This window comes from Apus apus, chromosome Z (assembly GCF_020740795.1).
Source record: "Apus apus isolate bApuApu2 chromosome Z, bApuApu2.pri.cur, whole genome shotgun sequence".
NCBI lineage: Eukaryota > Metazoa > Chordata > Aves > Apodiformes > Apodidae > Apus > Apus apus.
This window is the reverse complement of record NC_067312.1, coordinates 3372469-3444557: the sequence shown is the minus strand read 5'-3', so window position 1 is coordinate 3444557 and position 72089 is coordinate 3372469. Positions and strand designations below refer to the sequence as shown.

Here is a 72089-nt window from a genome sequence, read left to right as displayed (position 1 = left end):
CCAGAAGACAAACATGGTTTTTTTTCCCCTTTGTGTAAATTCTTCAGTCAGAAGGTCTTATGAAAAAACTCCCCAAGACATCAGTGACTGATATTTTCTTCAGACAAAGGGCACCAGTATCTGCTGGTGTCCCTGGAAGAGCAGCATGTGCACCCCTGAAGGGCCCTGGGCAGAGCCAAGGACATCCCTCCCCACTCAGTTATTCCCTGCCACAACATGGAACAGTCACCAAGATAATCAAAAGCCATAAAAAAAAAATAAACCCTGACTTGGGGACAAGAAGAGACACATGATATCTTGTTGAATTCTTAAAGCTGAGCTATCAAAAAACCCCTCATACCTGCATACTTCAGCATTAACATTTTTACAACACATTTAACCAAGAACTACGGTCAAAAGGTAATTTTACTTACCCTAGGCCATGGCATCCCACCCCCTGTGGGAGGTCAGTGACTGGGAATATAGAATATGCAACACTCTGCTTTCTTCATCCTCTGCCTGGGTTCCAGGCCAGCAGCTCACCTGAGGTGTGCTTAGAATTAAACCTCAGACCCCAGACTGCAAATTAGGGATTTCAGTGGTGACATTAGGGCTGTTGAAAGAGGAGGGCATTGCTCCAAAATCCAGCAGTACGTTGTCTCAAACACATAAAGGACAAATCATGCCTTTGTTTGAAGGACACACATATTTCATGAGAAGATATAAAGGAGAATAACTTAAATATCCACTTAATACATGGCTTGTGAAAGTTTAATTCTTCTTGATCTTTTGACAGAGGCTGTTAAGATCTACTAGCACACCACTGCACGTGCAAATAAAGAAAAATAAAGCAGGGAAAGCACAAAAGGCCCCTCACCTTTTGCCATTTTACCAACAAGGTTTTCAGCACAGTTCAGCACTCACTGCCAGGGCCAGATCTTCAGGTCTGTATTAGTCTGCATTATTTCATTTATCATATTAAACACTAAACCTCTTCTTTCATGCTGCAGCAGCCTAGCTTATGCACACTCCTGCCCCACCCCCCAGTACTAGGGATTTGGGGAAGCCTATTATAATCATAAGCTATCAAGTCATCATGTAAGGTTTTTTAAATTTCCTTGTTAATAACTTACATAATTTCAGCTCCTTTGAGGGCAAAGCTATGGCAGAGCAGTGAACTCTTCTACTCTTTGCCCTAATTTATGCATATTCTTACAGGTCTGCTCCACCTATGCTAAAGAGCAGCACTCAGTTCTTATCTCATCTGTTTTCTCCTGCAGGGGACCATGTGGGGAGACTTTAAAAAAACGAAAATTGTGCCAGTTTAGGTTTCCTACCAGACTGCAAAATATTTTCATCCAGCTCAAGATACGTAGAAGCTGTTATGGTATTCCTTTGCATGCATCCAGCCTCAGGACTTCTTAATCTGCATATTTTAACTGCTTTTTCCTTGCAGAGATAAAAGATTCTTAAGGTTTGGGGGGGATGGGGGTTATGGCAGGGGAATAAAGAAAAAAGCCATGTTTTAACTTTCGGCTGTACCTCAGACTGACATTGTTGGAGATCACTTTCTGGAGAGGGGTGTAAAGGGGAAGGAAAAAGGCATCCAGGCTTTGGGGTTTAAAAGACAGAAAGGTCTTTTAAATTGTTATCCTACCATCACACCCACTGGCAGACTGGAGCTTCTTCCCCCACCCCACGGTGGCTGCCCTTGCTCCAGGGGTGATCAGCCAGTTCCCCTTCCTGGCTGCAGGTTGCTCAATGCAGCCAACACAGAGGAGAAAACTTCCTTCCCAAGGTCTCAACTCTCCTGAGCAGAGGAACTGGACAAGGCAGGAGGTATTTATGTGCCCAAGGCAGACAGTGGAGAACCCCACCCAGAGTTAACGAGGGCTTGGAAAAAATGTGGAGCCAGCAAGGACCTATCGACCTCTGAGGGATGGTGGGGGGATGATAACATGAGGGGGGAAATTTAAAAAGGAGGAATATCTAATTGCACATTAAGCAGATGTTCTGCCATTGCAGGCTTTGCCCAGAACTTCATTTCTCCCATTTAACTCAGCTTGACTTTCTCAATTTACTACAGACTAAGTCCTTTTTATCTTTTCATACAAAGGAGAAAAAAAAACAACAAACCTCTAGTTTCTGACTTTTAACATCAGTCCAAAGTGCAGTAATGCCCTCTTCTCAAGGCAGAGACCAGGTTTCTTTGATGGAGCCTACCCCACACAATCAGTTTTTGGTCCTGAAATTAAATGGACATTTAGGTATTATTTTGCTTTCCAGTATTCAGACTTGGGTACAGATTTCCTCCCTCTTTCCCAAGCATTTTCCACCTGGGCAAAGGAACAAAGGATGACTGGGGAGAGCTGTGGAAGATGGTCAGCCTCACCTGCACCCCACCAAAAGGCAGGTCACTGCTGCTCTGCAGTAGAAACAAAATGAGGTCAGTGGAGAAGCCTTAGGAGAATCTGATCCAGAAACCCTAGTTTGGACACACCATCTTCCTTAGGTCACAACTGGTCGGGTGCACTTTCTTTTGGAAAGGGCAAGTTTTCACTGTAATCAAAATGCTGCATAAAGAATTACAGAGCTGGTTTCATGAAGACCCAGCCATCACTGCAGGCCAACAGCAAACTAGAGCAAGTGATGTCTCAGAAGGTGAGATCCACTTTTCCACAAATGGTGGTTTATGCCCTGTTTTTCAGAGCCTGTGGCTATGTGAGCCCATCCTGAAGCAGTCTTTGCCATACTGGCTTTTGCAAACTCAAAAGGACAAACCTTTGAAGCCATCTAGTGAAGTCAATGGCTTCAAAGAGCTGGAGGACCAAAATTTGGAGGCAGCTGGGAATTTTTTTAAGTCAGACATTCCAAGCCTGAAGACAGGCTAAGAGAATTGGGGCCGTTCAGCCTAGCAAAGGCTCCAGGGAGACCTTAGAGCACCTTCCAGTACTTGAAAGGGACCTACAGGAAAGCTGGGGAGGGGCTTTTCATCAGGGAAGACAGTGATAGGACAAGGGGTGATGGTTTTAAACTGAGATGGGGGAGTTTACAGTTAAATATTAGGAAGAAATTCTTCACTCTAAGGGTGGTGAGGAACTGCAATGGGTTGCCCAGGGAGGCTGTTGATGCCCCATCCCTGGAGTTTTTTAAGGCCAGGTTGGATGAGGTTTTGTGCAACCTGGTCTAGTGGTTCCCTGCTGATGGCAGGGGGGTTGGAACTTGATGGCCTTTGAGATCCCTTCCAACCTTAATGATTCTGTTCTATGATTCTGTGATTCTACTGTGTCAGATCTAAATCATAAGTAAATGGGATGATCCTACCCCTCACAAAAGGGCTGTGTCCCCCAGAAAGAACTATTCAGTGAGCAGGGGAGACAAAATGGGCTGCCAGTCAGTCCTCTCAAGGACAGCAGCAAGGACACCAGCCTGTCAGAAGACTGACAAGCACCTCCCTGGGAAACCTGCAGCGTTGTTGTCAGCTGCAGGTGCTGCCCAGACACTGGACTTGATTGGTGGGATCAAAATGCAATTTTTAAAAAAAGCAAGACAATTTTTACAGTGATGTTAAAAAGCATTCAAAAACATTTTCTAATAGCAATGTTAAACCAATGAAATTTAGAAACATCAAATCACAGGTTTTAACAGTAATGTTCAGAACTGTGACCTGACATGAGCTGTTTGTAAGACATTTGACTGGGTCGCCTTCATCTCACAGTTAATTTTTAATTTCTCGTGTTTGATAGAGTTGGCTACATCTCATAATTAATTTTTCGTTTCTCACCTTTGATTGAGTTTGATGAGCAGAGGCAATGGAGAGCTGCCTACATCCGTATTTTGAGATAGATTTTAAGCCAGAGAAGCTCCCATGCCCCACCCCTCCCCCTCAAGCCCATTTCTATCTGTAATTTCACTTAGAAGAAAATCAGAGTAATCTGAAATCCCACACCTAGAGAGTTCATAGAATCACAGAGTGGTTTGAGTTGTAAAGAACCATTAAAGATCATGGTGATATTTTCATATATATACAATTTTTGGACTATGGACTGCAAAGTATGAACAGACTCTGGTGAGAGTTTGAAGACTGATGTTGCCTCAGTCACCATGGATCCGATCATCTTTGGTGCGTGTCTTGCTCCGTTTTCCCTTCAACCCCTCCTCCTGAAGAAAAAAAACCTAACAAATATGTAAGACATATCTCTGCGTTATAAATAAAGCAGCAGCATTAATACTTAAAGTACTTAATAACCACCAAGATATGGTAATAAAGTAAATTAATACTCCAGAGTCCTGATTTGGATCTCGGTTACATTGGTGTTATGGCACTGAAACTATTGGTTTCAGTTGGGTCATTTACAGACAAATAACTGGGGTTACCCTGACCTTGCATGGCTCTAATAAATACACTAAAGCAACAACAGATCTGGAGTCAAAAGGAGTTTGCCACTGCAACAGGAGCAGGGTGTGAATAATACATGGATATTAGAAAAGCAGTTACGCCCCAATATCAGAGCCCATATCAGGAGCACGTACGGCTCTGCAACACAAGCTGGCTCTCCTGGGATGATGCCCTTCCTAAATTACAGCATCACAGACCAGCTAGGTATTCACTTTGTACTTAGGCAAAACAGGAGACCCTCTCCAACCCTAAGGTCAGCCCGTGTCTTGTTTGTTTGTTTGATTGTTTGTTTGTTTGTTTTCAAATAGGACTTTTTAAGGACCTGAGGTCATCTTTCAGAGGAACAAAACTTGCCTTCAACCTTGGCCAGGCACAGGATGACATCTCTGTTTAGCTCTCATCCTGCCAGGGTGATGCAGAGGAGAGAGAAGAAAGGCAGGATGAGGCACGTTCAGGAAAACTGCCATCACTCTGAAGCCAATTGGGAGGAACAAAACAAATACCTGGCCTAGGCTGCTAAATTTGGAGCATGTTTCTGCAAAAAGAGCCCTGGCAAGGAGTTCACCTGTAGGCTCTTCTCAGGAGGTGCCTGAAATTAGGAGTGATTAATGTCATGCTTTGTTGCTTTGTATTTGCAGTTGGAGATTGCTGGCCGAAGAGACAAGAAAACTCCTCACCTCTTCATTTGTCAGGGTCTTACCACATCGGGGTTGTGTCTAAAATGGTCAACAGGCAAGACCTTGACCTCAGCTTTGGACAAAGCCATTTTACTTCTTAGCAGGGATCTCATCTGCCACTCAAAACTAGTGAAGCAATGATCTGAGATCAGCCACATTTCAGTGCAAAGAGCATGACCGGGCTTAAAAACAGACAGTCAAGTCTAACAACCCAACTAAATCCATCTTAATCTAGGTGATTTATGGTTGGATTACTGGTAGACTTGAACAAATTCCTGTGCTTTGTAGCAAGCCCCTTTAAATAGCCATAAACCTGGTATAAAATGATGCAGCAGAAAACAACCTTTTTTTTTAAATCAAAATAATAATGGCTAGGATAAGGGGGCAGGGCTGAACTATTTTAACTTCTTCTGAACCATTCACTATAAAATATGTATGTGGTTGTCCCTTGTTTGCTTTTCCTCCTTGTTCTTAGCATTAAATTTAAAAAGCTAATACACTAAGAAGTTGTTAAAGTATAAATTAACTAATCCCCAGAAATTAAATATTTTGCTCATGCAGCTACAAAGTTTGCTAATCATAAAAATACACTTTTCATGCAAAAGCTTAGCAATACTTATTAAAAATTTGCACTAGGGGTCGTGAAAAACACTTGGCACAGGAGAGGGAAATGAGCTGTGCCACAGAGACCCACAGCTGGTGTGAGGTCTGCATTAGAGACCCTGCAGAGGACAGTCAGTATCTGGTAAGCTGGTTGAAAACTCACCCTAAATCATTAATTAAAAGAGCTCATAAAGATGCAAATACTTGCTCCTTTTCCAAGAGGATTGCTTAGTTGCATTTGTATGTGTCTTATCAGTCCTTTCTCTGTGACAGAGAGCTTAGAATCAGTCTGGCAAAGCATCTGAAAATCCCTTGGGATAGAGCAATGTTGAGATAGCAGAGCAGTTGCCAGGGAAGTACTTGGTGTTTTGGGGTCTGTATTGCCTGTGGACATGATTTCTTGCAGAAAGGGCAGTGTAAGCCCCCTGCCCGTGCCTGTCTGCCAGCCCCTTCCTCTGCCTTCCAGCTCCTCTGCTAAATGCCAATCAAGGCTGAGAGGAGGTCAGTGCTCCCAGAGGAGGTCATGTCTTCCTAGACATGAAATGAAGAGCTGCTGTGGATAGATGGTGGCTAAGAGAGCCAACTGCATCCTGGGCTGCATCAAAAGAAGTGTGGCCATCAGGGTGAGAGAAGGGATTCTGCCCCTCTCCTTGACTCTCTTGAGACCCCTCCAGGAGTATTGGACCCATTTCTGGAGCCACCAACACAAGAAGGACATGGAGCTGCTGGAGAGAGTCCAGAGGAGGCCACAGAGATGATGAGAGGGCTGGAGCAGCTCTGCTCTGGAGACAGGCTGGGAGAGCTGGGGTGTTCAGCCTGGAGAAGAGAAGGCTCCAGGGAGACCTTAGAGCACCTTCCAGTGCCTGAAGGGGCTCCAGGAAAGCTGGGGAGGGACTTTTCATCAGAAAGGGCAGTAACAGGACAAGGGGTGATGGTTTTAAACCGAAGGAGGGGAGATTTAGGTTAGACAACAGAAAGAAATTTTTCACCATGAGGGCAGGAAGGTGCTGGAATAGATTGTCCAGGGAGGTTGATGATGCTCCCTCTGTGGAAGTGTTCAAGGCCAGGTTGGATGAGGCTTGTGCAGCCTGGTCTGGTGGGAGGTTGGAACCTGATCATCTTTAAGGTCCCTTCCAACCTTAACCATCTATGATTCTGTGATTGTGCACATATACTTGTGCCTTCATTCTACTGGAGAGCTTGTAAAAGGGTGAAATTCCAACCAGGGAGTACAGTCTCTGGCATCTAATATGACAGAATATCTGATTAAATTTATTCTGTTCATTTAAGCATTTCCAGGATCTCTCTGCAGGGTCAGTCCTAGGAGGTCTAATATGGGATAAACCCACTGCTGCATTTGTTTTTAAAAAAACAAAAATCTGCCCACCATGATCCATAAATTCAGAAGATAATTTTCCTCACAAAACTGTTCTGGACATGATGTAAATGTTTTCTGCTTGTGGCCCCTCCTGTGGTGATGTGTAAACATTTAATTCTGCTACCAAGCTAAACAGAGTGATGCCAACAAGTTTAGATTAAGAAGCCTGTGCAGACACAGAGTCAAGATCTGCTCTCTGTAGAATATTGTATACATTGATTTTCACCAATTATTCTTCATTCAGATGGGTGAAGTAATGCAGTGATCAGATACAATAATATAAACAGACTGTTTATAGCAGTGAATAAAGAAACACTTAGAGGCAAAAGGTGTTTTTTTCTGTCAGTGTTAACAGGTCTGTGATTTGAGATGTAACATCTTCAGATCTCCAAACAAAGCAGCTACTAAATATGAGCTCACCCTTATGGTTGTTCTTCTTTATCCCCAAGGACTTAATAATAAATAAGAATGACAAATTAACATATAGCTCTAGGAGAACTCAGTGATTTGGGGAGACAGGGAGTGTTTATACCTAGGTGAGCTGGTGGGTTGTTCTCCAGCAGCCTACCCATCTGCAGTGTCCAAGCAGACAACCCTGCACCTTCAGGGTCTAGGAAAGCTACCAAGCTGGTGAGGGGTCTAGAGAGCAAGTCATAGAAGGAGCAGCTGAGGGAAATGGGAATGTTTGGATAAGAGGAGGTTGAGGGGAGACCTCATTGCCCTCTATAACTACCCGAAAGGAGGTTGTAGTGAGGTGGGTGTTGGCCTCTTCTCCCAACTAAATAGTGACAGGACCAAAAGACATGGCCTGAAGTTGTGGCAGGGTAGGTTTAGGTTGGATATTTGGAAGAATTTATATACTGAAAGAGCGGTCAGGCCCTGGAATGGGCTGCGCAGGGAGGTGGTGGAGTCACCATCCCTGGAGGGGATGTCATGTAGATTTGATACTTCAGGACATGCCCTAGTGGCCTAGGTTGTGGGGTTTTTGTGCTGATTGTTGTACTTGGTGACCTTAGAGGTCCTTCCCAACCATGATGATTCTGTGATTCTGTGGTTCTGTGGTTTGTTAGAAAAGAAAGCAACTCAAGCAAGACCAGGCAATTCCAGGGACAAGTTGCCACAGTGCCATGTAAAACAGGTTTTTAAGTTTTCTCAGTCCAGGCAGCAAGGCAGAAGGTCAGAAAATATTTGGTACTGGGACTGGTCCAAGAGTGACAGAGAGTGATGTGCAAACCCTCTGCAGCCTCGTCCAACACCTTCCCCCCCCTTTTACCTTACCACTTCCCTACTACCTTGGCATAGAGAAAGTAAACAACATTCCCAGCAAAGCAGGAGGCACAATGGGACTCATCCTGCTTCAGCAAGGGAAGGGAGCTGGTGCAGAGGGCAGCTTGCACCACAGGATGTTATTCCCTTTCAGGGGAGCTGGAGGGATGTAGCTGCACGTGGCACCCACCCTAAATCTCAGCACATGTCAAACCCCCAGTTAGGGAGGGCTCCACACACATGGAGTGGACAAAGGTGAAGAGCTGCCACCCCTGGGTGTCTCCTCCCACAGATGGCAAATCTGGGCCCCACCACACATGGGACCTTCCATGGAGACAAGCCTTTCATAAAACCATCAAGTCACATAAAGAGAGAAGGATATTCAGCCAAATTCCCTTGCTGCTCCAGGGACATGGCTGTCCTTTTCTGCAAAAGATGTTTACTTTAACCAGTTTTCCCTGCTGGATACTTGGACCATGAGAATTGAAGGAGGAAAGGAGGCGATCTCCTCTGATTGCAAGGATAACAGCAGTTCTGCATAAGTAGCTGATTCTCCATAAAGGAGATAGAGCAGTAACTGATGGTGGTTGAATTTAATTCTCACCATCATTCAGAGCTCCTGCTCAATCAGCTTTCCAAGCAGTACCATACTGAAATTCATCAGTGTTACACAACCTTTCCCAAATGTTTCCATGTTAAGCAAAGTTTCTGAGAGATTTATTAAAGATGTGACTAAAGAGACATTTCTGAAACAAAGAAAAAACATTCTCAGGACACAGTACCTCATGAAACACCTAGAAGGGAACTCTTTGCCATTAATCTTTCCAGTGAAAGGGATGCATATTCCATATTTACCATCCTGCACCACACGTTCACAGAAAACTCTGAGGAGCACAGCACTAGGGACTCAAATAATTTATTATATCAACTGATGGCTTTTGCATTGAGCAGCAAAGATGGCAAAATTATCAGACTCCCTCAGGGCCTCAGCGCTTCTGAAGGGAAATAATGTGCTCAGAAACACAGATGTTGCCAAGATTAACTTCCACTGCTCAAAAAGGCATTTGCCTGCCTGACCTGACTGCAGCCCATGGTTTTATCAAGTGCCACTAAGGAAACAGGCAGTGAAATTAAAACACCCCCAGGAAGCTCCAGGTACCAGCTGCCTGGAGAGTGTTTCGTTCGCCTTGGGAATTAAATTCATCTCTTAAGTCCAAGACTCTCAAGTCCAGCAAGGCAGAAAGGAGGCTGCTAACATGGACAGTGAGACAGTCCTGGCTGTTAGTACACCTGACAAGTACACCTTGCAAAAATAAAACAGTCCCTGTGAAAGGGAAACAGTGTATTTGAGTCCTTTTTTCCTTCCGGAGATGCAAGGAAGCCAAGAGAAAGCTGAACTTTGTGGTGAATTTTTGTTGTTTTCTATCATACTGGTTAAACCCGGCTCAGCAGCAAACGAGGCATCTGGGAGAGCCTTCATAGATCAGCATGTCTGGAGGTTTCAAAAGGCTCCAGCAAGTCACAGGAAACAGAATCACAGAATGGTTTGGGTGTGAAGGGACCTTTCAAGGCCAATACCCCTGCAGGGAGCAGGGACATCTGCCACTAGATAAGGTTGCTCAGGAACCTGGATGGACAAGGTTCCAAGAGCCCCTTGTCCTTCCCCTGTAGGACACCAGCCACCCCAACAGCAAGGATCTCTGTACAGCTTGATTTCTGGCCTGCGGGGGACAGAGGATTCAGTGGCTCATCAGGAAACCTTTTCCAGTGCCAAACCCTTGTTCTCTTTCAATTTTAAGTTCCTGCCAGCTGCTGCCAGATGAAGATGGGTTGCAGTCAGGAGATGGAGCAGGCAAAGGTGTCCCTCACTGTCCCCAAGGTGCTGGAGGCTGCAGGCTGAGAGGGGTGATCACCTGGAGGGAAGGGAGACATTTGTGCCAGTGTGTTTTTCTACAGCTTTGGGCAGAAAAGAGCAGGTGAGGTGTTCTGGACCTCCAGTTTCACCTCCACTGAATTGTATTTAAATGCAAAGCAAAGCTGGTGAGGACAAGCCAAAATAACTGCCCATCCATTTTGCAGGTTTATGAAATTATTTCTGACACAGCCACGAGAGAAAAAGACAGTGCAGGTGTGCTGGGTAAAACCGTGGGCTTAGGTAATGCCGGTGTGTCAGGGGATGTGTACATCACTCATTCAAAAGCAGAGCAGGAAAAGGATTATGTTGTTGAACATTTCACCTTTCTGTGCTGTACCTCTGCCTTTCTGCCTACAGGTGTCCACTGAGGGCCACCACAGTTGCTATCAAACACCTATGGCTCAACTCTCCTGTAGCATTTCTGTTGGTTCAGTGGTAGGAACTGTTGTCTTTGAGGTCTACATAGCCATCCATTCTCTGCACCCTACCTTCAACAAAACACTCACACTCCCAACTCTTGGCCACGACCTGAACTTTCTAACTCAGCAGTTTTCATGTGCAGAAAAAATGAGTGGGGTCTGAGTTTCTACACTTAGGAAGCTTTGGCATTGACATCCTTGTAATTGAGGGTGTTCTCTCCCTGAAAGAGGAGAAAAGGTGCCTGTGGAAGCAGTTATACACACTGAACAGGATATTCTCCATCTCTGTGACAACAGCTTCTTTATGGATATAACTGGTTTATTTCTTTAGCCAGACCCTCTGGGGTGGCTTAGTGTTGACTGAAGCCTTGGAACAAGAAACCAACTAAGTGATAAAAATTACCTGACAGCTAGCACTTCACCACCCAGAAACAGATCCTGGTTAGCAGTGCTCATCACAGCTCTAGAGATGGTGGGGGGGAGAGGGGGAAATGTGTGTGTGTGTGTATATATATATATCAGTATATATATCAGTATCTGCCCTGGCTCCACCTATCAGGTCCCACAACCCAAAGACATCTTGGTGGGCACCCTTGGGAGGAAGCAGGGGCTCACAAAAGCAGAAGGAATCACTTCATCACTGAGTGAAGAGCCAAAATCTGACAGCAGGTGTCACACAGCGTGGATGAGGCCAAAAATATGAACTGGCAATGCCAGTTTGAGGGAATACCAGCAGAAAGGCCATGTATTATTTTCCCTGTTTCTTCTGCTCTTTCCCTAAGTATCCACTCCTGGGAACTGTCAGAGACAGACTGTGGTGAAACATCCCTGTAATTCACTACAGCCCTTTTATTGAGACTTTCTCAGAGGAAAAGGCTGCAAATTCCACAAAGGAAAATGACGGATGCTGCAGTCATTAGGAAATGAACCATTCTTTGATTGCTTGCTTAGCTGAGCAATTTGCAATGTGATAGACAGCAATTATATCATACAGAATCAATTTGTCTATTCATTTTTCCCTCTCCACGTTTCCTCTTCTTGATTGAGTAATCACTAACAATAATCACAAGCAGCTGGGGGAAGGAAGTACATCCATTGGTTTTAATGTCAGCAAGAATGAGAGCTCATTCCTCCGGCATTTGCCACAGCCCTGCATCTTCAAAGCCATTTACATTTTCCTCATACCAGTGCTAACATTAAGATTGTATTATTTCTCTTACCTCCTCCTATTTCAGTTTATAAGCAATAGAATGCCACAGGAGAACAGCCAATTAAAAAATAAAATAAAATAAAATAAAATAAAATAAAATAAAATAAAATAAAATAAAATAAAATAAAATAAAATAAAATAAAATAGTTTTTTCATCTGGTCTTCTGTATTCCCACAAATATTTTTACATTTATGTTTTCATTCCCCTGATGCTGAGAATATTGACAGAAGTTTCAGCTTGTAAGACCGTGGCAGTGTAAGATAGACCAGAGCCAAGGAAGGTGAGTTTATGCAAAGGGTGAGGACAGTAAAGGAAAGAGCTGTTAAAAAGGTGCAAGCAGGCAAAACTCATGGATTGCAGAGGTTTTTCAGAACTTGTCTTCATACAGGTTGCTACTTCAAGTAATAAATTACCTTACAGTGCCCACATATATTGTAGGCTACAATCCAGAATGCAACATTGAACATCCAGTTATAATTTCTCAATTTATATAATGTATGGCCCCACATACACTTTTATAGATCTGTATACCTATATGATGTTATATCATCATATAATTCTACAGCTGGCCCGTATAACCAGATAATACCACTTTCAGAGGCACAGAACACCAGAAAACACAAAATGAGTCTGAAGGCACAAAGGGTGGCCCAAGGATTGCCTTTCCCATAAAACTGTTAAAGTGGTTTATTCGATAGAATTAAATAATCTTTCAAATACAGTGACACAGACCAAAAAAATACCCTGATTACTGTTTTAGTTATGGCTTACATCAATTGATAGGCTTTCTATTACAACCATAATACAGCTACAGAAATAATAAGCAAAAATCACAGGGTGTTAAGGTTGAAAAAAAGAACGGTGAGTCAATGGACACGAAGGTTTAACATCAGCATGAAACTACCATGACTCTGCTTGGAGTTCTCCACCCCACCATCACCACCTTACAGAAATAACAAGCATGAAACAAGCTTTATTTGTGTAATAGCCCAAGCTCCCCTAGCGTGAAGACACACAGTTTCAATCCAGTATTTCCAAACTAAGCCTTTGTTTTCCACTAAGTGAAAACTGGGGGCATATTCAACAGGCAGCAGCTGTTCAGTCCCATTTACACAGGCTGAATGCAGAGGTTGGAGCAGGGACCTCAGTGTTGACAATAAAGGGCACCCAGAAAGGAAGCAAAGCTCACCATGTCTGGACCCAGATGGAGCAGGTACAGGCAGCTTTGCTCATCTGTAAAGGGACAGGCTCTAGTGCCACATGACAATGTGTATCACTTGGCCAACACACAGGGGTTAACTAAATTCTGCTTGCTCACCACTGCTAAAACAGGTAACAACTGGAGTCTTCACAAGCCATATGGAGCATTGGAGATACTTCAGCACCTTGGTCCATCAGAGAGTTTCAGGTAGAACAGACACTTCAGGAACTAGCCAACACAATATCTGACTTTGCTGGCTGGCTTAATTTGTCACCATTTTCACATGCTAACACATTTTACAGTGATTAGTACAGTTAAAAACGTACATCAACTTACCCAGAAGATCAAACACCAAGAACATTTATGGCTTCTAAAGGGAAAGTCAGACACATTGGTAACATATTTACAGCTTTCAGTCCTTGAAGCGCTGAGGCAGATTTGTCTTCAAGCTTTCCACTCTGGTCCAGTCCCACATTTGTGATGTTTCTCAGATGATCAGGGCTTTTGGGGAGCCCTGGAGGTGCTGGGACACAACCTCTCTCACTCTAATGCTCAGTGTACGTTTGGATTCGCCTCAAGTTTATCTTAAAAAGCGCTTAAGTACAATTGCTTCGTGATTTTTAACACCATGCAGAAAACACAGGGTTGCCCAGCAGCCTCACCCACACTAGGCAGGATGATAGTAAGGCATAAAATGACAATATTCTGGGAGGGGTTTTTGGGAGATGCAGGTTATCCCCTTAACTTACAAGCATTGGACCCGATGTTGTGTTGTTGGTTTTTTTTTTCTGTTGAAGCCAAAGGCAAATGTTGTGCTGGCTTCAAAGGGAATGGGCTGAATCCTGCCTTGAACACATTCATATCACTGATGAATTCTACACTGCTATTTTAAAGCAAGCAGGAAAAAAATTAATAAATTAAAGAAATCCTCTTTTCTTGAGGCCTGTGATTCGCACACGTGCAGTTGGGTACAGAGGGTTCATTTGTGACTTGATGTGGAGATTTACACAACCACGATGAAACGCTTTGCATAGATGAGTTTGGAAAGATGAAAAGTGCTGAAATCTGAAGGGAGGGTGGCAGTCACAACATTTCTGCTTCCAGATAAGTTTGTCCTTTACACACACCGTTAAAGACATAACATTGCTACTGCACCATGTCTACAATATCTTTAAAAATTATCTGAAATCAAGTGAGTAAGAAAGAAGAGGCTGCTCAGAGCCCATTTCTGGAGGCTTGCTCTGAATTTCCCACTGACTTCACTGGGTTTTGGAAAAGGCCCTAAGCATAAATATTGACTCCTTTATTCCTAAAACCTCAGCTCTCTCCCGAGTTTCCCAGGGAATCTGGCCCTTTGGGACTGCTGACTTTTGATATGTTCCCTTCTTCATATACGTGTAAAAGCTCCAAAGTTCTCTGCACACTCGGATACAAGCAAGATGGGGGAAAGGACGATTTCAGGGCTCTCTGATTTCACTGCCCAAGCTTCTGCTTTTCACAACCAGAGCTTTGCTGAGAACCCACCAGGACTCAGAAGATTAAAATGGACAGATTCCCTCTCACTCCACATCTCACTGTTTCATCCATGCCAGCTTCCCTCACACACTAGCCAGGGACTGCTCCTTCCTGCCATGTAAAGCCAAGCAAGGACAGGCTGCCCACGCAGCTGTGTCACCACCGCTGGTTTTGCCTTGAAGGTCTGAGCAACATTTCCGCTGACTGACCAAGCCCCCACAGAACAGACCATTCTTAGAGTTTATTTCCTTCCATCTGCTACATCTCACCATCCTGAGTCAACACCACCTTTAATTTACCATCAGTTGAGGCTGCGTGGGGACAGCTTTTTTCAGGGAGAAGGGGAGATACTTGTGGCCTTTGCAAGCTGTGAATCTATCATCACTGTCACGTTACTGCACAGCACCGAAGTCCCCAAACCAGAGCTGTGGCTGCACTCTCCCATATTCCCTTTCCATCATGAATCTACTCATTGTGGTGCTTCTCCTTGCCAAGATGGCAGCAGGAGGAGCTGCCACAGCACAGCTCTCCCTTTGCAAGTCACGAGCTGGCTTTCACAACCCTGTTGCAAGCACAGGAAATATGCTAAAATATTATAATGGCCCTATCACCATTTAATCCATTCTGTCCAACAGCAAAGCTGGATTTCATAAATCAAAAGCAAGCAGCTAAACTATTTCCACTAAATACTTCCTTCCCTTTGATGAAAGTACTGGCAGATTCCTAAGCTTCCTCCTGACAAGAAAGGAGAAGCAGTCTTAGTCACATTTTTCAGACTCAATTTGCATTGCCAGTGTATGCAGATCCCAGGGACTTCTTGAAAGATTCTGAAATAATATGGAGTTGGGGATTAAACCTTAATATTATAATTTTCTCTCTCCCTGCTGCAGATTTCATAACCTCAGCAACAGAGCTGGGATTGCAGCTTGAGCTCAGGGACCAGACAGCTGACAGCATTTCCTCTTGGCTAGTTCAGACTTTTGTACCAGGGGATTTCTGAGGGCCCTGCAGCCTTTTCGGAGGAAGCACGACATGCTGTGCACTCCTTTTACTTGCCATAGCACTGTGCAGCACACACGCCAGGCTTCCTGGCAGCCACTTCTTATCACTCAAGTATCCCACTGCTCAGAGAAGGTTCAGGTTGGACACTTGGAGCTTTGACCGCATAGGAGAAGAGGAAACAAAACTGCCTCAACCTTAAACAAATTCTTAATGCCAAAAAGAGTATTTTCTTATGCTCAGTATACAAAAGAATGATAGCAGAAAACAAGGAGTCCTTTCTGCAACAGCCCTTCTCTTTGTCCATGTAAGCAGGATGGCAGAAGCTCAGGCTGGTCAATGCTGGCTCACTCACCCCACAGTGACACAGCACAGGGAGTGACCTTGCACAGCTAAAATCTCCTGGGCAGTATTTATTTGCTACCCATGGAGAACAGGGCAGCAGGTTGGATCCATCCCCTGATCCTGCTCCAGCAAGCTGCCACCACAGCCTTTCCACTCAGCCCCACAGGGGCAGGAATCTGATTTTCCAGCACCCTGTGCAAGGTAGGGAGGCCAAAAAAAATCTCTGAAAGCTCCTGCATGTGGCATTTCTGACAAATGCTGTAGTTTCTCAATCATTATTTGAGCACAACCTGAAAAATTAACCAGAAAGTAAACACATTGCAACATGTATGTCTTCTCAAGGACTGTTTTATATATATTGAAGTATCTTTCTGGCTTGCAGATCACTTCTCATATCTAACTATACACCATGTCCACCTGCACAGACACATCTGAGCCAGTTTCTACAATCCCTACAGGAATAAAACACCCATCCAGTTAAATGGGAGCTCTTTTCAGACAAATGTGGCAAGATTGGGCCTTTGGTGCATACGTGCAAGTATCCTGCAGACACATTTTTAACTCATTAAAAAAATATAGTAGCTATATATTTATAACTGATCAAAATCTAAACACAGTAAATCTGCACTTATTACAGTGTATTCTAGGTGAATTTACATCACTTATTTATATGAAGCAAACAAAGGAAAGGAAATGTCTGTGACTCTGTAATTTGTTAACTGTAATTACAGTTTTACTCATCCTTTTCTGTGTCCAAAAATGTCCGAAAGGATTTTTCATAATTACAAAGAGGGTTTTTGCACCATTTCTTTCCAACATATGGATGCTTCTCAAGTGCTTTCCCATCTTTTTCAGAAGTATCTTTTGCAACACAGAATCACAGAATTATTGAGGCTGGAAAAGACCTCTGAGATCAGCAAGTCCAACCTGTCACCTACCACCACCAGATGCTTTTGTTTGCTTCTATCACCACAGGAAAGAAAAATCCCCTGTTAAAGAAGGTGACCTTAGAAAAGCAGCAGCAAAGCAATACTGAAGTCACTACTAGTCCCATACTCAGGCATAACAAAGAGTAAGGTCTCTAGGTACCAGCTTCAGTGTCATTCCTGTTATCCTAAAGCTTAATGCACAGCAAGATGGCCAACCCACGGGGTTACATTGCTCTCTAAATAGCACTTTCATTACAGCACTTCATTATCAAAGCCCTTAACACAGAAATTTACAAAACACAGCAAAGACAAAGATCTCTTTTGCATATTAAATCAAGGAAAACATCTCATCTACAAGATCATTCTTGGTGTGCTGCATATGTTGCAGCTAGCTGATATGAGGTGGTGCTCACTAACACACAATCTAACTCACAAACACATAAAGCTTAAGCACAGGTCCTTCACCTACCCCTGGCTGGTATTTCCCAGCTGAGCTCTGACATCTTTATCAAGGATATTGGTTGCTTTTAAAGTCAAAAGACCTCTGGAGTCTAGTGTAAAGTTAAGGAAAGAACACTTTCACACACCGTCCAGGTCATTGCTGGTCAGTAGGGACTTTTGACCATCGTGCTTCATGTCTTTCTTGGACATTTTATCAGTTGTGTGAGCAACTTCCACAGCTCTGAGCATCACTAAGAAGCTTTTAAAAGAAGCTTTGTGCATTCATGCATTACAGAACCAAAGTCCAACTTGAGATTTGGATTTAAATCCCCTCCCTCCCAAAAGAAAAGCATCCCTCATACAGAACTAGCACTTTACACACCAAATCCTGGATCAAAGATCTTGTAATTTAAGTACGACAAGACAAGGCACTGGACAACAACAGCCCAAGTGCTTCAGACTAAGAAGGTATGTAAGTAAACTCTTCATTTTTAACTATGCCAGCAGAACTGATACAGCAAACCTGACCCTCCTGTGTGCACAGACTTACCAGTCTGAAAGGGCATATATCACCAGCCTACCGAACCACAAATCAGCAGCCAAAATAAGCTCCAGCCACATGTGGCATCTTTCCTACATCAGGATTTTGCCAGTTTAACTGTATCAGGGGAAAAATTAAGCTTGGACTAACTGACAGAATTACATTGGTAACATTTCAAAGAATACACCAGCCCTTTTACTCTCCTAACAACATTCTCTACACATGAAAATGCCATGTTAAGACACTTCACATCTTGAGATATATAATTTTAAAATAAGCACAATAATCCAAGTAATAAAGTATCTTCACTGTAATTTAACTTCATTTCCTACCAGTACTTATCACAGATACCTGAAAGCATTTAACTCAGCCTGCACAACTGTGAACCAACATTCAGATACTCTTACCAAGTCTTTAATAAAAATAAATGATCAAATGTTTTTTTCTATCTTATGCTGTGGTATTTGAACCAAAAAAATCAAGTCAGAAAATATAACTATGGTAGTCCCCTTGCCATTCAGCCCAAGAATAACTTGCAGAAGTGTGAAGGAACATGTTTCTTCAGTAACAACTCCAATCTGAAGCTGAGATGGTCACTGCAGGAGAAAGCACACACATTGCTCAGGTATTAGCTAGTGGGAAAGCCTTACAGACAATGAGGAAAAAAACATAATCAGCAGAGGGGATCAGAAATATAAAACACAAGAAGGAAGAAGAAAGAAACTCTAAAATAATTGCACAATATGATCAACACAGTTAGCTGTTGCTCTGAATGGGTGCTTCTATCCTGGCTGAAAAATTTCACTAAGTCACCTTCTTTATTCCTATCACATCAGTCTGCTGTTTTTCACCAATACTTTGTGACTTACACAGAACAAAGAACTCAACTTACATACTTCCCCTTAAAAGTATAATGCTAGAGAGTATTTTCAAAACCCCAAATGCATGAGAACAGTGCTTTCAATAAAATCAGGCAATGCCTCAAGGTACTTGATTCAGCGACGGATGTAAAGTCTATGCTAAAAATCTCCATCACTGATTCTCCTCAAAAGTTTGGTGCTTTTCTTCATAGTGAAATTATAACTATACTAATGTGCTCTGTTTGTCCCTAAACCTATTGGAAATGTGCCTCTAATCTGACTTGGTTTCCAAGGCAGTGTATACCCTGGGACAGAAGAGTTTTGCTTCTCCTACACTACTACGGACCCAAACTGCTAGCAGGAAAAATGCTGGGATCCTATGGGATGCAATGCCTTGAGGAAACTGATATCAAATAATTATTGCATAATCTCGGGGTGTAATAAAACTTCCCACACCATACAGAGGCATCAAGTTCCTGCCACACTTTTGTGTCAGAGGAAGAAGTGCCCCTGTCAACAGCAGCTACAGGTCCCTGTATGAACCCGTAGGATCCCCTTGCTGTGCATGTGGAGGAAGTTGAAAATTTCTGAGGGCATAGCATGAAAACCAGGGCGAGGTTTCACATTGTCGTAGTAGTGGTGAGTTATAAAAATCCCTGAGGGGTTCATGGGGAAGGCCCAAAAGCCAAAAAGGTGGACCTCTTCACAGAGCTCCAGGGCAGCAGTCACCAGGATCAGCCCAGTGCTAATCCGCTTGGCCCGCACCCCCAGGCCGAGCCAGTAGCGGGAGACGTTGATGAGATACTGGGGGTGAAAGTAATAAACAGCTTGCTGAGATTCAAAATCATCCAGGACATATTTGACCCGGATGGAAACGTCCGTGTTGCGGGTGTTGTAGAAAGCTGGCAGCAGCACGGACGCGTTCTCGTAGACCTGGAGGACGTTGTAGAAGGGTTTCCTCCATTTCTCCAGCTTATGGAATCTGCAGGGGGGAAAGGACGAGAGGGTCAGATCTGGCAGGGGAGAAACCCCCAACAGGCCTTTCCTGAAACGTTTCTGGTGGAGAGATCGTTTAAATGGTGCTTCAGTTCACGACAGGAATATGTTTAGATTCGTACCTGAAGCATCAGCACAAAATGTAGGGCAAAAATGCAGGGGATAAAAAAAAGAAACAACAAAAAAACCATCTTCTCCCCTCTTTTGGCAATACCGTGGACAAACTTTGTAGACATTTCTGACAATGTCTCACTTTGCATTTTGTTACAAGTAGTATGTAATTTTTCCAGGGTTTGGCTGGCTCTATAGTTTGTTATGCAGGGTAGAACTATATAAAAAAGTGACAAATGCCAAAGCAGAGCAAAAATATCTCTAAAATGTCTCACTGTAACATTTAAAAGAAATCCACGATGCAATGAAATTATTTTATGTTGCTTGAGAAAAGAAACACGTTCCCCAGCATGAAAGGAAAGCAATGATTATCCCCATGGTCCCAAACCTCTCAGCCAGGTGGCATGAAGCTATTAACAAATTTAAAATTAAAATTGCTCAGTCAATCCTGGCTACAAAGTTTAACTGACATTTCTTTAAAAACATGATAATGTGTGCTACTATATTTTAGAATTTAGGGTTGGATTCAGTTGCTTCCACCCTAAATGTTTGTGAGGCATTTTCTGGGGCTTGGAAGCATGGCACATGACTTCCAGGGGAAGGATGGCTCTGCTGTTAATTAATTCTAGCTTTCTATCACCAATGTGCCAGTCAAAGTGTTTAACACATTTCTATAAGTTGTTACAGATTCCATATGCTAGATAACTTCAATTGAGCATGAAATTATGACTCATAGTGTCAGTTTAAAGTAATACTGGGGGGAAAAAAAAAATCTGTGTAACAATTGGAACTAAGTGAAAGGTAGATTTGGAAAAGTAGTAGAAATGAAAATAGAAAAAAACCAGAAATGACCTCTCAGTAATTATACTGGGATTGACAGTCACAACATCCGTCTTCACCCCAACATCCGTGAAGTATTTCTCAGATATAGGAGGCAAATTGCATCTATAAGGGAAAGAAAGTAGTAAGAAAGTTTAAAAACTCATTGTACCTTTTGGGGACTAGAAAGTAAAACTGATACAAGGATTTCTTCCAAGCAACAAACATAGAAACAGGTTGAGATTTTTAAATTGTATTAAACGTGCTGATGCCCAAACTAGGCATTAAAGTAACAAGTTCCTAGGGACTGCATGAAGACCTCTCTTCTTCCCTGAGTCTGTCAGAGCTGATCCCTTCTTGAAGATGTAGCCAATGTTCACTCATTTCCTTTCTGTAATAGCAAGTTCATCTATTTACTCTAGCAGTTTAGGACAAGAAATGGGATGAAGCTCCAAGGACAGTCAACCTATAAAATCTAAAACTACCTCAGCATCAGCTGAGCTGTATTCAATAATTAATACATGAACTATATCTATAACGTTGCCTTTAACATGCCTTGGTTTTTATCCAAGAGAATTTATGGAAAATGCTCCACAAGAGACAAATCAGTTCAGTCCTAAATAATCCAAAACCATCTGCTTCCCTTTATACCTAACTATAAGCACAGTGTAAGAGCAGCAATTCTGACTCTATAGATTCATCAGAGGATGTCAAATCTATTAGGAGCAAACTTGTGAAGATTTTCAAACCTTGACTTTGCCCAGTCCCCACTCACCTTGGCCTTGATCTAGATTCATCCTCTCACAAAATTTGGAGCATCCCTCAAGAGATGCTAAAGTTACTGAAACAAGCTTCTCTTGCATAGGAAACCCAGCTGCAAAAAAGGTTTCAGCATGTGTTACCAGAGGCAACATGGGTGGCCTTGCTACTAGTCTTATACACAGTTTAAGCTGGAGTTAGATATCTGAAACAGACATTTTGAAAACTGACCTACAAGCCACAATAAAAGCCATCACTGTTAAGATCACCATGTTTCAAAAATAATGCTGTGCCTAATTCCCAAATCCCTCCATACTTCTGTAGATCTGGGCTAAATATGAGGAAACTTTGAAGGTATGGAGGGTAAGTGATGCTCAGTGTTTTCACAGTTCAGCTGCCATCATCAGTTCTCAGTCACAGGGAGAGGACATGGTGAGGGGGACAGAAGAATGTACAAAAATCCTTGATAGTCCTTCTCAGACTCAGGAAGTTCACATCTGCCTTCCAGAGGGTCCCTCTTCATCAGCTCAGAGACATTTTTTTAGCCACCTCATCCTTCTCTTAGGCAATGTTGTTTCCTGCACTTTGCCCTGCTAGGTCATCCAGTGTCCTTCTGAAGTCCTTTAGCATCCTCAGTTCCACCCAGCACTGGGGACTGTGCTCATTAGATTGTATTTGAAAAAGGGTTCCAAATTTAAGCTTCAACATTTTTCAACTCCCACCAGGATTAAGAGAGACTGAGTTCCTTGAAAGTGGTAGTTCCCCATAAAAATTCTACAATCTGCATAAACTGTACTTTTGCCATAAGGTCCCAAAAATTCATCCCTGCAAAGAGAGCAGTCCCATCTCCAAATGCACCCCATGTTTCATCACGGATCTCTACTCTGGCCAGTAGATGGAGATAGACAGTAACAACTAGAAAATGCAATTCATGTGTGTGTATTTCACATGTTGTAATGTACTATAGTCAACTGCTATCAGAATTAATTTCATAGAAAAACCCTGGTTGCACCCTCCTGGACACAAGTTTTCTGACAGCACAAGATCTTCCCAGGTGTCTTGAAGGTATGACTGTATGCAAGCAGTGCTCCCTTGGTAGTTTCTGAAACATGGTAAGGAGTTATTTCCTTGGTGACCAAGATGGTGATTCCTGGCAGCTGGGTGAACTGGTGCTAGACTGGGAAGTCAATATGCTCAGACTTGACCTTAAACACAGGCTTTATGTTAAAATTTATCTCAGCAGACCTTCAGCTCTTAAACAACTGCACATCTTTGTGCATAACACTAGTCCCACATGTTCTGGAGATAAGGAACCTGGGGTTTCTTTTCCACAAGTACTGGATGCATCTATACATAATCCAGTTCTACTTAAGCTTTTATTTAATCAATTACTGATAGCAAAAGCAACCCAGCTTTTCAGTTCTGTAGTGATCTGGTCTGCTCTTTTGAATCCGTTTGGGTTCTAGGAAGAGTAAGAGTGTTAAAAAGGCACCTTCATTGATAGTTCTTATGCATAAATGGTATTTGCTGCACATATTTTCACTGTCACTCAACAGCTTGTCATCTCCATGTGGAACAGATACCACTCCTTTCAACCACACTGGTAGCTGTGACCCAACATAATAGAAGGGAATCTACAATAATTATTTAATGCATATGGGGCATACAAGGCTTTTAAGAAGCAAATTATGAGAAGCCTGGACTGTTTCAAGATTAAAACTAAGACAATAGTTTTCTATAAAGTGGACACAAGAGGCAGACACAGGGGCTGAAAACAATGAAAAGTGAAGGTAGGACCTGTAAAATTTTATTTCTCATTTGATGCCAATTTAAATTAAGAATGCAATGAGTGAAAATCTGATCTAATTTTTGCTGGTATGAAGTCAGAGAAATTCATTGATTTATGCACAGTTATTCTAAACTGACAGCAATGTACTCAGGGTCAGAAAATAGGCCAAGAGAAGTAAAAAGGTTTTTCTTTTCTACAGAACAGGTCATAAATCTGTGAGCTAGCTGTCATATGCCATGACCCAAAGAGCTTAACAAGATTTAGAGAGGGATTAGTCATGCATATGAATAAAAAAAAACATATTTCCCATCTATATTAAGGATTATAAAAGTGCTGCTAAACTCCTGGGACACAAGTCGTGGGACAACCCAGTCTATGCAAAACCTGGACAACTCCAGATGTGGTGGGGAGCACAATATGAAGACACTCAACCTTCAGAGTTATTCAGGTGTCGCTGCACACCCTGGAGTCACACACAATTGTCAGAGTTGGAAGGGACCTCTAGAGATCATCCAGTCCAGCTCCCCCACTAAAGCAGGATCCCCTGGAGCACATTCCTTAGGGCTGCATCCAGGGGGGTCTGGAGTATCTCCAGAGAAGGAGACTCCACACCCTCCCTGAGCAGCCTGTCCCAGGGCTCTGTCACCCTCACCATAACAAAGTTTCTCCTCATATTTCAGTGTCACTTCCCATGTTCCAGCTTGTGTCCATTGCCCCTCAACCTGTCCCTGGGAACTACTGAGCAGGGTCTGGCTCCATCCTCCCTGCACCCACCCTCAGATACTTGGAGGCATTGATCAGGTCGCCCCTCAGCCTTCTCCTCTCCAGGATGAACAGTCCCAGCTCTCTCAGCCTTTCCTCATAAGAGAGATGCTCCAATCCCCCCATCATCTTTGTCACTGTCCCCTGGACTCTCTCCAGCAGTTCCTTGTCTCTCCTGAACTGGGGAGCCCAGAACTGGTCCCAGTTCTCCAGCTGTGGCCTCAGCAGGGGGAGTAGAGGGGAAGAATGACCTCCCTCCACCTACACTCTTCCTTATGCACTCCAGGATTCCACTGGCCCTCTTGGAACAAGGTCACTTTGCTGGCTCATGGATCATTTATCATCTACCAGGACTCCCAGATTCTTCTCCTCAGAACTGCTTCCAGCAGGTCCACCCCTAACCTCTATGGGTGCATGGGGTTCTTTCTTCCCAGGTGAAGGACCCTGCACTTGCCCTTGTTGAACCTCATTATGTTCTTCTCTGCCCAGCTCTCCAGCCTGTCCAGGTCACCCTGGATGGCAGCACAGCCCTCTGGAGTGTCACCACCCCTCCCAGCTTGGTATCATCAGTGAACTTGCTGAGGATAAAGTCTGTCCCCTCATCCAGGTCATTGACGAAGCTGTTGAACAGGACTGGACCCAGCACTGACCCCTGGGGGACACTGTTGGCTTCAGGCCTCCAACTCAACCCTACTCCATTGATTACTGCAACTTATACTACCCAGCACTTGAGCTCTGTGCCACTTGGGAAACACACCTCCGAGGCATCCCAGCTGCACAGCATGGAGCTATTAACATCTGGCCAAGGTGCCTGACACACAATCGAGGTTCTGCCTCAGGTACAGAACTACCCTGGAAAATCATGGCCACATTCATAGGTTATTGCTCATGGGCAGCTGCCCATGGAAGGGTAAATCCACAAAGCCCTGGAAGAGGACATAAAACTTTGCTGGAAGGAAGTCAATGATTAACCTCAAGGAGTTAGGAAGAAACAATTCCTCAAAGCATCATTTTAAAATAAATATTCGGTGCCGTGTTTGTTTGTTTGTTTAAAACATCACTACTTGCCATGTTTTAAACACTTCTTGTGTTGTGCAAGAAGCAAGCTTGATTTGGCCAGTTTGTCAAATCCCACATTTCCAGGTGAGAGAGAATAGGTTTGCAATCCTTTACAAGCCATTAAGGCAGGTAAAGAGAAAAGCAGAGCTGTGGTGGTTACCGGAACACGAAGTCTGCGCTGTCGATCTCCCGGCCACATCTGCTGTTCTTCAGGATTCCTCCATTCCCAACCACGGCACACTTCTTAAACTGGGAGCGGTGGTACGGCATATCCTGCAACATCACAGAAAAGAAATGGCTGAATATCCCAAGACATGGAGGCAACAAGTCCTGTTTTTTACTTTTTCCTTTTCATTTTCTTAATGCATGTTCCTGCAGATACGCTTAATCATAGGAAGCTGACGCTGGGTCTGGCCTGCAATATTCCCATGGTGCACATAAATGGATGGTATTGCTGTCTGTGCAATTAGGAGGGAGGACTAAGTCAAAGGGACAAAAAGCAATAACCTGGTTTTGCCCTGACTTAATAATGGAATAAGTCATTTCAGAAACATAGGATCATAGAATCACAAACTGGTTTGGGTTGGAAGGGACCTTAAAGATCACCCAGTTCCAACCCCCCTGCATGGGCAGGGACACCGCCCACCAGACCAGGTTGCTCCAAGCCCCATCCAACCTGCCCTTCAACACTGCCAGGGATGGGGCAGCCACAGCTTCCCTGGGCAACCTGGGCCAGGGTCTCACCACCCTCACACTAAAGGATTTATTCAGTTTCCAGATCTAAAGGAGTTTTCTGCTAGGATTCATGGTCAAACATAAACACTTACATCCATGACTTGGGCAAGTCATGTTACTTGATGCTTAGAGCTCCCCATGTTCAAGTGATGGGTAACATCTGTGCCACCAAGACCTTTGCTGAATTAGAATTTGAGGTGGTGGCTTAGTGAAATAAAATTTCTGAAATATAGTAGTTAGTACAGTGAACTTTATTCTAAAAGGACTGTGTTTCCATTCCAGCACAGATGTGTTGCATTGTGGCAGGCAGCTTTGAATCAGAGACATTACAGCCCATGCATATTAAAGTCTGTAATTCAAAGGGTTCTCTATTCTCTATTCTCATTCTCTGTGTCTGAAGGAGGAGGTGAAATCCCTGTGTCAATGGAACATCTGCAGCTGTGTGGGACTAAAGGACAACTGGCCATGGAAAAGCTCGGTGTGCTAAGTGCTTTACAGACAAACAGACACAGTCTCCATTCTGGAAAACTCAACAAAATACTTGAGTCAATAAGACAAAGTGACTGACAGGGGAAAATAATGAACACAGTTGCTTAGGTACCTACTCAGCAGGCTTGGAAGGACCAGAGTCTCTGGTCTGCTGAGGCCATGCTACATTGTAGATGCAGTATGAAATGCCTTGGGAACTTCTTTGGTGTGTTTAAGTTGCATTTTGACTAGTTCTTGGTCATGGCTTTCAATCAGGGAATGACAGTTCCCTTTCCCTAGTGAACCAATAGTCCTGGTGCCTGGATTCTAAAGCCACCTGACTGAGGTGGTTGGATGAGGTGGTGTGACTGCTTCTCTTCATGGTCCAGCAGTCCAGCAGAAAATGTGGCATGAGTTACACACTGTCCTCCTGAATTAGAAATACCATAATAGCCACGACAACTAATTAGGCACCTCATCAGAGGTTTAAATACAGGTCTTTAGAGCAGAGAGAGGACAAGACTAGAAAAGCTTCTGTTTCTGTGAAGAGTCTTTGCTTGCCTAAAACTGTGCCAGTGGTCTTTTCTAGCCAAGAAATGAGAAGAGTGTTCTGGAAACACAACAAGGTAAGAAGGAGGATGAAGAAAAAATGGCCAAGAGATGTGACTTCTCAGCATCTCTGTTGCTGTCCATGTACAATGCAAATGTGCTGGGTTTGGTACTCCTGAATCTGGCTGGAGAAAGGGCTGCAGCACTCCCACAGAGGACAATCCCTCAAAACACAGGCTGCATTCCTGGTATGTGAGTACCCCACTGAACTGATTTAAATGAGTCAGCTGAAAGACTCTAGGCAGGGTGGAGGATGCTTGCTGTCCCTTCTAATTCCCACATGAGGGCATGATCCATGAAGTTATCCTTCCCCAGGCATTGCCCTCTTAGCTGCCTGCAGACCTCTCCCTCCTCAAGCTCTGATGTCCTGCTTTAGGGAAGTCTGCACACACAGTCCCAGAGCAGCCAGTAAAGCCCTGCAAGTCTCTTCAAATCAGGCAGTACATTCAGTGATGAATCAGAACCTAGCCCAAATTTTAGTACTTGCTTCCACTAAGCATACGAAGAGCATTACTGCTTGTGCTACCAGCAGGGCCTAGAACCTTTGGTCAGGCACCTTTCTGGACTTGTGTAGGACACATCCTTCCACAATCTTCAGGCAAAGTTCTGTCTCCACAGGCAGACATCCAGCTGCTGCTGAAGCAGGAGAGAGTGAAAATCATGTCTCTGAGAACAGAACTGGGCTGTGAGGGCGAGGGGGTTGTGACGCAGAACTGAGCCCAAGCTACACCTCATAAATATGTAGAAATCTGCTTATATAAGCATGAGAGTGCTCATTTGGGTACATACATATTTTATCAATAACCTCATACTGCAAACTACAGAGAGGCGCAGTAGTGGCATGACATTTCTAGGTGATTGTTCCCAGGCAGGATCTTTCCACAGCACTGGCATGCCATGAGGCAGAAGGGCCTGCAATTACACCTGGCTGAGAAAACAGCAGCTCTCTAGCAGGGGCATTGTAGAGTTGTCTGTGCTTTATCCAGCAATTCCTTAACACAAAATGCCTTGGTGGTCCTGCAAGTGGGGATCAGAAGCCAGGTCTCCACACTCAGCACAAGGCTCTTGCCCTTACAGTCTTGCTCCTGTGCTTTCAGCCCTGTATCTCCTACATTCGCCTTTTATCTCCTGCATTTGCCTTTATCTCCTACACTTGCCATGCTGCAGCCCTGCTCCAAGTCAGGGGGTGGCTTTGGCCACAGAGCTGCTCCCAAAGTCACTTTGGCATGTGGGAGCACCTTGGAAGCATCCTCAGGGCATCCCTGGATACATAAAACAGCAGCTACAGGACACTCCCAGAAAAAGCATAAGCATCTGGTATTTCATGCAGCCATCTGTGCAACCAGGCAGGGTTTTGAGGATTATACACTTCTGGATTTAGGTGTACCCACTCTTCCCATATCTCTAGATGCCAAAGTGCTTTCCTGGATCTGAGTTTTTTCCCTGCTCTGCCCCAGTTCCCCTTGTGCACATTTAGGTAGCAGCACTACCCTTACTCTTAGTAGTGCTCAGAAAACAAACAGATCAAGTGTTAAGATCCTGAAGGACAACATTAAGGACACAAATCTAAGGACTTAAGTTGGCTACTCTTCTTAAAGGGATAAATTTTAGTTATCCCCTCCAAATATGCCATTCTAAATTCATGAGGTGAGCCCCACAATAACCCAGGATTCACATAAGCCCATTTCTGCACATCAGTCTCCGCATGCAATGGGAATTGCCCACTGCTTGTAACTTTGAGTGACCCTCAGATCAAGGATTATTTGCTGAAAAGGTTTTAAATAATCTTTGTGATTAAAAAAAATTAAAATCATGCAGCCTGTTCACAGATTTTCCTGTTTTTCCAAAACAGGAAAAAAGTGTTAAAGTAGTTAGTCATTGCGAATATGAATTATAAAAAAATCATGACCCTAAAAGAGCAGATCTAACCCAAATGTTGGACTTACTGTATGTATGTACTTTTTAGCAGTTCTGATCAGTAAATGCCTTTTATTTAGCTTTCTTAAGTTATTTAATTAGCTACTTCACTGCTACATCAGCAATACTTTGCAGGAATACATAAGTGAATGTGTATATATATGTGTGTGTACATATATATATATCAGATGACTACTAGAAAATAGGATAATCAGCTAAAATATCATATGCAAAATTAAACATTTTCAAAGCATAAGCAATGAAGTTTATACAAATGTCAAGCAGCCAACTAACAAATGCTTGGCTACGGGATAGCATGTAATGCAGCAAGTAGAGTGAAGCTGACTCTGCAAATGGACAGAGGCATGAGGCACCTTTGGGAACATCTTGAAGATCTCTTGGTTGATATGGAAGATCCCACTAGTATCCACTTCATATTTCAGCTTAGTACCCAAAGGAGTGTTTTTCTGGGTGGTGAAGAGAAAGGCAGGAGCATTGCAACACCTTGACAAAGTAGATCTGTAAAATGGAAAAGAGAAAAATAAGATCAAGGAGTTGATAGGACTAACACTCCCAACAAGGCATTTTTCAGCAAAAAAGGAACATTTCAGCTTTAGGAAGGGTAAAATGGTGGTTTGCTGGATTTTCCTTTAGAAGATTTCAGCTTCAATGCAGTTTTCCTTGACTGAGGAACTTACGCTAAAAAAAAACAAACAAAACAAAAGGCCAGAAGAAATTAAATCCCTGCACCTGTCTCTTCTAGGCTGCAGTAAGTACATGTGCACGTTCTGCCCTGCTCCACATCCCAAACCTGAGCTTCTGCCCCCATATCTGGGGAATCCATCCCAATTAATCAGTCCCTCTATGTTTTAGAGGCCTTCCACTTTTTGTAAATTATTTACTCATCACTGGGCAGGACATGCAGGGGTTAAAGTATTCACCCTGTGAAAGGGGTGTGGAAGCTTGGCAGGGTGGGGACTTAAAACACAGCAATATCTGAGGACATCACCCCTGAGGACACCTTACCAGGCTGCAGTGGAGCACGGCACACTTTGATTAAAAGAATAGTTTTTATAGTCTCATTTTTGCCTTTGATCTTGCATATGTGCATCAGGAAGATGATGTGACCCTGACAGATGAGTGTCAGGCAACGTGGTCATGGCTACAAATCCAAAGTCTCAAACAAATGGCCAGAACTCTCTTTGTTGCAGGGACAAAATGGCAGGGGTTCCAATGCAAAGAAAAAAATCTTGAAATCTCAAAAATGGGATTCATTGGATGACAGAAAAGAACATTCAGCTTTGACCCCCTTACCAGAAAACTCATATGAAACTTAAAACTAAAAGCAGCATTCCAAATAGGGGTCCATTCCCTAGCTCCCATCTTTTTCTCTCATATTTTTTTCCTTTTAGTGGTGGAACTGAAAGCCCTGAGATCAGCTTAATCCTACTCTAGAGCAGGTTTCGTTCTCAGTCAACGCATCTCAGACCTTTAATGTATGTCATGGCAAATGCAGGAACATGAAGACAAAGCCAGAATGCCCTCAAATAACCTAGATTAAATACCTTGCATCTGGGGTATGTGGCCTCATTACGAGCTGAAGGAATAAGCAAGTGTTCTTTACAGACTTTATTACAAGCACCAGAAAGCCAATACAGAATTATGCAAACATCTCAGTGATGTCCAATTACTATTATATACATGACTCATACAGAATGACACAACATGATGATCAGATCGAGGTAGCAATCAAGACTGAATAAGTCAATGGACAATTTCTAATAACAAAATCATTAAATAATTATAAGCAGGTAGTGGGATTGAATTGTGGTATGTGAGATATGAAAAAGCTCTTCATTAGTTCTGCATTAAGGAACTGAAAGAGATTATCTTTAATGTGCAACTGGTTTTCCAGAGACATGTTCCTTAATGTAAAAATCTGGTATCTGCTGGAGGAAAACTCAAGGAACTTGTATTCCTTAGCCTCCAGATGTAGGACCTACTGTGATTTTTGAGCTTCTTCTCTCCCTACTGCTTAAGTCATTGCCATTTAAATCCTGCTGGATTTTCCCCATCTCACCTGAGGGCCCAGAACTGGCCAAGTTTAAAACTCCACAACTCTGTTGTTAGACCACCACCCTTTAGCCTCCTTCCAGCCTACATCCAAACTCAGGAGACTTTGATCTGCCTTTAGGGGAAACTGCTACAGTTTTCCTACACATTCACACACTGAAGTCTCTGTTTCCCAACACAAAAATGAAACAGACTTCAAACTTAGGGTTTTTTTAATGCCTAGCATAACTATCATTCCTGCAACCAGCTAAAAAAGGTTAATTTACATCCAGCTGCCAGTTGGAGTTTCTGAAGCAGTGACAGATCAGTTAGGCAAGTATAGCCAGAGATCAGGGTCATTCATCTCTTTTTTTCAATGCACTGTCTAGGATGGAGAGAGGTTCTTTGCTTAATAAGCTGGTGTTGTTGACCTGAGAGAGAGTGATGGTCCTCCTGATAGTCTGTAGATAGTCTTTTCTCATTGCTCCGACCACTGGGCTTGCCTCCATACTTCAGTGCTCCATGGACTCTGGGCCCAGAGAGCTCTCTTTCACTCTTGCTCTTAACTCTTTTCAAGAGAAAAAAGTCCATATTTATTCAAAAGAATGATACTCCAACAGTAACCGTGTGAAAATGCTTACTTTTGCTGTCCATGTAAAGGTCTGATCCCTCCACAGGAAGCTAAACTCAAACTAAAGTAAACCTTACTCAGACTCATTAGGAGACCATCCTTACTTGAATAAATTAGCTTCTGTGACATTCATCTCCCATTTGCACATCTGTAGGCTCTTCCATCTGTCAAACAATTCTGTTTGTTTCACCCTAAAAGATAAAAAGAAAGAAAATTAAAATTCACTTTATTACAAGGACTTCATCTCCTAAAGCAGCTGCAGCCAGGGTACCATGCAGTAGGTTTTTGACAGGACAAACCAGACAGTCTACCAGTGCAAAACCCATCATTTTTGTTTCATCTTCTGCTCAGATCATGTACACACAGGTACTAATGGAGCTCTTCAGATGTTTGGGACTGATTTATATTTTCTGATAGGCATTCTCCTTGTCTTCAGCATTCAAAAATGCAGTATCAAGCCCAAAGTATCTACTGAACCAAACCCTTCTGGGAAGCTGAGTGTCTGGAAATTACAGCTTTGAGGGCAAAAGTTACACCTAGTGGGAGGGCTCAGCAGAGAGAGTACTGGAAAGGAGGATACTTCAGATAAATTGGCCAAATACCATTATGTTTTGGTGAGGCTCTCTTAATTCATGAGAACAGCAGTGTTGATAAATCCATTTTGTAAACTGCAATAGCACTTGTAGGGACAAGCATCTGTGATGGCAAGAAGACACAAAAAGCTCTCTGCATAATTAATCTTTCCCTCCCTCTCTGTTAATAATATACTTTTAGTTATTTTAGAAAACTATACCTCCACTAGGCTGATACAGGGTGACACATTTTTTATTACATCCTTCCAACCACTTCTACCTCAAGAGTGCACATATATTCTTCAGTATTTGGACAGCAAAGATAATGAAGGCCTTGAAAATATCTAGAGCTAGGGAGCAATGCCACAATCTGGCTGAGAAATGTTGAACTTTGAGATTTCTTCAAGATTGGTAGGTCTTAATGTGCTTTTTTCAGGCTTGAGGGCTTTGAATACTTGAATAAAGCAAAGACTTTTAAAATATTTATGTATTTAATGCGAGTAGAACTTAGGATTTCCCAGGGTGCAAAAGTTACAGGAAGGAATTAGGTCATATTTTACTTTCTGTAGCCCACCAGAGCACATTAACTTGGAAATCTTCCATGGCCATAAGGGCTGACTTAGGAAATGTAGCATGTTAGGAGCAACCACACCAGAAGAACCCAGCACAGTGAAAGAGCTTAATGTCAAATGACATCTGTCATAAAAGTAGGGCTAGCTCTATCCAGCTGGGCAGGAGTCCACTACCTTCCATGTGCCATTGGGTAAGATGAAATGTGCAACTCTCTGTACCATCTGATAAGCAGTTCAGACCTCCCCTTCTTCAGCAGAACACTGGCAGAAGTCTCACATTCTCACCCCTTCTTTTTATTTTTAAGCACTGCAAGTCAGCAAGCAGTGCAAAGCTGTTACTTGTGTACCCTTCATCCAGTACCAAATACAGAAGACAAGGACATAGCCTACATTTTTCTGTGCACAACGTCAGTGAGAGAGACATGCTCAAAGCCCATGCAGAGCTGGAGCAACAAATTGTATTTGCTGCAGCCTTGGTTGCTTATTGCTATGCACTTGTACAGCTTCACTTGCAGTTGAGATTCTCAGTGCACTTTACAGACCTTAATAAGCCCTGTGGACTGTCAGCAACATGCTAACCCACTGCTTTTAGGAATGGTGAGGGATTAGACATAATCTATGCACCTCAATTCACTGCACTGCTCTGAAAATGCAAAATATCTTTTAAAAAATATTCTTTATTTTTATAATTATATTTTTTATAAATACTCTGTCCAATGAGCTTCATTGGCAACCTTACTTTTTTTTGCCTGATTCCATCTCTATGGCTTCATGGATACATCCCATTCAACTCATTGGTTTTCTGACTACATATAGGACCATGGAAGACTAAATACAGAGATTTTATTATTTTTCAGAATTGCATTTTGCTACGTTTTAGTGATGTTATTAATTTGTGAAACTCACTGCTGCAGGAGATTGTGGAGACCAAAAGCACAAAGGGGCTCAGAAAAGACGGAAACAAATTATCAGAGAGAGCTATTGTCCACTCTGGCTACTGTAGTCTAGTCATCACCTACCACTCAGCAAGTCCCCATGCCAATATTTGGTACCAGTCAATGATAGAACTTTAGGCTAGAAGAACACTTGCTACAAGTCAGTCTGGCTGCTCTTACTCTTCAGTTAGCCTCAGTGGAGCACCTGGAATATAATACTACAAATAATCATAGAACCATGGAAAGGTTAGGGTTGGAAGGCACATTAGAGATCATCTAGATCCAAGCTCCCTGCATGGGCAGGGACACCTCCCACTAGCCCAGGCTGCTTAGAGCCCCATCCTACCTGGCTTTGAACACTTCCAGGGATGGGGCTCTCACAACCTCCCTGGGCAACCTGTTCCAGTGTCTTACCACCCTTGTAGTAAAGAATTTCCTCCTAATATCTAATCTAAACCTCCCCTCTTCAAGTTTTAGACCATTGCCCCTTGTCCTCTCGCTACATGCCCAGCTTTCTTGTAGGGCCCTTTCAGGTACTGGGGGGCTGCTATAAAGTCACCTCAGAGCCTCCTCTCCTCGAGGCTGAACAGCCTGTCTTCACAGGGGAGCTGCTCTAGCCCTCTGATCATTTTTGTCTCCCTCCTCTGGACTCGCTTGAGGAGCTGTTTCTTCTTTTTATGTTGGGGGCACCGGAGCTGGACACAGTATTCCAGGTGGGGACTCACAAGAGCAGAGTAGAGGGAGAGAATCACCTCCCTTGACCTGCTGGCCACACCTCTTTTGATGCAGCCCAGGACACAGTTGGTTTCTGAGGTCCAGCACATGTTGCCAGATCATGGTGAGGTTTACATCACCCAACAGCCCCAAGTCCTTCTCCTCAGGGCTGTTACCAATCCATTCTACTCCCAGCCTGTGTTTGTGCTCGGGATTGCCCCAGCCCAGGTGCAGAACCTTGCACTTGGCCTTGTTGAACTTGATGCAATTTGCACAAGCCCACTTCTCAAGCCTGTCAAGGTCCCTCTGGATGGCATCCCTGTCCTCCAGCCTGTTGACTCCACCACACAGTTTGGTGTTGTCAGCAAACTTGCTGAGGGGGCACTTGATACCACTGTCCATCTTGGTGACAAAAATAACAATTATTGTATTACCAATAATACTACAGTGTGTTTCATTCTGAACAGTGATAGTGAGCCTGAGCAAAATGCTTCAGTGCATGTGAAATGCCTCCAGATTTTTCAAATAGACCTCAGATGAAACTGAAATGTGAGTACTTGCACATGTAAGAGAACCTCAGGAATGCCTGGTGAGATCCCTGTTGATGGGACCCCTTTAGCCTTGAATTTTTGACAGTCTTATTTTAAGTTACCATTTTCATCTTCCCTGAAAAGTAACCTTTTAGCAGACATTCGTTCATACTTACATAGACAAAACCTTCACCTCAATGATGTCCTGCCGCAATTCCAGGCATTTGGTAGAGTTGTATTCCAAAGGCCCTTCATAAAACTCAAAATACCTGAAGGAGGAAAAGAAAAAAATATTATAAATAAGCCTTAGGCTGGAATACTTCTCTTATGCATCAACAGAAACGTGCTTAATTGATTGTAGAACTGATGTCCAATTTGTCCATCTCGACATGAGCTCCTCTATCTTTTAAGCACCAACGTGGACCAGCTACATTTTTCATCAATCAGCACATGGCAGCTGCCACTGAAAAAAGCTTTTCCCATCCTTTGGGTGTCTAAATGTGCTGAGAGTTTAAATAAGTTTCTTAAATTTTGCTCTTTTTGTGGAAAGCAAAAGTGTTGGTGGCTGCATCTTGTCTTTGGAGACCATTGCGTACCTCTACGCAATCAATCTTCCCATTGGGACTTACTCTTTTGGTATATTCAGAGGGGAAGGGAAGGTGGGATTTTCTTCCTAATAAATTTGAGATGGTTTTGAGAATAAAAGGACTTGAATGCTCTGACACAGCACAAATGGCAGTGCTATTCTTCATTAAAATGTAAAAATAAATATTTAATTTTTTTGTTAAATTCCCCCATCTTAACCTTCAGACACAAATGAATGGTAGCGACTCCTGTTTAGGAGCCAGAGAAAGCCCAGGCTGGCCAGTGAATTCAGAAAGTTGTAATAAAAACAAAAACAAACCCAAAAAAACAAACCAGATTTAGGGTTCAAACCAACCTCTGTACCAGTTTCACCACTTATCATTAGAATTCTGCATTAAAACCTAAGAACTGTGCATACCCATTCATCAGTTATGAGCATGATGAAGAAGTACAAGGAGATGACCTGAAGGAACAGGTATTATGACCAAGGCTAGAGCAAGTTATTTTGATGGATCTTTTAAAGTCTCAGAATAAATCAGGCTCTAACTCTAAACTATCTTTTGCAGTTTCAATACGAAAGAAAAATACAAGATTCTTGGAAGAGCTTTATTTAAAGAAATGTAGTATTTTGGGCTTACATAATTTTAAAATAACATCAAAATTCACATTTGACCTGAATGTCTGTTCAGGTCTGAATGTAATCCTTAAGTAGGAAAGCCTTCACAGAATCACAGAATCACAGAATCCTAGAATCCTAGGGGTTGGAAGGGACCTGGAAAGACCATCGAGTCCAACCCCCCTGCCAGAGCAGGATCACCCAGAGCACATCACACAGGAACGTGTCCAGGTGGGTTTGAATGTCTCCAGAGAAGGAGACTCCACAGCCTCTCTGGGCAGCCTGTCCCAGGGCTCTGGCACTGTTTTCCTCCCTAGTAGCTATGTTTATAGTGACATCAAAAACCTGAGGGACCCAAAATTTATCCTTTCTGGAGAAGCACTAAGCATTCACACCTCCCAGGGGAACTCTTGGAAAGGAGGGTGTGTCCAGAAAACATCTCCAGGTATCTCCAACAGGACTTCCAAAGGCCAGAATAGTCTAAAAATAACCAACAGTTTCTGATTTTTGCCTTGTAAGTACATGCAGAAATCAATCTGATAAAGCAGAGAAGAAAGAAACCTATAGAAAGTAGAAATTGACTATTGCATGCAACTAGAAAAAGACCAAGAGCTTCCCAAAGCACCCTGCTGCCAACTGGGAACATTTCTGACCTGTCAAATGCTGCTTTAGAATGTGTCTCCTTCCCTTCTCCCTTAGATTTTCACCAACTCAGTTTTGCAAAATCCAAACCAAATATATCTGTGATCCAGTGAGAAGTATAAGCCTTGAGACTAAAAGGAAGAGAGCCATGCCTACAAGATGGAAGGAGGACATCACAAATTCCTAATAATGAAGTAAACTGTTTACTATGAGGAAAAAACAATAGCTCAGCAATCTTTTGAAAATGTGAGTATTTGGGAACACGTTGGCATAGTCCTCAAGGCAACAAAAAAATTTTATGGGTTTTGTAGAGGAAATTATGTATTTAAAGCACCTCATAATCAGTGACACACCTGGGAAAACACTTCCCCAGCCTCCAGAAGGGAGATGAAGTTCAGGTAACATGAACCTTCATCTTCTCTGAACCTTCATCTGAACTAAAAGGCTTGGGCTCTCCTTCCAACTCAATCATTTACCTGGACATTCAGCCTTTACTAAGGGGTAGCTGAAATCCATTGAACTGGCACATCTCCCCTGTGCTTGGCTTGTTGAGCTGGAGCTGAGCAACTTGTGTACTATGCAAGTTGATCCAAATAAAATTGGATTAAGAGCTCAGCTGGTTGCACCAGGCCAAACCCCTGTGTGGATGTACCCCAGATGAATTTCCCCAACTGAACTTCTCTTACTGTGTTTTGCAGTATTCATTCTTTGGCTCTGTGAGTCAGAGAAGATGGGGGCCCTGAACGTCCGTGTTCTTCACAACACCAGAGGCAGGTACACACCCCACAAAATGCTCAGAACATTACACACCACTCCCACCTCTCTGGGTGTAGAGGGGATAGCAATGGCTATCAGCCACTTCATCAGCCATGTCAGCCTCGCCTTTCATCCAGCACTGGATTTCAGTACCTTGTATGTGCCTCAGGTCAGAGCAGAATGGCAAAAAAACCCACCCCAAAACCTAGATTAACATGTATTTTTATCCTTCCTGCACGCTTCTGGCTCTGCTGCTAAGTTAGAGAACTGCAGCTCAGATGTCAAACAGCACATGCTGTCACGTGGGAATGCTGCAGCAGGGGAAAGCTGGCTTCAGCCCCTGGCACTGGAGACAAAGATGTCATTTTATGAAACAGAGATGAAATTTCCTGAGTCGCAGCCATTCCCTTTGATCACTGCCTGCTTACCCAATCCACCAACCAAAAATAGAAATTAAAAAGGATGTGTTACCGAAGAGGCAGAAGGGGAAGGAGGAAAGGATTAGATAAAAAATAAACCACTTCTGTATCTGAAAGAAAATCCATGAGGCAGCATTGGACTTGTAGGAGTTATTCCATTAGCCTACAGCCTCGAAAAGGACAGGAGTGCCCTGCAAGCCTCTAACTCTCACAATAGCCCCAGCTTTTCCAGCAAAGTGACCGTGAGTGTCGCATTCACCCTTTGGCAGTTTGTGGAAAGTGCAGAGGGAGGAACCCAAGAAACAGGCTGAATTACACACTGCCCATGGGACACGTGCCAGGTGTCACTTCTGCACCAAGTGGGGACAAGATGCCACTGGCTACGGGGTGAGCTCTACTGAAATTATCTCAGTGTGCCTGAGCCATTGAATAGTCGTTACCTGGGCTGTCATTCATAAGCCCTGAGCTGCATCTGAAGCAGACAGCCAGACACTAAGCTTCCTTAGTGTTAATGCTACTGATGCCACAGCACTTAGGTTGCAAGCGCTGAAGATGCTACAACGGCACTGAGGAGTTTGCAAGACAGCATCTGGTCAATAGACTGAAAAAAAAAATAAAAAAAGGTTCCCTCTTTCTCCCGGGAGTCTTCATGCTATTTATTTGCTTCACAACAACCCTCCTCCCTACAGACACTACGGGAAATTAGCAGAGGCAGCTCCCTGGAGCACCAGCCAGTGTCTTCCCGCAGAAGTGCTTCATGTTGTACTTTCCCAGAATACTGCTTTTGCACAACACCAGGCTTTAGAACAAGAAACACAGGTTCCCTCATCCCCTGCAGATGTACTTTAAACCCAGCTCTTCCTCTTGGCAGGGCCTGGTCCTGCCAAGTGTGTTTGGAGACCTGCCCACCATGCTCTCCCTGAGGAAGTATCAGTCTCACCCACTCCCTGGTCTCCGAGCGCTGCTTCTGCCTACTGACTCCCACTGCAATTCATGTAGTTCCCTTGAACAAAGATACATCTGTCTGTCAGAAAGCTTAATTAGTACAAATGGAAACTGTCCTCCCCATGATCTTCCTCAGCCTGATACCCAGCTAAGAAGCAAGGCTGTAGTGCAGCTTATATTGGTTTATGCTCTTGATTACTGACAAGTGACAAACCTGACTACTCTACTCCTTTTGCTACAAAAAGGTCTGTGTTTTATATCCACAAATGCCAGAATGTCCTCTCCCTGCTTGCCCTGCTGAAATCTAAATAACTTTTATCCCTCAAAGGTCACAAGTCTACTGGAAAACCAGCACAAGAACTCATGGTTCTCTACAATACGGAACACAACTACAACAGAATCACAAGAACCAGCACATGGGATTGCGCTTCCCAGGGTACTGGGCATTACACATGTCCTTTCAAATCTACAACATTTCTCCTGGATCAAATCCCATATCTGAACACCACACAAGCTCCAAGTGCTTAGAGAGGACTTTTTTTTTTATGGCTCTCAGTACTGAATGGCCAGAAATGTGATTCTATTGACTTTGTAATTTTCCATTTTTTACTAAATGAGACTTTCTTCTTTTCTAACCCTCATGTCTCCCATTGCAGCCTCACTTCCAGCTGAGCAGCTTACTGAGCTTGCTACTAAGAGACAAATCTAGTTTCCCAGTACACCAGCCAACTCTTAGGTCTTTGATCATCAGCAGTTGGGCTGCTCCTGCCTTGATCAAAAGTAAGCTTTTCTTGATCGTGCTACATGAATTAGAAAGCCTGACACTTCAATCCTGCCCTCAAGTGACATTTGGATTGAATAACTGATTTATCTCATATATTGAACAAAGCATTTAAAATATAATTGAGTGTAATTGTCAGGCATCTTTTAAACAAGACCATTTTCTCCTGGACAAGCAGGCTTCTCCTTTGGCTGGTTCCTGCAGTGCCAGTTCTGCACTGTTCACAGCAAGGCAGCCACACTAACTCAGCAAGAGAGTAGAGCACTGCAGGAAGGATTCTACCTACCCTGCAGGAAAAACAAAGATCTTTCCAAAAATACACACCATCCAGTGACTAAGAAATGAATCAAGGCCTGCAGGCTTCTACTAATTACTTATTGAGACAACTGACCAATTAACAGTGCCTGCACTCATCCATATGGGCAGATCCATGGCCAGCCTCAGGTCTAGATTCACCTTTCTACTCAGGAGCCTTGCAAGTGAACTACTTGTTCCTGGCACACTCCTCAAAGCACACAGGGACTCACATTCATCTGGCAAGGCCTTCATGGGATCTTCAGACCCTTGCAGCAAAAATACTGCTGAGGTGGAGTGCATCATAGCTGGAAAACTCATCCAGAGCAGAGCAAACTAGGTGTTGACTTCATCAGAGAGCTCACTGTGAATAAGTGACCAAATTCTACTGGTCTTTACTTCTATTAATATTTATATGTGACCACATATAAAACTATGAGATTTGGTCAAAAGGGTTAAAGGGCTGACATCAATACAGTGACTTTTTTTTTTTTTTTTTTCCTCAAGGAAAATAGCCATTGCTATCCCCTCTACACCCAGTGTCCTGCCACTTCTCATGGCATATTCTCCTAAAGTTACTTTGACCTGGTTTGGAAGGCATGATCCCCATTTGGCAGGAGCTGTTGCGGAGGCTTTGGCAGGTAAGTCTGCGGGAGGCAGGAATGGGGACCTTGGGCTCTGCTGTCATAGACACTGCCTAGACTACACAATCACCACCAAGAACAAGAGCAGCTTCTGATGTTGATGGAAATCATGACCTTTTGCACTACACCTTGCAGAAGAAAGCACTTGTGGACGTACTGGTGTTAAATGAGATCCCCCTACTCTGAGAATTGGCCAGTGGAGCAGAAATGTTTGAAGTCCTTCAGCTACTATACTCTTCACTAGGCCCATGACACAAAAAAATTCACATTGCTGCATGTGTTGTTCCTGCTATTTGAGAGCTTGAGTTAACTTGTCCACAACAGGATGGTACTTGTAAGACTGAACAGAGAGAAAAGATGCTGGGGACATAAAGGAGGAGGCTGGAGAAGCAGCAGTCTTCTCTTACACAGTTTGATTAAACTATTTCACTACATCCCCCCTGGGGACAAAAAACATGAAAAAAAGATGGCTCACATTCCTCCTGGCCACCACCTGCTGATGCCAATGTCACTGGCAATAACTGGTTTAAATCTTTTACCATCTTCATCTCTAAAGCTACTAGATGTAGCAGATGTCTAACTGATCATGAGCTTTCAGTTTGTGGCTTGTAGCTAGGAACAAAATGTGTCACTGCAAACTGTCATTTAAAAAAATGAAAAAGTAAGCAAGATAATATAGTCATACATCTTTGTATACATTATGTGGTGATAGCTCTTCTGAATTACTGCACTGAGTTCTGATATTTCATCTATAAGGGTCTGAGATGCTGTCTAGAGTTACAAAAGGACATGCAGAAATTATATGGGTTCTAAAAAGTATGAGGGGTGTATGATCTATACATATGGCAACTGAGGAGGGAGACACTGCACCAGGAAGCAATTCCTAGTGCCAGGAAGCTTTTCAATGCAGTATAGCGAGGAAAAATTATATACAAAGTCTGGAAGTTAAAGATAGAAATTACATCATTAGTTCAAGGTAATTACCCAGAGTAATAAACAAAATAAGGAGCTGGAATTCTTGTATGGGGGCTCATGCTTCCCAGGAGATTTGTGTAGCTAAGGTTAAAAGCTATTAACTCATGAACTGCCTGATCATCCACCTGGGATATTTGGAAATGTTTGGTTAATTTGTCTCCTTACAGTGTCACAAGTTTTTCTGGGTTTTGATAATAGAAGGCATCAGACATGCCCATCCATACATACATGGGCAGTTTCCCAAGATACCTGCCCATCTTCCAAATTAAAGATTTTTACTTAAATCAAAAGTGCTTCCACAAACCAGCCCTAAACTGGTAAATCTGACCTTTCACAGAAGAGGAGTAGCTTTTATATTTCTGTCCTTCAAAAGCAACTCATTGATAACTCTATGTACCTCCCAAATGTCCTTAGCAAAGTACATGCATCCATCTGTCTTATCTCAGAGGTGCTGCTTTTCTAGATTCCTATTTGGTCTGGTCCTGTGACTTCACAGACTGTTTACACATCTGCACAGATAAGATGATAGCTGTGATACCCTGAGGATATGTTCCCAATCACAACTCTGAAACCACCTGGCAAACTGACACTGGTTGCTCACTGCCATTCTGATTTTCATCTCCTGCCTTCACGTCTCAACACGCAGACCATCTGGGATTGCTTGGCCCTGCTGCCCAACACCACTTCAGCAGTGGTGAAGTGGTAAATTAATTGGTCAGTGCAAATTCACCAAACATTCACTCCTGCCAATGTAACCCTGCTGCATTCTCATCTGTCCATTTATCTGGAAGGCAAGTCTCTCCAAAATTTCCTAATTTACCACCCAATACTCTACTGCAACAGCTCTGGGTGTCACAGCAGGAGTGAAAGCAAAAACAGCCCTAAATGACACAGCAAAGGCTGCCTCCTGCAGCTTGTTCACCCACCTGGGATAAGCTCATCTTGCAATACCACAACCCCTTGTGCTTCTTGGGTCTCCTCTGACCCCGACTGCCATGAATCTTCTTTTAGAGGTCTTCCCAGTGTGTCAGCCCTAGAATGATTCACTGGATTCTACTGAATTCTAGTTTTAGGGACACTGTGGTGTTTCTTTTCTTTCGCAGTCACTGTATCAGAGGAACACTGGCTCCTGACAAGCAGCAGTGGGGCATGCTGCAGGGAGTTCTATCTTACCAACGTCGTTTCAGAACTCTGACAATTTTTAATAAACTGCTGCCTGGCTCTTTTAATCAAGCCCATTCCCATCACTCTGAAATAAGCTGCTGATATGACCATCTGGGAGGCATAACAAAGCACATGATAATACTTATACTTCAATAACATCTCAAAATACACATTTTACTTTATAGTAGCAAGCAACGGGTTTGTTGTTTGGTTTGGTGGTTTTTTTTCTTGCCGTTCCTAAGATTTTAGTATATTTGTATGAGGAGTTCAGCATTATGACTTAAGGAACATCCTCAGCTACTGTCCTGGCCTATAAGGTCTGATGGCTCAAGACCTTACATTCATTCATGTAAAATGTGTATTAGATAAATCCAAGTGATTACACTTTCTGTTTTGTAGCCACTGAGAACAAAGCTCTGGATTTGGCACACTGAAGAGTTCAGTGTTCAAACTGACAGGCCTAAAAGGACAGAGCTCATGTGTCCTCTCACCCATCAAAGGCTTCTGTGGTCTCACCACCTACGTACCCCATTGAACCTTATCTTCAGCTCAGATGGACTGGAGGTGGCACAGAACACCATAAACCAACCAATAGGGCAGGTAGATAATCACATCATTAAGGCAGCTTCCTGGCAATGAAAAATGCTTTAAGCATGAAGACTCACAGTCCCAGTAAGCTGCAAAACATATTAAAAGAAGAAGAGAGGAATCAGAGCTCTAGGAACTAGTTTCATACATTATTCCTCATAACCAGGATCAGATAGAACCTGATTTTACCTGATTCCTCACAAGAATGTTGTAAGATTTATAGTACTTAGCACAAGATAAAAAGCAAAAGCTAGAAACCTGAGCAAGGGCTGATACATAAGACCCAAAAATAAGCCAGTATTTGACAAATGGTTACCACTGCATCTGAGAAAGGGTTTCAAAGAGCCTGCAATCCACCTAGTTCTCCTTTAGCTGAAAGTACACATTCCCATGGCTTAGGGCAGTTGTTGTTTCAAGTTCAGTTGTTTACTCCTTGCAAGCATTCACAACTTCTTTTCTATCTAGAAGACCTGCAGCAATGCAACATGCATTGAAATAAAGCTTGTGGTGCCCAGAAAGCCCCAGAAATAGAGATCTCTGTCAGGTATCTATGCAGAGCCATATTAGATGCCACAAACATGATCCACACTCTCAGCTGTACCACATACTGAGTCAAGCTCCTGACACTAGCTTTTATCTCCATCGACTGGTTCTATGCAATCCTAAGAAGTGTCTTATGCACTGGGATGAAAAGCCATGGTTAGCTTGTTTACCCCAGTACAGTGGAGCTGCCTGCCATCAGGTTATGGCTTGTTTTCTGAAACTGTGTAATTAACTCCCCCGGACTGTAGAAAACATTCCAAGTCACACTTTAACTTGGTACATTAGTTTATGTCTGAGTCAGTTTCTACTGAAATCAGGTAACATGACATCCTTTGTTCCTGTTCACATATGTAGGAATAAACGTATCTATTTACACATAGATACAGAAATTATGTAAATTTAATGAAAAGCATATTAATCTCTATTTCAATCAGTATCTTTAAACACCTCCTTTCAGAAGGAGGTGATAACACAATAAACTGCAGAGCCATGCAATGAAACGTATTTGCTGTGTGTATGCTGATATACAATTTGGTTTGTGCACTTCAGACATCTCTCTGGAGACCTATAAATATATACAAGTAAAATCAGGCTGTTCAAATGCAGTCTGAAAGTTTTGCATTTGGTGGAAAGAATTATTCATTAGAGGAAGGCTTGTTTTCAATGGATATCAACAGTGTGAAGTTGGGTGTCTGATTAAGACTCTCAGGAGATGCCTAGTGGTAATACAGTAAGAAAGGTGATCAAAGGTAAACAGTAAACAATTTATTACATATCTCTGCAGTTATTCACCACAGTCTCACCTCCAGTTTCACCTCCACATTTATTCAGTTCTTTTTTATTTTCCTGTATTCTGCTTCTAGACAGTAGGCCAATGGATAAATAATATCTCTAACACTCTTATGTGCAGTATGTGTGGCAGACAGACTTATCTCTTACCAAAATTCCCATCTTTAGGCTCCACAGTCACTAATATGACATAGACTTTGAAAATTGCATCTTTTATCCATATTATAACCCTTGAAATTTATACCTAACTTGGGACGTTTGAACCAGTTTGTATAAAAAAAACCTGCACCCTGAACCTCTTGGTCTTTGAAGAGGCTCAACAGACTGAGAACAGCACTGTCACTCAGTGCCTCACAACTGCTATAAATTCTGCAGTCTAGGGTTTTGGCTCCCTGTCCTGCAACTGATGGTTCAATTGTCTCTGTCAAGGGTGCCTAGAGGGGGGAATCGATATTCATTAATTCTCTCATGTCTCTAAGAAGATGTCTTTGTGCCACATTCAATTCTTTTACATGCCAAATGCCTGCTCTGAAGGCTTTGCATATACAGACTGTAGATGCATGCACAAACAAGAAGGAAAATGCAGAGGTAGGTAGAAGGACAGACAGAAACACAGACACACACATATATAGAATGAACAATATTCCCTAAGTGAAACCCTGCAGCTTCAGCTGGTTCTTTCTATCAAGGACCATAGCTAGCTAAACCAGCCGGGTGGCCGGTTGCACTCCTCCAGGATCACATTACAGGGAAGAGCAGAACAGGAATTGCTGCCTTGTAGTTCAGTGACACTGGGTGATTTTTGGCAGGTCAGACCCAGTACTTCCGCTTGCCTCTGAAATGCTGTCACCTCCACAGCTGTAGACGTGTCTGGTTACCAAGATATACTTTAGCAATGTCTTAAACAAAGTATATAACGGATCCAGAAAGAGTTTTATTTACACATAGGTATTAAATGTAAGCTTCTTGTATTTATGTTATATTTTCTCTAACTTACAGTCTTTCCGCGATGTTCTTGTTATTTATTGAACGTGATACTACACATGACTGGGGATGTTTATCCCCTGCACCTGAGGTTCCTGGATTTATGCAGATGGCCTGCCAAAACCATGGAACTCTTTAGGCACAACTGCAGTTGCCACAACTGCCAAAACTGCAGTTTCTTGACTATGCACATGGCTCTTCAGATACATGTCAGTCAAAAGGATTTTACTACAAATTAGTAAGAACAAAAAGTGCAGCAGCATACCAGTGCTTCTTTTATTTTCAAAATGGTGATAGATAGATAGATAGATAGATAGATAGATAGATAGATAGATAGATAGACAGACAGACAGACAGACAGACAGACAGATAGATAGATAGATAGATAGATAGATAGATAGATAGATAAATAGATAGATAGATAGATAGATAGATAGATAGATAGATAGATAGATAGATAGATAGATAGATAGATAGATAGATAGATAGATAGATAGATAGATAGATAGATAGAAGAGATACTCCAGTCTTACTTGACAGAGCAATTTTCCCCTATGAGGCCCTGGAAAGATTTCAAGTTAAACTGTTTTTTTCTTAGCATACATGTTGTATTATAAAGAAATCTTGGGCTAGATTCTCCCTTTGTGCATTTGTGTGCATCAATACTGTCATGTTGGGACATTGCCCACCCGAGTCCCACACTCACGTATTGGCACACAGGATTGGTGGAGGAAAGGAAACAGGAGAGGCCAGGACACAGAGCTCACCCTCCTACTTACTGCAGGGACACTTATGGCATACTAAAAAATGGCCCCAAGGCCCTTGGAGGGAGAAAACAGCCCAGCACTTGGGCATCCCTGGCATCCTCTGTGCCACGGGGAGCACTACCAAGCAGCCAAAACAAACTGTAAATCTCATTCTCTGTACACCCTGTGCTCACATGGGTGGTGCATACAAAGAGAGAGAGACCTCTGTAGCCATTCCCTCAAATGTTGGTACCTGGTGCCTCTGTCACTGCCACTCTTCACTGCTCCGTCATCCGTGAAATTAAAGGTGCCGGTCCAATTTGCCAATTCCTCTCGATTCTGCCAGCTAAACTGCAGCCCTCTAGCAAGAAAACGAGGCAGTTGATATTTGGTATCATTCATTAGATTTAAGTCTATCAGCATGAGTTCTCATCTCCTTTTTCTTAACACAGACATGTGACCAGAACATACTCATCAAAAACAATAAAAAGATACCAAGAACCCAAGGCATCATCTTGCTAGTGGAAAGAACTTTCAGTTTCCACAGACTCAACAAGTTCTTGGCTGAAAACACCACCAGACTCCCCAGCCAAGCTGGAAGGCCAGTAACCATCCGTGCTCACAAACAACATTTACATGTGTTGGGACAAGGTGGACATGAGTGCAAAAAGCTGGAGAATGTGGAAAACTTGCATGAAAACCTGCAAGTAAACCCTCTAAATCTCAATTTCACATCCAGAGTAGTTGTTAAATATGGTAGGCATTGGGTCCTTCCTCTGATCTGCTGGCCATGCAAGCAAGGTATGTGACAGTTTATGACTTCTGTAAGTCAGTCTATGTTGCTTCTTCTCCCTGATTGGGAAGATGATATTTTTTAAGCCAATGTATCACAATCATCATAACTCCCTGTTTTCCAAATTTTCACAAATTCAATCCAAGACCCATGATGCTTGTCGTCTTCTGGAAACTGCTCTTATAGCTGGGTAGAAATCTCACATGTATTTAAAAGAACTGGGTCTTAAGTAACATATTTGACAACACAAGTCAAATCCTGCCCTTAGCTCAGAAGTCAATGGGAAAAAAAAAATAAATAAAATCACAGATTCTTATTTTTAATCTTCTCAATTTTAACCCAGTTTCATTATTTCAGAAGCCTGGCAGCTGAGTTGTGAACAATTGGTGCTGCCAATACTGAAAGTTAATTCCCAACTGGGCTGTGCAGGGACAGCCAGGAAGCAATCTGCCAGCCACCTTTGCCCAAAAGAAAGGGCACCCAGGACTCTGCTGGTTTCCTTGGTCAACAGGCTTATCACAAGGACTGGAGAATCCCTCAAACCACATCCGTCCTCTAGTCTAATTGGCAGCAGCTATAAGCATAGGAAATTAAGAACATGAGGCATTAAAATAAGGCCTCTTTGCTTCCTGCAGCAAAGGAAGTTTAGTTCCAAGCAGCTCCAAAATGTAGCAGGAGTTTATTTGTTTTATAATGTGAAAACATGTGCACATAACTTCTTGTTTTCACAGTTGTTTTAAGACAACCCTGTCTAAGTATCTGCAGTGCAGGCATTTCCCCATGAGCTAATTGTCTGTGTTCTAAAAAATCAGTACAGCTAGGTCAGGGAAAGATCCACCCCATCAAAGGCTGACCTTCACCCTAGGATTAACTACTCCATTCCTCAAACTCTTTCTCCATCAGCAGTACAGGGACCTCAGGGCTGCTTGTAGTGTGGGCACACATCACAGAAGGATCCCACCACCCAAGTCAAGTGCAGTGCAGGTCACCACAAATGTTTTTTTTTCTGACCTAAACCCAATATTTATTTATTTATTTATAATTTAAGAAGTTTATTCCTGTATGTTTTTTGCCTTTTAATCTTTCTCTTTATTTTCTTTTTAATTAAACCCAAGACTTTTTGTAAAAGGCATTTTGTGGGAGAAGGAATCCTGAAGAAGGTAGGGACCCATTTCAACACTCTGAACTGAGGAAAGAGAGAGCCTCCAAAACTGCCCTCTCCCTTCCCAGGCTGCCTCCCACCACAAAAGGCAGGAGAACAGTCAAAAAAAAATACTGCAAAAGCTTCCTCTGAATCTTTCAAACGCATCTTCATTTCTTCCACATTCTCCAGTGGTCAAATTTCAATTTTTCAAAGAAAAACTATTTAGAGTAATAAAACGAGAGTATTTCAAATACAGAAGCCCAAGTTTTGCTCATAGTAGAGCCGTTCTGATCACTTCTAATAAAATCCATTGATACAGGATAATGCAGTGCTGTGACTTGTCAGGGAGTCCTGTACCTTCTGCATTCCTCTGACAGTTTTTAATCAGCTGAGTCTGCCCAAGATATGACTCCCAACTAGAGTATCAGTGTGAAAAAAAAAAAAGATGAGAAAATTCTCACTTTTACTAAGACACCTTTTAGGCTCATTGAAATAAAACACTTGTGATTCTCTCCCATGTACCACAGTCTAACACATTTTTTTTTGCCACACTGCAGCTGGGATAGAAACATGTTTCTTGTGAATGTGTACCTTTTTGTAAAAGGCATCTAAATATACAACCTGAAAAATACGTTTTAATTGCTAGGCACAGCACTAAGTGAGACGTGAGGAGAGAGCAGAGGTGTGGGGAAACCAAGCTGGAATTGTAGTTTTTAATTGGATTTAAATTAGATATTCTGGGCTTAGATATGTCCTTGTAAACTGAAATCGAGATAGATAAATAGCTGGCATCAGTGTGTCCTTCAGAGGTGAAGTCTTCTAAAGCATAGCCAACATTCAGGCACATGACATGAAGAATTAGAACATTCAGAAAAGTCCTTTCCCCTTGTACCTCTTCACTCCACATGTAACAGCTGGAATGAAAGCTACGGAAATGCTCAAAGGGAGAGGGGGGTGAATCTGTCCATAAAGCAAAAGAAATTATAAAATCACTCTTTAAGGCCCTCCTCTCATCAAGCCTTTTTTGGGAACAGAGTGTACTGCAGCTGAGGCACCAAGTTTAAAGGAGGACATGCACATTTTGGGTAAGATCCAAGAAGAGATCAGGAAGACTAACACTGAGGAATGGTAGGTATGTCTTATGATGAGCAGCTTAAAATACTTAACTTTGAAATGGCAGAATGGGGGATCTAGTTGAGGTACAAAAATACCAAAGGGGAGCAAGCAAAGGTCTGGATACAAGACTGGTAAGGACATGGTACATTACCTACATGGTAAGGAGAAAGGACAAAGTTGTGAGCTGAGCTGAGGGTGAGGAGCAAGCTAAGTGTTTAATCCTGAACCAGAAAGGAAAAGTGGACTGCACAGTGCTTCCAACAAACAGGTACTCAGGAGTTTAACACCCCACAGACTTGCATTAGACAACACACAACACAGAAGAAATATTGCACAGCTCATGGGACTGTGCATCCCACCTGTCAGTCGGCAAGACTGACCAAGCAGCTGCTCTGCATTTTCTGGAGTGATGCTACGATAAACCTCTTCCTCCTGGTAAAAACAACTCCAGTAAACAGTGGTTTGTAGCAATAAGGCTGAGTAGAAATAAAGGGTGAGACATTTGAAAACACTGACCTGAATTAATTCTGTTCCTAACAAGATTACTGAGAGTTTTACCATTTAGTTCGATCAGCCTTGAGCTGGAAGATCTCAATTTAAAAAATACAGAAGTTTCTAATCCTCTGAGTTGTGAGTCTTAAGTGTTCGTACATGATGTCTGGCCAAATCTGCAAGTAGCCTGAGAAAATACAACTGAGGCACAAACTGCTCCATCAGCATATTTCTTTTGCATGTTATGGGAGTTAAGTTCTAACACCTTCACTCGGCACTAACTACATTTAACAGGTAAACAAAGAAGGGAAAAACACATGGATCAGAATTGCAACAGAAAAGCACATGTAGGTTGGAAACACAAAAAATAAACAGAAAAGGCAACAGAACAAAAAAAGAAGGTTAGGAAAGATTAAAATAAGGGAAGAAAAGTAGAGGAAATTACTTAGATACAGAGGCCTCCTATGTAATTTGGACAGCTCATGTCAGAGTTTAAAAAAAAGAAAAAAGCTAATTTTAAGCCTGGGATCATTACCAATGATCACCAATGGTGGAACTTTGCCATTTGCTCAATTTTCCCTCATATTCTTTGCTCCTAAAATTAGTATATTTCCCCAACATGTGACACTGATGATGACAAGGGAAGACCTTCTAAAAGATGAAATAACCAGATACATCTTTAGTGCAGAGATGTGATGTTTTCCCCATTCACTGTAAGCAAATTTCTCATCACACTTTATGGACCTCATTAATCATAGGACCTATCCCTAATAAATGAACATATGAGCAATGTTATATCTTGCATTAGGGAAACTCCATGGAATTGGATGTCTTAGCAAGAAAGAGTGAGTTGAGTTTCAGGTAAATGTCAAGGCATTATTTTGATTCTAATTGGAACTGTAAATGTTGAAATCAGTATGTGGTCAAATAAACACCAGCGTAATGTAAGAGTAGCAGGAGGGGGTCAAAAAAGCAGAAAATTAATAAAGCAGCAGAGATTGTGAAGGACTTGTCAAGACCAACTGTCAAGAAGCAGCAGGAAGCAAAGTAAAAAGCCTGCTGCTGCAATCCAAACAAGAAACAACTCCTGCACAAGCAGAGGTTTTAACAGCAGGTGTTGTCAAACAATTATGGGGTTTTTAAACTATAAGGTGAGAATGAACAAGTGGATAAATTGCAGCAAAGAAGCTTTATATCCATGCTGCCATCCTACTGAGATCCCACCCCAGGGGTGCCTCACTGCCTTTTTAGAGCAAGGAGGCAAGGTGAAAATACAGCTCAGACAAGAAGGTTGGGTTTTAAAAGGGAGCTTTTCTACAGGTAATAAATGGAGAAGACCCAAAAGACTAGTATAAGCATAGCTTGTGGCCCTGTGTGGGCTCTAACCAAAGAGCAGGCCATGACCATGTATGTATGAAGCAGAATTTATCCAGAAGAGACCTATGTGCTTTCAAGGTGTAATACCAGTTTGGTGCAAGTGTCTGAGCAGCACAGCAATCAGCACCTATGGGTAGTGAGGACTGAGTGGCAAAGGGGGCATCATGCACATGGTACAAGGAGAGGGCATGAAAAGCACCTGCCACTCCAGTGCTGACCCATTTTCCAAAAAACACCAGCTCACCTCACTTAATCCCAGCCAGCAGGGTATTTCCACTCATCTTTCAAGGTGACAGCTATCACTGCCCCCATCCTGCATCTCCCAGACACAGACCAAACCCAAAAGCAAGCAAAAACAGGCAAAAAACAATGTAATTTAATATCTGTGAAGCTCAGCCAAAAATCTGACTCAGCTTGCTGGCCTGCCACAGACAGTCAAGCAAGGGAAAGCAGAGGAGTCTAGAGACTCCTTTGAAGGGGTGAGAGGAAATACAAATGTCCAGAAAAGTGAGGCAAATTACTTCATTTATTTCTGAGCTCTCTCTCTCTTATTTGTCTTCACTTTTCCTGCTCTTCCTTTCTGGCAGTTCTCATGTTCCTTCTTTACACATATTCTCCCTAGAAAAGAAGTCCATTAGTAGGGGACAGCACGCCTAGCTTTTGTGACTTCAGCTCCTGTTTAAGTTATAAGCGAATAGAATATACATTAATTCCATCTACAAAATTAATAATTTTATCATAATATCTCTACAGGCTGGGTCATGGTCTTGCACTACACTGTTACATCCTACCCATGAAGCCACATAACAGTTCCTGGCCTGACAAACAGATAGTCCAGGTTTTCAGTAGGCTTCCTAAAGTCAATGGAAAATCATGTGCTTTCATTGTATGTCAGTTTCCCCGTTGCATTATTCTTGTGCCCTTGAGAAGAGGAATTGAGGACATCAGTGTTAAATGATCACGCTACTCTTTGCAAATGGAAAGTGATGCCCCTATCCTACTAACAGGGATGTCACAGAGGTATAGGAAAGTCAGATAGTTAATCTTGCTGAAGATTAAGTTCCTTCCTTCTGCAAAATGAGGCAAATATGACTCACTGTGTCCACAGGGTATATGGAAAATAAAAAGGAAACAGTGGAATGCATGAATGACCTGGAGATGAGAGTGATTGAGAACACTCACTAAAATGGAACAGAGAGTAAGAGGAGGTTGGGTAAGAAAGGGGAATGTGAGGAGTCTCCAACGTGACAGACCGTTGCACAAGTGAGATAAGCATAAGAGGCCAACAGACATTACAGTAAGAGGAGGTTTTGGGGAAAAAAAGCAAGGATTGTGGCTCTTTTGCACAGACCAGAAACAACAAGTTTCTTCTCACTGCACTTAAAAGACATCTGAGGTGCTCAAAAGGAGTAAAGCATCCACTAGGTAACAATGAGACAGTGGGATCAAACCCCGCTCAGCAGAGGCAAGGCAGACTAGCCTCTGAGTCAAAAAACTCCCCTTTCCTGACAAAAGAGTGAGACTCCATCCCTGAAGGCAGTGAAGTTAGATGCCAACAGGATGTTCATCTGAATAGTCTAATATGACTTCAAACTCTCCAATCCATTTTGAAATAAATATTCAAGGTACAGCAACCTAAAACACACAGCATAGACGAAAGAAAAATGTAAATCTGCCTGTAGCAGCCCATGTCCAGTTCACCTGTGTTATAACACGAGAAAAACACCATGGGTGCATTGGCCTCTCTCAGTGGAGAATCCATGGGCACAACCCCACCAAGTACAGCCCAAAGAAACAAGACATTTCTGGGGCACATTCATGCACAGGAGCAGGATGTTCCCCGTCCGGGAGTCCATAACAAAACTCAGGTTTGCATTCAGTGGAAACAGAGTTGAATATGATCCGGTCCAGTTTAGAAAAACACTTATTTCTCCAGCAAAATCAGCAAAATGCAAGTTTTGGTCTGCATGCATACACATACATGCTCCTGCTCACTGATTTAATAGAGACCAGTCTTTGCCTCAGTGATCAATGGCTTTTCAAATTGACTGACAGTGGGAAACTGCTGAGCTGATTGCTTCCTATCTTAGGAAATCCTTAGAAAACGTCTTGAAAAATGTATGAAAACATGTGGGAGGGCAGGAATGGGCTATTTACAAAAACAGGAAGAAATGAAATAACATGGGTCCCATGAAAAGCCAAACACAGATGGGAAGGGGGCACATCTGCGTAGCAGGGCACTCCATCTCTCAATATGCCTGCCTCAGTTCCCTTTTATGATACAACTGCACACACTTGGCCATACTGTATGATATCAGGGACAGGCCTGGCTCCACGTGTTGGAGGGAAATGGCAGTAATAAGGTGGTGGAGGAGTATATTTTGACTAATACAACAAGCAAAATTGGAAACATAGGTGGGAAGCTTCTGAATTATAACCACTGTTGCACATAAAAAAAGGTTCTGTTTCATAAAGCACATTCTACATTTGGGTTAAACCTTGTATCACCATCTGAAAAACCTGATCGTAAATCATATCCCAAGAAAGATAAAGTAGAATCAACACCAACATTCAACTAGTCTGCTTAAACAGAATGACATGACTAGGACATTATAGGATACCTTTCAAAACAATACCATCTTTTTCTGATCTGTGGCTGGAAGATAAACATCCACGGAGTAACAGATAATAAGTATAAATTAATTTTCATAATTAGTCATAATTGAAATATTAATATCTGTAACAATTAGGGACAACACAAAACCCACAACAGAATGAGGTGACAGTGAGGCAGGTTGTTTCCTTTCCAAATAAAAAGGTCAATCAAACTTCAAGCACAGAGACTCACAGGCAATCCCAAATAATTTTTAAGACAGCAGGAAATTCTGACATTTGAGATGGCAGCTCAGTGCAAAAAGATACCTGACACAGCATGGGTACCAGGAGCAATCTCACCATAGTATGAGAGATCTGAGGGAGCTGATTGCTTTGCGTCTCGCATTTCCAAAACTAATATATTTAGCACTAGGTCAAGTCTCCCTGCACTGCACTATATTCGTCTGAGTAAACATATCCATAAGGTCTCAACTGCACTGAGGACTCACGCTAAAGATGATGAAGAAAATGCCATTTAGACTCAATGTGTCTGTACCCAGTATTAGCTACAGGAGTAGCCAATATTCCCTCTCTCTGTGCACAGAAGTGGATGGCACAATCTCCTACCACTTGTGCAAGCCATCCAAACTGTTGACTGCCCAAGATTTTCAGCTGGGACTGTGAAAAGCCTATCCCTGGCTGTCTTTGTTCTTAAGGAACGTGCTATGAAACAACCAGCGACAGAGATTGTTTTTAAAGTTTTCTTCATGAGAACTAAGGCATAAAACTAAATAAATGAAGAGGACATAGAAGGACAGTGACTATCTGCGGGGCTGATTAAAAAGCAAAATGGAGGCAAGCAATGGAGGGCAAGGATGCCTCAAAGAAATGAGAGGTTAAGACCACAGTTTGCCTGAGGGAGGCATGGACTGCTGAGCAATGAATACACTTGAATTAAAAAATGAGAAATGAAATGAAAAAGCAATCAAGGGTAAGGATAAGGCACAGCGAAAGTAAGAAAATACAAAGCTCCACAGAGCGATTATGCCTGAACCCAATTCAGCAATTCTAAGAATGGTCAGGAATATCCAGCCGGGTCAAAAATAAAAGACAGAATTTCCAGGTGTTCTGCTACACTGTTCACTGAGGTCAGTGGTCAAGGATGTGATTACTCACAGCTGAGGTTCTGGCAAACACAGGTGGAGAACAACTAAAAAAAAAAATAATAATAAAAAAAACTTTGCTCTAGTTTTGGCTTTCTACAAATGCAGGTAGAACTGAATTTTGTACCTGCCCATACACAGGGAGGGCAAGCAGCTATTGCTTTTCAAAAATACATAAAACGTGTTAATTACATGTTATAACAGAGATGTATTTGAAAGAAACAGCACAGGGTTTAAACCACTTTGGATTAAAGGGGTTTGATTGACAGGGGTTGAGTGCCGGGCACCGGCCAAACTCAACCATTACTTCGTCATACTGGCAACAGATCCCACACAACATGCTGGTCCCTAAATTGGAAAGATATGGATTCAACAGATGGACTCCTTGGTGGATAAGGAATTGGCTGGATGGTGACAGTCAAAGAGCAGTGGTCAATGGTTTGATGTCCAGATGGAGACCAGTGACAAGTGGTGTTCCTCAAGGGTCAGTGCTGGGACGGGTGCTGTTTAACATCTTTGTTGGTGACATGGACAGTGGGATGGATGCAGCCTCAGCAAGTTTTTTGACAACACCAAGCTGTGTGATGTAGTCAATGGGCTGGAGGGAAGAGAGGCCATCCATAGACACCTTGACAAGCTGGAGAGGTGGGCCTATGAAAACCTCAGGAAGTTCAACAAGGCCAAGGCACGGTCCTGCATGTGGGTCAGGACAATCTGAGGCACAAATACAGGTTGGCAAGAGAGTGGGTTTGGAGCAGCCCTGAGGAGCAGGCCTTGGGGGTGCTGGGTGATGAGAAGCTCCCCATGAGCCGGCACCGTGCGCTGGAGCCCAGAAACCCCCCGTGTCCTGGGCTGCATCCCCAGCAGCGTGGCCAGCAGGGCCAGGGAGGGGATTGTCCCCTCTGCTCTGCTCTGCTGAGACCCCCCTGCAGGGCTGGGGCCAGGGCTGGGGTCCCCAGCACAGGAAGGATATGGAGCTGCTGGAGAGAGTCCAGAGGAGGCCCCGGAGATGCTGGGAGGGCTGGAGCAGCTCTGCTCTGGAGCCAGGCTGGGAGAGTTGGGGTGTTCAGCCTGGAGAAGAGAAGGCTCCAGGGAGACCTTAGAGCACCTTCCAGTGCCTGAAGGGGCTCCAGGAAAGCTGGGGAGGGACTTGGGACAAGGGCAGGGAGGGATGGGATGAGGGGGAATGGATGAAAACTGGAAGAGGAAGATTTAGGTGAGACATGAGGAGGAAATTCTTTGCTGTGAGAGTGGTGAGACCCTGGCCCAGGTTGCCCAGAGAAGCTGTGGCTGCCCCATCCCTGGCAGTGTTGAAGGGCAGGTTGGATGGGGCTTGGAGCAACCTGGTCTGGTGGGGGGTGTCCCTGCCCATGCAGGGGGGTTGGAAGTAGATGGTCTTTAACATCCCTTCCAACCCAAACCAGTCTGGGATTCCATGATTCTATGATCTGTGTAAGGTGCAGAACATGGAGTTAGCCTAGATATTCAGCCAAGTATCCTAAAAGCTGTTTGCATGGACAGAAACAGGCCTAGATCCCCACACAACAAAGTCAGAGATGGAAGCAAGCTCCTACTGGGTATTATGTGAATTAGGTTTAGGATTAAATTGTCTTTGTATTGAACAGCGAGGATAATTGCTACCTTTTGGCTGGTCAATGTGTAACTCACTGCTCCAGGGCAAGAAGCTTCTGAAGGGCCTGTACAGTCCATGATTCAATATTCAGGCAAGGTAGCCACTCCTGTGGGTCATGTGGGAAACTGGATTAGGGAACTGTTGTGGCCACAGCAGAAGAGTGTGCAGGTCACTCTGTAGTGACTCACATCCCTTGTGTTTTGAGCTCAGGAAGCACCACAGTGTAACACACCAGCAAGTGACACTCTCAACATAATGTGATCTGCACATGTGAAATACTGGAATAATTGACTTGCATTACCTTAATTTACTGTCCTCCAGGGAATGCAGAAGGATTGGCAATTTGAAGACTGTTTTCTGTTAGAGCCATAGACAGCACTACCAGGGAGCACAAGAGAGGAAATAACAAACACTCATGCTCTGGGTACTGAAACTTTACTTGATGCTTTTCATTAAAAGCACGTGAAAATCATGGCTCAGAAAAAAAACACTCCAAGTAGCATAAGGTAAGATTTTGGTTGCAGGACAATTTTCACGATAAAAGTATCTGTGGCAGCATCTGATAGGGCTGTGATTGCTTGCAATTTTTTGCAGAGCTTTAACTTGTATACCAGGTACTTGTGAACTCTCTCCTCTAATTCAATGTGGGGAGACAGGAGCACTATGTAAAGCAACCAACATCAGCAATGAGAAGGGAATGCGGCAATCACGGGTGATGAGTTGGCAGGCAGCTGAGTTAACCTCTCACCTCCCTCTTTGTTCTGCCCACTCCATCCCACTGACATCTCTCTCCTGAGCTCTTCCCTAGCACAGGCTCCAGTGCTGCTCTGACCTCTTGAGGAGCTGATTCAGCTCCTTGCCTTTGAAAGGTTAGTTAGACATGATGGGAATGCCAGCAACCTGGTCCCCTTGAAATGCTCCTAGGAATACCCAGTAGCAAGAACACCATGGATGGAGTCCTGGCTCCTCCAGATTTGATAGACTACACCTGGTCACTTTATGGTGATGGCCATATCCCATATGTACGCACACTGGTGTATCTAGCTTAAAGTCTTTATTGTCTCCTGACTTTTCCAGTGCTCTTCTCTGAAGAAAACTGACCTAAATCAAGACCAGCTCTGCAGCCCAGTCAGGGATTCAGCAAGGTGACTCACAGGTGGCATGTCATTTCACAGGGATAATGTATCACTCTGGTGAGAAACAGAGGGGTAACGGAGCTGTGGGTTAGAGAGATTACTCACTAGGTGACCTTCAGCTTGCATCTCTTTGGAAAAATATTTAAATGGAAAGAGACTTTAACAGTGGAATACATTATCTTAGGTTACAGCTAACATCTTCATGGGTGTTATGAAGAAGCCAGAGGAGTGAGGAGCACATGCCACATTCCGGGCTGGACCTCTCAGCTGACAGGAGTTGGCTGAAGTTCCTCATGAGCCCAGTTCAGGACACAATACAACTCAGGCTACATGGAGCCTCTGTGTCCACATCACTAGTACTGCTGTCACCAGAACAAGTAAGATATGACCTTGTCTTATTGCACAGTACAGACAGTACAGCACAGTATAGGTTTATTCCTTTCTTGCCTATGCTGTGCAAAAAATTATTATCAGCTATCATTCTTACGTAGGTAAGGAGAAGGGTAAGGATGTCTGTAGATTGACTTGCAACTGTTGAATAAAAGCTGCTTCAGAAATACCAAAATGTTGGTATAGACTCAAGTTATGAGAGTCTGATATGAATTACAGGGTGAGCTTTTAGTTTCATTTAAAAGATTTAAAGCTTTCAAATCATGCAGGCTGCCTGCATGAGAAGGTTTGCTGCTTCTTGCTGAGGGATTCTTCAGGTTATTGTACATGCCCCCTCTGACAGATCCCAGGGTAATCTTTGTATAAAGTCTCTAATAGCTTTGAAAATGCATCACGCTCACTTAGCAGAAGAAAAAAATAGTTTTAAAGGGGCAGATACCCTTCTTCATCTGACTCTCACCCTGTGCAGAAGTCAGGCTGTTTAAAAGAAAAAAAAAAAGGAAAAAAAGGGTATTGAGTGAATTCCTTGCCAATAGAATATGGATTTATAGCAAAGTATTGCTCTGATATTTTTTCCTTGCCAAAGCAGGCAAGGGTTGTCCTATTGATCCATCCCATGCTACAGGTTGGGAGATGAAGACAGGGACCATTTCAACATTTTTTCTGTAGTGGCCATTTCCTGATGTAATCCAGGATTGTTCCCTGCTGGTCAAACAAGACCTCACAAATAAAGGCCAGCCCTCAGCTGAGCATCTGATTCAAAAGAGAATTCAGCTGAAAGCTGAGCACTGGAAAGACGTGTCAATACAAAAGCAGGCAGCAGCTCTGCATTTAAGCAGAAGTCCACAGCATTTAACCTACTTCAGCAGATCAATGCAGTGGATTTTTAATCATAACATTAATCCTAAAATAAAAATAATTACCCCAGAGATCTGTATTAAAGTCCCTTAATTGTATCTCATTTCATCATCTGTTTTACTCAGTCAGGATCAGGAGCTGCAGAGACCAGAGCTTCCCGATGTGATTCTCCAGCTTGTAGTTTAACTCTCTCATTAGGACTCCAGCTCCTACTATGGGGATGAGACATGGCCTTGCTGAGAGCACCCACATGCATCCCACTTGGGGGAAAACTGAAAAAGGGGAAAAAAAAAGGTGGGCAGGATTCTGCTTTTCAATGGCATGGTACAAAACAGTGGGGGAAGGAGAAGAAAATATATGGTGGGTAAAAAAATGTGTGAATACCTAGAAATTCAATCTCTGTGTTCTCCCCTTCTTCCAGCAATGCCAGGAGCTCATTAATATCTCATTAAGGGGAAAGAGAGGACTTGACCAGAGGACCCATTATCACATTTCACTGAGCAGAGCTTACTTCCTGAAGCATCCTACCCTGCCTGCAGTCCTGCCATCCCACAGCCAGACTTTGGGAGCACAGCCAAGGGCAAACCAGGACCATAAGCCTCCATGGAGAGCACCAGGTGGGTTTTTATGGCAATAAAACCAGCCCATTCCCTGCTTCTAAGGGCAGGTGGCATGGCACAGCTTACAGCCATGCAGCTGACTTTCCCATCTTTCTCCCAGGGAAAAGTGCCTTTGTCCACACTGCTTACTGGGACCATTTCCTAGTCAGTGCTGTCCCCTTCATTGTGCTTAACTGCTTGTTTTAGGTCAGATCTCCCCTGCCTTGCTGGCTTTACCCATTCCCACCATCTTCTTGCAGAGCAACAAACTAGCCCTGTGTTATATTTAGGCTTAAAAGCATCACACATTTACTGTAAGAGTACTTCAGGGCAATTTCCAGGTTTCTCTAAATACGCCAGGGAATTTCTTCCCACTGCCTTGGGAAGAGGCCCAGAGGTTGTTACTGCTGCAGATGTTGGGATGAAAGCAAAGGCTGTCATAAAACAAGCAGCAAGTTGAACCCTAGTGAGTAAATGGCTTTGGGTTTAGGCAGCATCCCCAAGCTCCAGCTTGGCAAGTGGCTATAAATATCCCACTTCTCCTCTGCAAGGATGCTCTCCAAAATCACTAGTTTCATGGTCCCTGGAGGTGCCAGCTAGGATGAGTCCAAGGAACCTCACAGCTGGCATCATCTTCTGAGAGGGAACTTAACACCGGAGGGTTGTGGGAGAAAAGAGTAGTCAAAGGTTACAGCTACCCCTGCACAGAGCAGACTGGCAGTCAAAGTGCCTGGGAATGGCCACCTAAAGGTACTGCAGGGCATGAGAGAGGGAAAGAGAAAGCAAAAAAGTGCCTTCATGTGAAACTGATGGTAACAACATAGGCTGCTGTGTAAACCATCTTTCTGTCGTTACTAACTGACAGCTTGAGGCTGCCACATCCTGCATTTTTATTTCCATGAAGGATGGGAGCCACCACTTCCCAGCAGAAAGGAGAAAAAAATAGAACAACAAAAAACCCCTCCAAAATTACAAGCTGGAATAAAAATAAATAAACAAAGTGACAAAAGTCCCTTTGGCAGAGTGCTCAGGACCAGACTTTCCCCTAGCAAGCCTGCAAATGGGACAACACCTTTTTTTCATTCCCTGCAGCCCAATGATGACAGGAGAAGTTCCCAAGACATGAGGCAGGACAGAGACAGGCCACATAGACCACTCACTGGAACAGTTTTAGTTGCATCTTCTCCTCATTTTCTCTTTATTTTGCTATTTTTCATTTCAGTTTATACTTGGGATTTATTTTTCATTGCCCTAATCCTGTTGCAGCCAACCTTACTTAGAAAAGCAAGGTATGGGTGCAAGGCCTCCAGAATAAATGGGAAAAACCCGGAAAATAAGGCAAGATGAGACCTCAGTGGGTCATAAAGTCATCCTCTCAACATCAAGGCAACTTGGTACTTCTCTTCTGGCCTACCTAACAGTTTTCTGAAGCTCCCCAGAGATGGGGATTTTACACCTCCTTGGGTAGCGCTTTTCTTTAACCATTTCCCTTCATGGTTAAGTCCAAATCTTTCCTGCTGCAACTTAAGTCAATGACTCCTTGTCACATCATGAGCCTTCACAGTGAAGTGTTTATTAACTTTGTCATGGCAGAAATAGTCTGGGTGTTTCAAGACAGTTATTGTTTCTCCCCTCGATCTTCCCCAAGCCAAACAAACACAGGTTTTCTACACCCCTGCTCATTCTTGCTGCTTTTCTCTGGCTCCTTCTAACTGAGTCACATCTTTCTGGAAGTGAGATGCCCAAAAGCAGAGAGAGTCTCCCAGCCAAGGCGTCATTGCTAAGCAAGGCACACAAATCATTGGGATAAACCACAACAATCCTGTCTGTACATATTAATATCATGCTTACTGTTTCCCCCCATCCCAAAGTGACAAATATTTGCTGATTTGTCAGCATTTTGCTTGCCCTTGGCACAAAGCAAACAACTACGTAAGTAGCAAACTGGGCAAGAACCAAATCATTGATCTGTCCTGGAAAAAATGCAGCTAAAATCCAGTAAAAAATTCCACAGCAGCTTGCCTACACTTCTGAAACCCACTTACTTCAAAGCACGTAAGAGAAGCATTCCCCCGTATGAAATCATACAAGCTGTAACACCTCAAACTAAATTTAAGTAAAATAAACTCTGCATGAGTCAGGGTTAAACACTTGGACATCCCCACTGGTGTTTGCTGTAAAAAGAGCAGTACTGCTCTCAGATCAAAGACTAATGTGCTCTACAACAAAGGAGTCTCAGCAGTAATTCACAAGAATACAGCAGTGAAAAAATACAGTGTTCTCTCTGTTATTTGGAACACTAATATCACCACTTAGATTTTAGGAATTGCATTTACATGTCAGTTTCTAAAGACACTAAAGTTTAGGCAATGAGCGTGCTACCTTGATTCAACCCCTAAAGCCATTTCAGCTTGAACTTACACAGGGTGAAAAGCCTACACGGGAGGGCATGAGTGGCAACTACTCAGGTGTCACAAGTCAGTCTAGCTTAAGTTAAGTAAGACCTAGATTTTTAACTACAGCTGAGGACTCATCGAAGAAACTCAGGAACCATTTCATTCTGCCAAACATTCTCCTTTTTAAATAATTCAGCAGGCATTACAGATGCTGGATGCACCTTCCCAGACGGACAAGATATTAATGTAGAAGGGGTTTGGGCAGGTGTCGTGGTATGGCTGGATCTCTGTCTCCATTCAGTCCGATCAGACAACTTCCCCTGTTCCCTCCAATCCCCCCTTACCTTTTGAGATAGTTTCTCCCATAGAGGATCTGCTGCAGCAAGGTGACCACAGCAAAGGCGCAGATGAATATGAAGAACAAAGTTCTGTTTCCCAGCAAATCTCTGCTCGACGAAGGGTCAGTGTATCCCATCCTTACTAAAAGCTACTGAAGCTCTCCTGGGTAAAATTCAGTTCATTGTTGCTTTTTTGCTGGGAAGCAGAGGGGAACGTTTGCTGGCTTTTCTGGGAGCAATCCAAAGAGATGGTATCCCATTGTTTGGCCCTGCTGCCCCTTCCTTGCCCCTTTTGGGTGCTAGCTCCAGGATTGTGCGCAACGTCTCGCTTCCACGGTAAAGTTTCCAGGAGATTCAGCCGTGGGTAACATCTAAAATCATCTCTCAGAGCTCTCTCAGCGCAGGCAGCCTGTGCTGTGCAGGAGGCATTCTGCTGCCTCTCAGCCTCTCTTGAAAACCCACTGCTAGCAATTATCTACTTCAATCCCATTTTCGTATTCCAGATGGGGGAAGCTGCAAATACACCAGAAAACTGCAGCCAATGGCAAACACAGGACTCCGGCGACGCGCGTTGGAAACACATACTCGTCAGCTCCTCTTTGCTTCTGCTCAGTGATTCCAACAAAATGTGCTTGCAAGGAGACGTGACTGGGGTGTGCTATTACTGAACGAGCGTGTAAGGATCATTAGGATTTCTTTCAGTCCCCTGCAAAATAAAAGAAAAAACACCACAAAAAGCCACCACCAAAAAAAAACCAAACCAAAACAAAAAAGCAAACCAAACAACAGCAGCAATCTGGTCAGGAGAGCTGCATTCTGTGCAGCAGCCTGCCGGCCGTTCCCCGTGCTCCACACTGTAGGATTTGCATGCAGAATGCAGTGCCCGTAGTCAGGCACCACTCACTATCTGGGATCCTACGTTTCCCCCCCACCCCCTGGTTACTCGGCCAGAGTAAGCAGAAGCAAGGTCACTGTGCATCTCTTCAAGGGCAGAGCTCTCAGCTCCTGCATGCTGATTTATTGGAGGCTCTGAGTAGCCTCACAGCCGCAGAGTGGGAGACTGCCTCTCAGTGCAGGCTCTAGGAACCATGCATTTAAAGAGACAAATATTCTGATTGTTCCTCCAGCAGAAACAGTTCCCTTTTCAAAGGGCAAAGCAACAAGACCTCGTCCACAGCCATCAAAACTCCTCTGAAAATCTCCCCATTTTCAGGAGAGGGTCAATTCAGCCCACAGGGGGATCAAGGGGAGTTTTGTTGATGATTTCTCTGGGAGCAAAACCTGTTTATAGCCCTTAGCTTCTTAAAACAAGTTTCAAGCTTTGTCCATGTCCAACTCCTGGCTAGGAGGTTGTTTTGCCCCAATAACAGATGGGAAAAGGATTTTTACAACAAAATGGGGGGGCAAAAACCCTTTGTCTAGGAGAATGGGAAGGGGGTTTTTTTGTGAATAAATTTTCCAACAGTTAAATCAGCGTATGCAAAACGCCTCAGTGTGCCAGCAGCCCAGCTGTGTGGAGCAGCAAACAGGGACTGTTTCTGGACTTTGTCTTGGCTGGAATTTGTGCTGCATGGGCAGAAGGGCCAAAGGTAAGTTTGTGCAACCCTTTTCAATCCAGTTCCTGCAGCCAGGGCTAATCCTCTGCGTGATCTGTGGCAATTTAGGCAAGAAAATCAAGGGCTAAGGCAGGCTTTGCTTTACCTAATTTCAAGCAACAAAAGTAACGGAAGTGTTCAAAGGTAGGAACGTGGTCACCCTGAACCGCTGCAGGCAGGAACCTCTGGAGGATACAAGCCCTTTAGACACCCTTGACTTTGCAGAGAAGCGACAGGGATCCAGACTCTGGTGGGTCCTTCTTGGCCCCTTTCAAAGCTCCCTCATACATATTTGTGAACCCAGCTAAATCCTTCAATTATCACCTGTGCATATCACAGTGGTGATCCCGGGTGAGAGGAAAAGAATATCCAGCCCACTGTCTTGTTCCTGAGAGTGGCTAGTGATGGACACACAGGGAAACAAAGAAGAGGGCAAGGATTTATTGATACTTCCTTGGACACATTCTCTTACCACTTCGTGTCTCAGGATCTTCCCCAACTGGGAGAAAAAACTCCACATAATTTTGGTCAGAAAAATAACTGAGTTTGATGCACTCATTTATACTGTGCTGCAAATAATACACATACCAGGGGACTGCAAACTCAGCAGCAAAAGTAGTTTGATTCCCTTTTGTCAAAGCCATGAGCTCTCTGGCCAAATGTGTCTTTTAATGCTCAGTTAATGAAAGTCCAAATAACACATGAATGTTTCCATCTAGAAACCATATAATTTAGACAGATCTGACCACATAATCTTCTCAGTAGCAGGAAAAGCAATATGGAGATCAGAAATCCCAGGCTGGAACCCCACAAGATATTACCCAGGCATGTTTGTATGGAGAAGCTGAGGGGTAAGGCAGTAAAGGCATATATGAAGGAAAAGGTACTTAATACTTTGATTTGATTATTATTTTTGTTGTTGTTGTTGTTATTATTATTATTATTTTTATTATTACTATTATTATTGATACTTTTGAAAATCCTCTCCAATAAGTTTGTCTCCAGGAGACAAACATTTTACATTAACATGTACATTTACATTAACATCTACATTTTTACATTAAAAGCAAAGTATCAGGGGCACAATTGGGCTGCTTTTTACCTTCTGTGGGCGTGATGCCAGTTTTGCAGATTTTAATATCACCTAGCTTTTGCTGAAAACACTTTTAGCCTTGCTTTCTCTGTTCTCCTCCATGCAAAGTGATTATTTTGTTGAGATATCTATGCTGTAGTGCACCAAACTCTCTAGCTAGAAGCTATTCTTTCTCCTAGGATGATGGTCAGCCTGAGCTGCACTACATAGCTCAGAAGCTCCATGTATTCTCAGTCTTTGATTTTCTGTGTCCTTCTCATCCTTCTCTGCTGCATATAGAGCTGGCCAGAAGATACAGCACCTGAGAGGCCTACGTGCAGGAGAGCTGCACACCTATGGCAAAAAGCAAAGTGCAAATATACATATTACAAGTGGAGAGGGTGTTCTGTGCCATATCTTGTGCAGATAGCCTTTCTGATGTCACATGTAAAAGAAATCTGTGTGCTGCCTTCAGCTAGCACTACAGAAGCGCTGCAGACCTGGAAGTGGGGCAGCTCTGGGCAAGAAACAGGATGCCTATCAACAGATATTCCAAGGATGCTCAAGGTTGCCTGCAGTATTTGTTGTGAGTGAAAACACTCAGACAGTGCATGCAGAAAGGTTGAATGAGCACTCCCAGCACTCATTTCCAGGGAACCTTTGAGAGTTTGACTTATGAACTACAAGCCTGCTTGACAGCATCAGCCCTCTGCAGAGAAAAAAATTAATATATCTTTTAATTATTTGACACCCTGCACTTCAGCAAGCAACAGGCAACAAAAAAGCCCTTCCAGATTTTGAGAAGGACTTGAAGAAAAGGACACTGCAGCAAATTGTGCTGCAAAAACAGTGTCTTGTACAGCACTGACAGCTGGTCACACAGGCATTGACCCTGTGATGGACAATGTAGCTATAAAGGGGCTGGAAACATACATGGAGTCCAGGCCACATCAGACTGTACTCCAGTCAGCATCATACCAGAGCACAAGAACCCACTAAATAACCTCCCTTCCATCACCAGATGATCAAGTATCACTTAACTAGTATCAGCCACCCAAAATACCTCTCAGGAGATGGTGAGGGGAAGATGAATAAGTAGCATGACATGAACAAGCTCAGAAAGGATATTCCTATATCGTTTTTCAGAGTATAGACTTCAGAGGCTAAAGCAAAGGTGGCAAAACAGAACTGCTCAAAGCCTATCATAATATGAAGCTGCCTGAAGCAGTCTGTCTTACGTGTTGCTGGCCTTTACCTGTTGTATGCAAGGTGCTTGCTAAATATCATCAAAGAAAAGAAACTCCTCCAGCCTGAGCAGGCAGGCTTGGAGCCCTCTAACACAAACATGAACATGGCCCAGTGATACCTTCCATAGGGAGCTCATCGTTTCCTCTTAGTCCAAATGAAGCAGAACTGGATTTAAAAAGGGAGAGGGGGGAGGAAGTCAGTAAGTCAATATTGAATCTCAAAGACAAAGAAATCCTGGCTAACCACCAAGACCATGTTTCTGAAGCTCTGCATAAGGAAAGCTGAATTAGCAAAAGGACAAAGCCTGGTAAGAGTCAGACTCTGTTTCTCCTGTGCATGGAACAAGCACATCTCAAAGGACAAAATGTAGCCCTCACTTCTAAGGTGCAGTTTAATGCAAATGAAACAGAGACATTCACTTCTTGGTGGGCAGGTCTGACTGGGAATTTCCTTAAGTCCCTTTCACCTAACTTGTTATTTGAGTCAGTGATTGACTTATTATGCACTCTTAATTTCAGCTGAAAGCCAGGGCACTCAGTGTCTGGGACAGCCAGGATCTGTCTGCTGGTTGTTTACATAACTGAGCGTGTTAAACTCACAGTACTGAACAGGTTCAGAATAAAGCAAAACAGGCTTCATGTTGTTCAGGTTTTTTTCTCTCCTTGCCTGCTCAGCCACTCTCCACTCATCTTCAAGACTGCTAGGCAGATTAAAGAACTCCACACACAGCACAGCAAAATACTGTGGGCTGTAAAAGGTTTTAGTAGAACGCTTTTCCCATGTCATTCTACTAGCTTTTTTTCCTCCACTAAATTAAAATTAAATCAAGTCTATTTACAGTTTCTACAATGCCTGTGTCAACTGCTAGATCCCTGAATTTGCAAAGCAATGGCACACTAGGCATATGCCTGCAAGATTCTGCTGAATATGAAACCCATAAACATATGCTTATCAATATTAATTCTTTTGCAGATATAAAACATGAATTTATTAGCATAATCTAGTGGCTAACACAATGTCTAGTCCCCCATCACTGCCACAAATTTGTATGTCTTAAACTGGGATATTAAAGGAAGCTGAAAGGATTCAGCTAAGATACAAGACATTTATTTCCTCCTGAGTCAGGCAAAGCCAGAAGGAGTTGACAATGGCTAATTTGGCACCAGGCCCACTACCTGTGGAGCTGCCTGAACTAGAGGAGGTGCCCAGAAGATAACATATGGTCTCTACACTGGATGTACATTACATCATCTCTTGAATCAAGACCAGTTCTCTTCCAGTTATTGGTCACATACGTAAGAACTAGGGGAGAAATGACCCAATGCATAAAATATCCCTGTTTTCACACTGCTGACAACATCTCTATTTGGAAAGGAATGAAGTCTTCCTCTGGCTGGTAGGAAGCTCTAATGCAAGGGCTGCCATGGCTATAGTGCTGTACATTGACTGTTACCAGGTCATTTCAGCAGGGCTTGCTAAAATGTATAGCACAGTGCAAAGCTGAGCTGGTCTGGAGGCTAGGCTGCTTTCCCAGTGGCATTTCCAGATTTCTAGAAAATATAGGAAGTTTAGCATGATTGTTATGATCCTGTACAGGCTCACAGCCCTGAAAATAATGGAGAACAATGGAAGCTCAGCTTCTCTGTTGGGAAAAAGAAACAGGAACAGATTTTAAAGGAATAATCTGTTAAAAGCATTAGTTTGATTTTGGAACCCCACATGGGAGCCCTGGGTTTAGCAGCAAAGCAACATGACTGGGACATTGGCAGAAACATGGAGGGATGAAAGGCTTTCCACGGCTGACATTTACCCTCACAACAGGAACATGATCCTGCCTCTATCACAGGCAAGTAGTAACTCCCACCTAGTTCATCAGAACTCAACTTAAAACCTTCTAGTGAAAGCCCGGAAAGTGCTTGGAATCAGTAGCACTCACTTTACAAGTTCAATGGCAGTTGAAAAGTTTTGACAATTCTTTTCCCTGAAAATATTCTAGCATTATCACTACAGTGAACAAATGGTTCCTATGGTCAAAACAAGGATCCCACATTATCCAATGCTTAAAAAACAAATAATAAATATTTCACTAGTGTAACAACACATTTTAACAGCAAAAAAAAAAAAAAACGATTATAATCTGAGATATTAAAAAACCCCAAAAATAAAAGAGGAGACCCTTTCAAATGCCTTCCTTTGGATCTGTGATCTGCCATGAATTCCTGGGTCACCCTCATCTGTATTGTAGCAGTAAACAGAGACCAGTCCTGGAAAAGGACTGTGATAGACACTGAGGCTGGACATTAGCAGAGCCAGTTCTTGCCATGACAGTTTATAATTTAAGTAGGCAAGAAAGGTAGGTGAGAGAGGGATTTGTTAGCCCCTTTGACAGACAGTAGGAATTGGGACTTACAGGTGAAGTTGGACAGCATGCAACTAAGTCAGCTTGCAAACATGTACTAGGATGCAAATCCAAGATGACAATGGTCCTTTTTGCTGACAAAAAAGTCTGGGAGTCCTGATGGGACAACTGGCCACCCACACTGAGAAACTCATCCATAGACAGCAGTTTGAGTTTTGCCAGCTTTATGAATGGGCTGAGGTGGGCAGGGAGATAGAGGGCTGCAGCCAAAAGGGTATTGAAGTGTCTTCCTCCACTTGAAATACTGGCAGTTAAATTAAAATCCTTGTTTGGCTCTTGCAGTGAATTGTCCAGGGCTACGAGTCAGGTAAGGACTTACAGTAAGAAACCCCATAACTGACTCCACTGACAGCTGCTATTTTCCATCTGCTTCCAGAGCTCACTTCTCTCTAGCACAGGACCACTAGTGCAGACTCCTGTCCACCAGCCAGAAGGCTTTGCACATTTATCAGCAGTCTTTGGTGGCAGTGCTGAACTCTTGCTAGAGTGTCTATAAAGGGTTATTTCCTCTAAAAATCTAAAATGGAGAAGCCAGAGTGGTCCCCTATATACACAGCCTGTTATTCATCTCCAATGCAGGGAGCTGCAACAGTGTCTGGCCTGTGGGATCCAGTCCTCTAAAAGCAGGCATTAAAGAAATGGCTTTGACAGGGAGAAACATCCCCAGGAGAGCCCTACTCTGAGGAAAGGGAAGCACAGCATGGCATTTAGCCAGAAAAGGGGTTAATCTGCAGAACATTCCCACCATCATCACCTTTATTTAAACTTTCAGTGAGCTTTTTTATTTACTTCCAGGTGTATCCAGCAGCTTCTCTGGAGCTAAGAAGTTTGTGCGTGGGGTTTTTTTCATGCAGTGTGGGTAGGAAGGTATGTGGGAACTGTAATTCAGTCACTTTAAATCACATGAAGCTGAAGCCTGAAAGGAAAAATAATAATAAATGGTTCAGATTGTCAGGCTCAGTGCAATTTTCAATCAATTAAAGCTTATTTTAGCATGAGGGCAGTTTATTTTTAAAAAATTCTCCTGGCACTTTCATGCTTTCATGTTACTGTGTAACTAGAAAGGTCTTGCTGGGAACAAATTACTCTTGGTAAAGCATTTTCTGAACTGCATTTTTAGTTTCTGTCAAAAGACAATAAATAAGATCCACATGAGTGAACAGAAGCAAGAAAATAGCCAGTGGCAGTGGGAGAGTAAAGCTTTGGACCTGACTAAAGGAGGAAGATAAATCTGGGGCTCAAGCACAGGAATAGTATCATTGTTTGAGCTCAGAGTCTACAAACATCTTCTTCAGTGCCTCTAACTTTCCACCGTGACTCAGTATGTTGGGACATTAAACAGCAAAGAGTCACCAGTGAAGATATTCTACACCAGATAGCTGCTTTTCTTCACAATCAGTTTAAAATTGTGGATCCTCATTTTTGAGATTATCTGGGTTCCTGTCTCACAGATTTGGAGGACACAGCAACATCCACACCAGTATTCCTCTTTTGTGATCCATGCAGCACTTAAGAGGATGAACCATGGTGCCAGATTCATGCTGAAACCTTCACAGGTCTGAAAGTTGGTTAGTTCATGAGGAATAAAAATCATAACTAGTACTGTTGGTGGGTCCTTGCAGTCCATGGGAGTAGCTGGCAAACAAGAACAATGCTGTGAGTTCACCTCCATTGGAATCACAGACAAAATACTTGCTCAATAAAATGGGAAAAAACATGTGAAATGAGTGTGGTTTTTTTACTGTGACAAAGCAATCATGGAGGATAAATGTTCTAGTGTTGCATATTGTCATTATAATCTGATTGAAGTTTTGCTCTAAGGTTTGACAGACAAGGAAATTAAAGGAAAGGTGGAAAGGGTGTGTGAAGACTGTCCCTTTACTGTTTTTTAATCTACAGCTTTCTAGCCTCCCACTTTCTCTTGCTTTTCCTCCTTCAGGCCTGGAGCCATCCCTCACAATACCCTGAGCAGGGTATTTTCTTTTATTTTCTATTTTCTTTTACATTTACTTTTCCCAACAAAAACAAAGCAATAGGGACCTTGAGGCTTTCAGCACATCAGGGAACTATGGCACAATTTTCAGTTTCCCTCTGGCAACTAATGTTCAGGTGCTATTTCCTTGCCTTGGATACCACTACAGGTTTGGCTTGGAAACCCAAGGAATATAGCATCCATCTGCTTCAGGCAAAGAATAAACATGCCTTTTTCCTCAGCATTGCTTCTTCCAGTTGATGAAGCAGAGGAATTGGCTGGCATTGCAAAAATCAGTGCTTTCATGATAACATTATGCTGTAGCACAGGATCTTAAGTTTAGATGGTCACCAACTTCACAGGACTACATACCTTGCTCTGGGCCACACACCTGGTAAATCCCTGCAAGCTCTGACCAGCCCTACACAGGGCAGAGCTTGACTTTGAGCGTTAAATGCATATTTGAACTCGCCAGCTGCTGCCTGGAGCCAGGACAGCACCCTTCCCTCAAATATGCAAGAAAGCTATTAATTCTCCATTTCATGTCTGTTTCCCTTCCTTGCTATCCCCACTCTCTCATCATGGCATATCTGTGCTCCAGAACTTGCATGTTCCTGTTACAAGTTTTATCTTCCCAGCAGCTTGTGAAGTTACAGAGCTACAGAGAAGTTCAGTTCAACAATATCCATCCAAGCTGACATCAAACATCAGCTCCAACACTGCTGGTTTTAATAGGTTATTAATTTAAAAAGTAAGAGACTAAATTAAAAAAATCATTAACTATTCCCTACTTGCTATTTTTGCAGAACACTCCAACATTTTTTAAACATAGGAAAAAAAACACATAAAATCCTAACCTTCCTCCCAGCAGGCCAAAAGCCAAGTTCATCCTTACCCCCATCTCAGGGAAGACAACAGCACTATCACTTGGTGATTAGGTTTCTGCTTAGCTCCATGTTTCACCAGGCTTCCTTCATGACTTGTGGCACAGTGCTGAGATCTCCAAGCTGGCTTGGGAAGGCACAACAGCTCTTCTGGGAAAGCATGGCTGCTTCCAGCACTTGAACTGCGATTTCTGTGTGGTGCTCTGGAGTCATCTACCACTTAGTCAACTCACCTTATATTCCATATGCTGTGCAGATCAGTATCTTCACCCTCCTCAGCATCTCTTCCCTCATTTCTGAACTAGTAATCGTAGCATTTCGTGGCCTTGCAGGTGTATTGCAGGTGTAACAAGGACAACCATACAGAACTTTCCACTTAATGTGTAAGGAAGGCAAAAAAACCTCTTCTGCCTTTTAACATATGACTTTGTCAGTCTGAGGACAGCAAGAGCAGGATCCACCTGACTGGGCAAAGGCTTCCCTAAGTGCTGCCATCCTGAATTACTTGACCTGCAACTCCTTGACATGCCCCAGGATCATCTGGTTAAGACAGACAAGTATTTCACACAGCTCATGGGCACCAGGAAATTTGGTATTAACAGCATTAAACACAGATGTACCTGAATCCTACCATAAATGTATGTGTCTACAGCCCACCAAAACCTTCCATGCAGTCAGCTGAGATTTAGT

The 72089-nt window shown here is 43.1% G+C and overlaps 1 protein-coding gene across 2 annotated transcripts; it reads right to left on the bottom strand.

Moving 5' to 3' along the window:
* Positions 1-12504: 12504 nt before the first annotated feature.
* ST8SIA5 (ST8 alpha-N-acetyl-neuraminide alpha-2,8-sialyltransferase 5) lies at positions 12505-63232 on the bottom strand. 2 transcript variants are annotated; one of them, XM_051642522.1, is made up of 8 exons: positions 62216-63232; positions 46433-46540; positions 34885-34977; positions 31490-31576; positions 29077-29221; positions 25134-25246; positions 20638-20730; positions 12505-19660 (listed from the first exon to the last, which is right to left on the bottom strand). In XM_051642522.1, the coding sequence occupies exons 1-8, from the start codon at positions 62344-62346 to the stop codon at positions 19192-19194; spliced, it is 1239 nt and encodes a 412-aa protein (XP_051498482.1). In that variant the 5' UTR covers positions 62347-63232; the 3' UTR covers positions 12505-19191. The 2 variants fall into 2 exon arrangements, with proteins under 2 accessions (XP_051498482.1, XP_051498483.1); XM_051642523.1 differs by lacking the exon at positions 46433-46540 and having other exon boundaries at positions 62216-63230.
* Between the last annotated feature and the right edge of the window lie 8857 nt (positions 63233-72089).

Excerpts from the sequence above, each read along its gene's own strand:
- ST8SIA5 (XM_051642522.1), bottom strand. The coding sequence starts at position 62,346 with ATGGGATACACTGACCCTTCGTCGAGCAGAGATTTGCTGGGAAACAGA. Across the intron at positions 34,978-46,432 it reads GGCAGTGACAGAGGCACCAG|GTATTTTGAGTTTTATGAAG; the intron begins GTACCAACATTT and ends TTCCTCCTTCAG. Across the intron at positions 25,247-29,076 it reads TCTTCAAGATGTTCCCAAAG|GATATGCCGTACCACCGCTC; the intron begins GTGCCTCATGCC and ends GTGATGTTGCAG.